The following is a 71,174-nucleotide window of genomic DNA, read 5'->3' on the forward strand; positions in this document are numbered from 1 at the left end:
TTTTTTTTTAATGTTTTATTTATTTTGGGGACAGAGAGAGACAGAGCATGAACGGGGGAGGGGCAGAGAGAGAGGGAGACACAGAATCGGAAACAGGCTCCAGGCTCCGAGCCATCAGCCCAGAGCCTGACGCGGGGCTCGAACTCACGGACCGCGAGATCGTGACCTGGCTGAAGTCGGACGCTTAACCGACTGCGCCACCCAGGCGCCCCTGGACAATGTCTTTTGGACAAGGATGGGTGACCAGCTGAAGTAGTATTTTAGGAAGGTTAATCTGGTGATGGCACCTAAGATTGGTGGGAACGGTGAATGGGATGGTAGCTGAGCATGATGTGGTGAAGGTCTGTGGGAAACGGTGACCAGAAGGACATTCCAAAGCAATGGCTTCATCTTTCAGGTAAAATATCCAGGTGCCCATCATGAAGATAGGTGGCCTGATGTGGCTGTCTCCTATCAAGTGGGAGATCTGCGCCCTCCTGGGTACAGAAGAGGAGAAGACACCCATGGGTGCAGGATCTCAGAGGGAAGATTTTCATGTTGGAGGCACCCTCCAACAGAAATCTGTCACCACAGACTTGTTCTATTCTACCCTCATCTCTGCAACACGCACATGCACACACACACACATACACACACACACACCACTGTTGCATATTCAGCTTGTATAGGTTTCCACAGAGAGCGAACTCCTGTTTTAACCTCAGATAATATTTACTAGGGACACAATTTCAGCCTTGCAATCTATTGTTTTGCTTCCCTTGGAGCCAGTCTTTTAAAGATTCATTCCACTGCCAAAGCTGTCACCAGCTTGGCATATGACCCTTCTTCTGTGGGTCCTCCCACAGCTAATACAACTATTTCTTGTAAAAGGTTTTGAGATCCTCTAAAGAAAAGTACTGGGGCAGCACGTAAGATTACTGCTACATGGCCAGCTTATCCCTTGCTTTGGCCTTCGCACCAAGCCAATCCTGAAAAGCCCACTCAGCTGTTCTAGGTTTTCCCAGAAGAGCCACCTGGGCAAGAAAGGAGAGGCCCAGACTTGTTGGACATGGAAACTGTTCCAGCCCTTTCCTGGGACTGGGTGGGACAGGACAGACCCACAGGGGCAGGGCAGGAGGGAGGAGGCTCCTCCAGCAGGGGCCAGGCCCTGGGTACCCTGGCTCTATCTGATCTTCTCCCTACCCTGGGGCAATTGAGCGCTGGGCTTACAGCAAGGGTGACTTTCCAGAAAGGCCTGGAGGAAGGGTGTGGCCCCAGTGAAGAAGGAGGGAGAACATTACCCCCACCCCCCACCCCCGCCCCCCCCAGCAGGTCTTCAGTTCTCGGTGAAAGTCAGGTGTTGAAACCCTAACTCAAACCCACCATTTCCTGCCTCCTGCCTACAGGTCTTAGGCCAGGTGATGGCCATCTCTTTCTCCCACTGGGCAGAATGGGTGTGCGTGTGTCTCAGTGTGTTCCCTGGACTGACCAAGGCCAAGGTGGTCTTGAGGGAACAACGGCTAGCTTGTTCACACCAGGACAGCTTGACCTTGGCATCAAGGCGACCTCAACTTCAGTGGTGAGAATGGGAGGGGGGAAAGCAGTGCACAAACTGCCCATTTATCCTCACAGTGTCAGCCACTTTCCCACGGGAAACACTCACGGGCTCACCCTGCCCTCACACCCCAGTGCCCAAGAGCTAAACCGTGCTGCCCGTCAGGGGTCCTATCCCAGCCCCACAGCCCCGCAGCCTTTCCCTATTCTTTCGGCAGCCCTGGCCTAGGTACCCTTTCCCCGAATGCCCTTCCTCCATCGACTTCTCTGCCTGGAGAACTCCTTAGCGGACAACACCTGTCCCGAAGTCATCTCTTCCCTGAAGCCTGCCAATTTCCTCCTTTGACGCCTTCTTCTTAGGGCTCTCTTCTGTCCTCTGGGGAGAGAGCACGTGCAAAGCCGGTTGCCTGGGAGGCTCTGAGCCCCCAGCTTCCAGCCCCGTGCAAGTCTCCACCATTGCTCTCTGCCACTTCCCTGATCCAGCCTGAGTGCCCTGAATGTGTGGGGCCTAGCCTGACTGGACTTTTAGGGTCTCCGGGAGACGATGTCTAGCAACTGGGGCTTTCGGGTCCCTCTCGAGTTCCAGTGGCCTCCCCAGAGGTGGGCTGCTGACCAAGCAGGAAGTACCCAGGTCAGTGCCGGTGCACACCATCTGTGGCTTGTCTCAGCCTCACACCCGCCTTCTCTGGCTCATCTCTGAGGCACCGGGTTCCTCCTTTATCCCCCAGACTCCTCCACTGACCGCTCCCTGGCCTTTCTTGCTGAGTCAGCCCTCCGCTAATTGCCACCAGCTGGCCAGGCTGCCTTCCCGAGATGCAGCGGGCTGCCTGCACTTGGAAGCTGACTCTGGGTGGCCCAATGCTGGGGGAATTGGCATTGCTTCCCCCAGGGAAGGTTGGGGAGACATCCCAGGCAGGCCTGGGGGTAAGGTGAGGTGGGGAGAAAGGCCTAGGAGACTAGGGGAAGGGCCTGGGGGACACCAAGGGTTCCCCTTCTATTCTCATAGGCCTTTCTTTATAGTTGTGGTTCTCGATGAGGTGGGTGATTCCCTCTCCCCACCCTCACCTGCCCGGGGCATCTGGCAAGGTCTGGAGATATTTCTGGTTGTCACAGCCAGCAAGCGGAGGGGAGAGGCTACTGGCACTCAGAGCGTGGAGGCTGCAGATGCTGCTAAACATCCTGCAAGGCACAGCACAGCCTCCACGACAAAGGATTATTTGGTCCACAGTGTCAACAGCGCCGAGGTTGAAAGACCCCACTTTAGAGAAAAGAGGCTGGGGCTGGCTGGGACGGTGGGCTCGAGTGGGTTTTCGTTCGTTTGGGGGGTGATTGTTCTGAGGGCACCCGGGCAGCCTTCTCTGCCCCTTTTGGGTCCTCACGGGGAGCTCCTGTCTCTCTCCACTGGCTCCCATCCCGACCTCCACAGTCCAGGCGGGGGACAATTTCTACAGCCAGCAGATATTATATGCTGAGAAACACTCTTACCTTCCTTCATTTTGCTCCATATCAGCCCATAGTCTCGGAAAGGAAGCAAGGACTTTCTTCCCATTCTTCCAAAAACGTTGGACATAAAGGAGCCATTTTTTCTTTTATCGCCTGTATGATAATTATACTCACCACCACACACCGATTGCTTATTTTGCACCTGCAACTTCCACACACATGATATGTTATCGTTGTCACAACAATGCTATGAAATGGTCACTATTACTCCTTGGAAAAAAAAACCTAGCTGAGGTCCAGACCGGTTATGTAACTTGCCCCAGTCATGTAGGTAGAAGGGGTGCTGCTGAGATTGGGACCAAGTCTCTGGCCCCCAAATCGGTAATGGGACACCCCCAAAGATTTCTCCTGCAGGAGTCAGCATCATAGAGGAACTTTCTGTGTGAAAAGGACCACAGGGCCTCTTGTATCTGCCAGAACTGTATGGGTATGGGTAGGGGCGACCAGGAGAGAGGCTTTGGGCCCCTAGGAAAGAGGAGGCTACCAGAGGACACGACCGATTCCCGGAAGGGGTGACTAATGCTGCCATGAGTCAGCCTGGGCCTGGAAAGGGTCCTTTTCCTTCTCGGGGGGCCTATGCTCTCTAGCCCTGGGGTGGATCAGGTGAAGGACCAGATGCCCCTCCCAGAGAGCAGTGGTCTGGCCCTCGTCTATCCAGGCATCGTCCGGGGAGCTCTTGCTGGGCTGCTGACTGCTGCTGGAGCTTGGAGGCTGCAGGAGGCAGGCGGTAAACAGGAAATGGTTAAGTAAGAGCAGGTGGAACATGCCGGGTGCTGGAGCAGGGCAGGAAATAGCTAAGCGGCTGAATGGACTCAAAAGAATGCTCTGCCCTCCTCCCTGAGGCTTTGGCCAAGGGCTGTCCACCCACCCCTCCCTGCCCTGCACTGAGAGGCGCGTAGCCCAGCAGCCGCCTGACCCCCCACCGACCTCCTCCGTTCTGCTGGGGCTGGGAGGTGCTGGGAGGAGAGGGTCCAGGGTACCAGAAAGCCCAGCGGGGACTGATAGGGCGAGAAGGAGGGGGTTCCTTCCCTTCAGGGTTGTGAGCCGGTCCCATCTCCAGGGGGGGCCCGGGTGTGAGGGGTTGGGGGTGGGCAGGCTCTCCAGGCCCCAGAGGTTGTTTTCCTCCTCCTGGTTCTTTGTTCCCTAGGCGGCCCTTTGTATTGACTGGGGCTCCTACCCTGGGCTGCACCAGAACAGCAACAGTGGCCTGGGATCTGGACAGAAAAGGCTGGGCGCCCCAGGGTGCTCTCCTGCTCTCCCCTTTGCTCCTTATAGCGGTGGGTGCCCCGGAAGAGGGGTGACGCTCTCCTCCAAGGTGAGATGAGGAGCCTGGGGTCAAGAAGTTGAGTGGCTCACGCAGGGAAAGGGAGCTGGGGCCTGAACCCCCCTTTTGCCTCCATGACCTTCCCCTGCCCCCCTCTGCACTTCGGTGCCTCTCCTGTCGAGAGAATTGTCTTCTCTCTGCCCTGGAGTAAAATCAGTGGTGCTCTGGGTATTCTTTTGACCCCTTTCTCGGGGGACCTACCCTCATGGGCAAACAGGGCTCTGCTTCCCAAGGGTCCTCTTGCAAGTGGGCTTCTCCACCCAGCAAATGGTCCCAATGCTCTGGTGTTGAAGTGTCACTGACACATCACTGAGGACTCCGGGGCATCCAGGTATGAATGCCAAGCCCAGGCCTCAGCAGGAAGGATTCTCTGGGTACCTGACGGGTACACAGGGACACTGAGGCAGGTGTAGCCTGTTCCCAGTGCTGGTTGTTCCTTTTCCCCACCACATGGCTCCTGGGTCCAGCAGTCTTGCAATGGGGAGTTGAAGGACTTAGCTCCTGCCTGAGGGTTGGGGGAGCTGTTTTTCAGACAGCGGTGGATGTCAAGGGTATCTCAATCCCCAAATAATGGTAATGACCCAAGGTTCTATTTATTTACAGCCAGTATATATTTAAGCATGTACATGTATTTATTGATACATGGATTGACTCATATAATGCCTACAGCAACCCAAAGAAGAGGCACTTTGTTATTCCCATTTTACAGATGAGGACACTGAGGCATAGAGAAGGGAAGTAGCCTGCCCTAGTGGTAGGGCAGCAGTGGGCTCAGGTACTTTGAATTCAGACCTGGGCAGCTGGGTCTGGCCCACACTCTGGCCGCTATGCTGTATTGCTTGTGCGGGAGCCTTTGGAGGAAGCCATGTCTGTTCTCCTCGATGTCCCTCGTAAGATCCCTATTCTTTTTTTTTTTTTATTTAAAAAAAATTTTTTTAATGTTTTATTTATTTTTGAGACAGGGAGAGACAGAGCATGAACAGGGGAGGGTCAGAGAGAGGGAGACACAGAATCTGAAACAGGCTCCAGGCTCTGAGCTGTCAGCACAGAGCCCGACGTGGGGCTCGAACTCACGGACCGTGAGATCATGACCTGAGCCAAAGTTGGCATCTTAACCGACTGAGCCACCCAGGCGCCCCAAGATCGCTATTCTTTAGGAAAAATTCCTTGTCTCTCAGGAGCCAGAATTTCCTGAACATCCTTCAATATATCTGAGGCTCTCTAGGTCTCTGATTAAGAACACAAGAAAAGAGAAGGAGAAAATAGCCGAAAAGCTCGTCACCTCTCCAGGCTGGGCCATGAGCATGGCATCTTCCACCCGCCACTGTTTTGGGGCACGGGGGAAATTCTGCCATCAATTCTGTTCATTCAAGAGCCGTGTGTTGGCACCAACTTTGTGCCAGGCCCTGGGCTGGGCACCGGGAGGAGCCAGTTAAGGTAGACACACTGTGTGCCCTGGGGTGTTGGTGGTAGCAGAAGACTCATTTCGTGTGTCTATTGATTGAATGTGGTAGATGCTCAGATAGAGGGAAGGGTGCAGGTGGGGAGCGTGGAAGCAGAGAATTGGCACTCGGCCAGCCTGGGAAGTCAGAGAAGTTGTCCTGCAGGTGAACAGGCTTAGCTGAACCTTGAAGGATGATCCAGGTTAACCTGGAGGAAGAAGAGGGGTGGGTGTGGGTGGCAGGGGTGAGGCCCTCCAGGCAGAGGTGACAGTGCAGGCAAAGGCGTGGAGGCCTGACATGCTGATGAAAGCAGAGCACAGAAGCACTTCAGCACTGCTGGAGGCAGAGCGACAGGAGAGGAGTCGGTGGCATTGGTATCACAGGGCCAGCGAGGCCACATCAGGGCCCTGGAACTTTGTCAGCCTCTGCCTCCTGGCCTGGAAGACCCCTGCAAAGAGAAGGGACTTGGGGGGGAAATAGTGGCAAGAAAAGGACTCACACTGTTTCAAGAGTTACTATGAAGCTACAGTAATCAAACAGTAATCAAACAAAGAGAATTCAATGGGGGAAAGGATAGTCTTTTGAAACGAAAATGGTGCTAGAAAACTTGGACATCCATAATGGGAAAAAAAAGGCCTTGGCTTATAACTCAAAAAATATGAAAGACAAAAACATAGAAGGTATGAAAGAAACAGCCTAAAAGTACAAAAGAAGAAAACACAGGAGAAAAATCTCTGTGACTTGGGGTAGATAAAGATTCTTGGTTATGACACCAGAGGCACAATCTAGAAAGGAAAAAGTGGACCAATTAGACTTAACCCAAATTAAAAACTTTTGGTTTTCGAAAGACACTGTTAGGAAAATGAAAAGACAAACCACAGACTGGGAAAAAATGTTTGCAAAATCTGTATCTGACAGAAAGGACCTATATTTAGTATATATAAAAAAAATTCCCCAAACTCAGTAGTAAGAAAACAGTTCCATTTTTGAAATGGGCAGAATATTTGGACACAAATTTCACCACAGAAAAAATACGGATGGCAAATAAACACACGAAAAGATGTTTAACATCATTAATCGCTAAATTAAAATCATAATGAGAATCCACTATATATATACCTTTTAGAATGGCTAAGATTAGGGGTGCCTGGGTGGCTCATTTTGGTGTGTGGGACCCTTGGTTTGGGCTCAGGTCATGATCTCATGGTTCATGAGTTTGAGCCCCGCATCGGGCTCTGTGCTGACAGGGTGGAGCCTGCTTGGGTTTCTCTCTCTCTCTGCCCCCTCCCCTGCTTGTTCTCTCTCTTTCAAAATAAATAAATAAACTTAAAATAAAATAGATGGATTTTACCATATGTAAATTATATCTTAATAAACCTGACTTAAAAAAAACCACAGTGCATTAGGTTATAGAACTTCATCTGATAACTCAGTTCTAGGTCTGGGAGCTGGGGAGACTTACCTCAGGACCAGTTCCTGATGGCCATTCTGCCTCCTCAGACCCCACCCCAACCCTGAGAGCCTCAGCAAGCTCTGGCAGAAGCCTTGCTCTTTGTGATTTCAGAGGGCTGGTAGGGGAACCATTAATGAACCCCTCCTCTGGAGTGTTGTGGTCCTTGTTTTTACTAAATGCAAATGCCCCGGGGAGGGTGAATAGCTTAAGTTGAGGGAGGCTCTGGCAGAATGAGAGAGGGGGATGGCAGGATGGAAAGGGAGACAGTTTCCAAGAGGTTGGAGAAGGGTGGGGGTGAGGGTGGGGGTGGAGGTAGGGGTAGGAATTAAGTGTTCAGCTTGGTTGGTGGCACTGGGCTGTACCCATGCATTGTGAGCATGGCGGGGGTGAGGGACTAGAAGCTACATGGAGGGTAGACCCCCCCTCATTGTTTTGGCTTAGTATGCAAAATTCTCTTTCCCCACCTGGCAACCACAGCCCCTGCCTGGGGTTCCTTCCCCGGCACCTTCTTCCTCCACTTCCTAACCATCCAATCCCAAGTACTGGTTACCCAGGCAGGTTGGGGGGATGATTTCCTTATAGCATCCAAACACAAAAGACCTCAGCATCCTCTCACCCGCATATTTCCGCTCCTTTGGGTCCTTCAGGGTTCAGCTCACCTTAGGCATTTCTGTCTTGTTGGAAATTTCCTTGCTGAGAGGAACAGAAGGTCTGAGCAGGCATCGGGGGCCCCAGGCCTCAGTGGTCTTGTGATGCAAAGTATGGGGTGGGAGGATTGGTTGGGGCATCTGCTCGGCTTGTATTTGTTTCTACAGCATTCTCTGCAAATGTGTTATTGACTTTCCCACCACAGGGCCTTTGCACACGCTGTTCTCTCTCTCTAGGGCTTCGCGCTTTCTGAAGTTTAACTCCCCCTAACCACCATTGACTATGTCTTACTGTGTGCATGGTATGGAGAATGCAGAAAGAAATAAGACTAGTCTTTTTATGGTAAGAAAGACCTTGGCCTCTGGAGGTGGTGGTAATAACAACGGCAGAGGCAACAAGAAAGGCAGGACCACTGAAGGAGGGGGTCACCCTGTGTCAAGCATTTATACATACAGTGTCATTCAAAACTTACAACAGTCCGGAACGCCTGTCATTACTGTTATTCCCATTTTCTGAGGACACTGAAGTTCACAGAGGTGAAGTCGTTTGTTGAGCTGGCACTTGGCAGGGTTGGGACTCAGGGCCAGGCCTCTGGCTCTTCAAAGCCATGTTTCTGACCATAGCAGCTTCTCACCCTCTGCCCCACGTGGAGAAAAGTCACCATTCAAGTCCAACTCCACCCTGGCAGGTCTTCAAGTTGATCTGCATTGGAAGGAGTGAAAAACGAAGAGAATGCTGGTCTATCCCATGGGGTGCAGGCCGTAGCTGGAGATGCCAGCCCAAGACTGGGCAAAGGGGGGGCTGGGCACGGATGCTGCACACCCTGGCCAGCCGGCCCCCACCAGCCCTGCAGAACCCTTCCCACTCAGCGTATTCACAGGGGACATTTTCCCAAGGTGTGAAATACAGGACTGCCTGTTCAGGGGGACCAGAGGCTTTGGGAAGGCATTCCGAGGATGAGCCTCCCTGACTCGGTGCTCTTGCATTGCATAGTTTGGACAGAGGGAAGGCTTATACTTGATGTTGAGCCCATAACAGACCGATAAGTCATGCTTGGGCTCCCAAAGTCCTGGTTGGGCTCTGCTGTCTAGGAAACCAAAGCTGATCATTCATGAATAATGTGGGCGTGACATTGTGTAACAGGGCTGGTTGATGGGCTGGGGGGGTGACTCATTTCTGGAGGCCTTGAATCAGACCACTGTTATTTCCTTTGGCTTCCAGTGGACCTAACCCAGACTCCCCTAAACACCTACCTGCCTCAGTCACTGAATCAGAGATGTGGGCTCTGGGAGGCTGTGGAGAGCTGTGGCCTTAACGCGGGCCAAGGCCAGTTAGAGAAAGATGCTAAGAGGTGACGTTACAGGCTTCACAGAGGGGCTGGTGGGAAAACCCAGGAAGAGGGGGCTTGATCCAGGTGAGGGTATAGATATTAAGACCCCACAGGGCAGAAGGGAGTGCAGGGTTTTGGTTGGAGCCAAGAGAGCTCAGAGGGAAAAGAGACAAAATGTGATCCTTGAGAAAGATTAGACTCTCTTTTCTCTCCTCCTCTACCCTCCTCTCATGAGCCGGAGGGAGGGGAAGCAGAACTAAGAAGAGTCTCCAGATAAAGGCAGCCTTTGGAGAGGATGGGGCTTCATGCCTGCATTGCAGCTGTCTTGAAAATGTCCCCGAGTGAGACCTGAGCAGACGGAGCCTGGAGCTGGTGAACTGAATGCCTGTGTGGGGCCGTCAGGCCACCTGCAAGCAGGGGCTCCCACAGGAGCAAAGCAGGGTGACCCTCGTCCTGGGGTAGCTCCCTGAGGGCAGGGTGGAGTCTTGTCTTCTCAGTGCCTTCCTCCCTCCCTCCCTCTCTCCCTTCCTGCACACCATCAGTGCATCACGAGCTTTGGACCCAATAAGCAAAAGCTCATCAAGAAGAGGCCCAGAAGAGGGCAATGGAGGAAGATACTGGAAGGGTGACTCTGCAGCAGTCACCAGGCTGAAGATGCCCTTGGAGCCAAGTGCAGAGGCCAAGAGGGACAGTTGACAAACTGTGCAAGTCCAAGTGGAAGGTGCCAGGCCACACACAGTGTCCCGTTATGGTCAGGAATGGTGCCCGGCTTTCAGGTCAGGATCTCTCAGTTCGTTGGATCGAGGCCAGCGTTGGGCTCTGCGCTGACATCATGGAGCCTGCTTGCGATTCTCTCTCCCTCTCTCCCTCTGCCCCTCCGCTGCTTGAGTGCACTCTCTCTCTCTCAATAAACAAACAAGCAAACAAACTGAAAAAAAAAAAAAAAAAAAAAAGGAACGGTGCCCGGCTTTAAGCAAACTCGGGATATGTGGTAATTATCCAAATTATCTAGATTGTATGAAAAACACTGTACAAAAATGGACCCCTCCTGAGACATCTAAAATTATTACTTGAATTGTGCCATTTTAGCACCCAGACAGCTTTGGGGGAACATATCTAATGCATGAAGCCTGTTGTGGTCACAGAAAATGGACGAATGACAGGTTATTTAACTCCTGGGTCTTTGTTTCGCTACCCATCTCATTCTGGGATCTCAGAAGCCTCACGCCCAGGACAGTTTGCTCCACAGAGAGCCTGGACCCCCTCTAGATGACACAGGCTGCAGAAATGGGGGTTGTGGGCATATGGTCCACAGGCTGGACCTGGGCTGGGAGGTCTATACGCGCTGCAGCAGGAAGCTGAAACGCTGACAGGGTAGGTAGGCTTCCTTGCTTTGGGGCACCAGCCCAGGCTGGAAGGGACTTAGGGAGCCTTGTGCCACCCCTTCTGGAGAGTTCCTCCTCCTGTAAGATTGTAAAGGCTGCTCTGTGGCTGTGTGGCCTCGGGCAGCATGGTCTGCTCCTGCTCCTTCCCACCCCCTGTCTATATACACTGCCAAGCCCTGTGTAGTTTACCTGTCTCCCTCACCTCTTTTCTGGGAGAGAGGCGGTTCCATTCATGGGTTGTACTGATGATCGAATCCAAGGGGTTGGAGAGAGGAGTACTTTCTGAGAGAGGCCTCTGGGAGAACAGCCCATCTGACTCAGTGTTTCCTGGTGGAGCGGGGTAAACAAAGCAGGGTCTGAGCACAGGTCGTCATACAAAGAAGCCAGAGGTGAGGGTCAACAGGACGGTGTGGGTTAGAACACAGCATTCTACTCTCTTTCCCTACATTGTTCCCTACCTTCCTTGGCCCCTCTTGGCTGTATCCTCTGAAGCTTGGCCACAACTCCCAGGTTCCTTGGTGTGGTATCCACAGCCTTGCCCCCTGCCCTCGCAGGCTGATCTCCCAACGCCTCCCTCCACACTCTCATGTGCTGGCCATCCCCATCCACCTCATCTGGGCGCCAGTGGTGGGCTTGGGCGCCTCCAGGCCTTTGCACCTGCTGTTCCCTCAGCCTGAAACACACTTGTTTCTCTGACAAGCCATTCGTCTTTCAAACCCAAATCAAATCTCCCTATCTGGAGTCTTCCCTGGATCCCCACAGACAGGGTTAGGCAGCCTCAGGGAGAGTTGCCAGCCTCACTGAGAGATGGTTGACCTTGCTGCACTGTAATTAATCGTTGGCCCTACAGTCTGATGCCCCCATCAGAGTCATTCTCCCCTCAGGAGCGCCTGCTGCATCTGGCAGTAGTAAGCCCTCAAGAAACGGTCCTGTGAATGAATGAATAAATGAATGAACGAACTAGTGGCAGCTTGAGAAAAGGAAACAGAGATGTCGCCTTCATGGGGAAACCTGCTTCTGGGAACCTTATTTGGGGTGTCCTCTCTAGCGGTGGGCTGCTTCAGGCACCGCTTCTCCTCCTCCTGCCCTCAGGGCAGAGAAGTTTCTCAAGATGCTGTGCCACCTGCCCCACCTCCTCCAGGGACTTCTTCCTCGCTGCTTGCTGGTGGCTCTGCTGGTCAGTCCAAGGCAGCACTTGTACATTTGTTGGGGACTTACTGCCCAAGAAAGCCTGGGAATCTGGTGTGGGTTAGATGGGAGGAAGGACCTTACTCTCTGCAGTGAGACTGGAGAGGAATGCCCAGATGTTGCAGCAAGCAGACAGGAAGGGGAGGTTCCGCGGGGGGGGGGGGGAGGGTTGGTGGGGGGAAATTGGGAAATCTTAAGGACAATTGATTGAGCTGAGGTTGGGCAGGAGGGGACTTGGGGGGTGGTGGCAGGGCTGGGGAGGAAGGGAGTGAATGTGTGGGGCTGGAAGTGGGAAGGGAAGGTGTTGGTGAGGTTTCACTGGGAGGGAAGAAGGGAACCAGAATGCAGGTGGCTCAGAGGCCCAGCTCTGCAGCAGCTGAATATTCAATGGCCGCAAAGATTCGGAGGGAGAGCTGGAAAGAGGAAATGAATCAGGGAAGCACAGGGGCCGGGATCTTAGTGGAGGGCAGCATAGTTTGGAAGTGCTAACTGCCCGAGAGGTTGCAGGGCCCATTGGCAGAGGAGCCGGAAATAGACTTTAGGACACTGCCAGGCCAGTAATGGTTCTGGATATTCTCCCTTTTCCTCACAACAGGGCCTTCTGGGAACCTGAGGGATTTGGGTCTAGCCCCCTGAGGGATTGCCGCCCCACACTGCTGAGGAGTGCCAGCGGCCTGTTTCCTCACCTGCCCCCCTCCCCTCACCCCCCCCCCCCCCCCCCCCGCACTCCCCCTCCTCAGCAGTTTATATACTAATAGCCCACAGCACCCCAGGAGGGGGCGAACGGGGGTCCATTTGTTTTTCCAGAGTTTGACCTCTGGGTAAAACTCTTCCCCCAAAATGTGCCGGTTTAAGTGAAAGCGATAAATCAGCCCCTTTGAAATGCAGAAGCAGCTTGGGGAAGCCCCCTTTGATATGCAGCTTGGAAACGGGGCACTTAAAACCTGGGTTAATTCTCCAGCTTTATTGGAGGCCGAGAAAGGGAAGAGGAGGAAACCCAGGGCCAGTCATTAAGTCTGGGGCACTTGAAAGGCCCGGGGCAGGGGCCGAGCGGCCGCAAAGAGATCACGAAGGCGCAGCGGCCCTGGGAAAAGCATCTCTGTCCGCGACAAACTCTAATCCCGGTTCCCACCCAGACAGATGAGACGCGGGGGGCGGAGGGTGGGGGGAAGCGGTGGAGAGGAGGGGCGGGCAGGCCCGAGGCTCCCGAGGATGGGGAGGCGGTTGCTATGGAAACCGAGCCGGGGCGCCACAGAGGAGAAAGCCAAGGGCCAACTTGGCAATTTCCTGAAAGAAGCTGAAAATTTGAGGGAGTCTGTGTCTCAGTCCCTGGGCTCTCAGAGGCCGGGGGGCTGCAGCCCCACCACAGGAGCCAGGCGGGTGGCTTCCCTGCTGCTGCCTCTGGGGGCCCTGGTCTGGGCCCTTCATTAGAAACATCTGCTCCTGGTGGCAATCCCAGGGCGGCCTGAGGGCTCCGTGAAGTTTTCAGGCAGGGCTGGGGCGGTGGGGACACACGACATCCACATGGCACTTCCAGAGTGGGGAGAGGCTGAGTGAGGAGACACGAGAGGCCCTGACACCACTCGGTGCCAATGAGGTGACCCTGCCTCCTGGCTTTCAGGATGGTTCCCACTGCTGTCCCCACCAGTGATGAGCCCATGTCTTGTTCGTGTCAGGCAGAACACTCCAATGTGAGGCTGGGGAAAGCAGTCTGGTGACTCCGTAGGGGCATTCCCTAGGGCTTCTGAAATGTAGTGCCCATGGCTGGTGGCCAGTCCTGCCTCCTCCAAATGGCCGTGGCCACTGCTGTGGCCTGTGGCCTGTGGGTGGGAAGAGTGGGAGACAATTTGGTTGTTGCCTTTTCACCCCTGCTCTGCTTGGTAATTTTTTGTTGTGTGTTGTTTTTGAAGGGGGAGGTAGGTGGGTGGTGCAGGATGAGAACCAAAAAAGTAAAATCCTGACCCTTCAGAGCTTGGTCCTCCCATTTCAGACAGGCCAGGGTGGACGTCGGCTGATAGGCTTTTGTTAACACGCTTTCGCCCTCTGACCTTGGGGTGCTGAGTTCTGAGGAATGAATGCACTCATCCAGCATTGCCCCACACAGGTCCTGGCTCAGTGGGCTCGGGGTGTGCATACAGAGAAGCTCGGCCAGTGGCAGAGGTCTTTTCTGAGCCCCCAACACATCTCCCCCATTCCTCCCTCATTGCAGGAATCCAGAACCCATGTCTATTTGGAGGAGTTTCACCCGTAAGTGCGCCTCCCACTCAGATACCAGCCCACCTTGGGCCAAGCAGGGCCTGGTGGGGTGGGGGTGGGGTGTGTGTGTGTGCTAGGATCTCCCAAAGCCTTTTCTTGTGTTTGAACAACATGCTTATGATTGTAGGCCTATCGCAGGTCTCAGGCAAGGAGTCGACTAAATCCATCGCAGAAATGACTCACTTTAAACTCTTAACAGGGCAGGCTGAGAGCCCCTGGAAGGGAAGAGCAAAGCAGGGATTTTTCTGTCTGCCACTCCCCACCGCTGAAGGACATGAGGGAGAAGGGGCAAAGAACTGGGCCCAGCTCTCATAGAGCTTCTGCCCACCTCCAAGTTCCTGTCCTGCCCTTGGCGTGGCCAAGAGGAGGGAGGCTTCCCGGTGCCATTTTATCGTGCCTCTCTCTGGACTAATCACCTTTAGTCTCCAGATTAAATAAAATTAAGCAACTCTGGAGCGTTTCACCAGGGTTACAGCAGCAGGAGCTGGAATACACAAGCCAGCTCCATGGCTTTCTAGAACTCCAGGGGAGAGGCACCATTTTGTTCTCTCTTCCTCCTCAACTGCAGGGAAGGAGGGGCTGGGGAAAGGGGGGTGGGGAGTCACGCTCACAGAATGCCTGCTTGGAAGCAGAGCCAAGGGGGGTTAAAAAATTCGGGGAGGACAACTGGAGATACAGTCCACTGAAGGCCCCACAGACAAAGGGAAAGACGATGGAAAAAGAGGAGGTACGTGGGTCCAGAAAAAAGGAAGGCAGGAGAGAAAAGGCAGACCACAGTGGCTGGGGGAATGTCAGAGCCAACCCCTGGTCAAAGGCCAAATTCATTTTGTCTGAGGTGTTGCTGGGAAAAAGGCCGGTGGTGGTGATGGTGGGGTGTGTGTGTGTGTGTGTGTGTGTGCCTGCCTTTGTGTGTGCATGAGACAGGAGCCTGTGTACCTACACACACACACACACACACACACACACACAGCTATTGGGTAGGTCTGTGCCAGAAGCTGCTGCATTCCTCTTAACCCCAAAGCCAGCCCTCTTTCCAAAACGCTTTCTCATTATTCGCAGGCACATTTCCCCCCACCACACTCGGCTCTTGTTTCTATATTTCTATGTGCTTGCTGCACTCGAGACTCTTCCCTGCTCTGTAATGCAACTGTAGAAACACCTGCATTTTATTAATGCTGCCTGGAGCCGGGTAGGGCTGGGCCCCTCTGCTCTCACCCCCTGCTCTCCTTCTCCACCACGCTCAGTGAAGCAAAGCACCAGCGTTAACCCTGTGTGGCTGGGTCTCTGTCCCAGAGCCCTGGGTACCCTGAGGGGTGCAGACTGTGAGAAGAGGGGGTGACCTGCAACGTCCCTGAGCTGACTTAGCATGCGTTCGGGAACCGCCCCGACTCCCTGCTTTCCTTGTCCTAAACTTCTGATCTATTTCTCTTATCACTGCTCCTCAGTTTCTCTCTCCAGAATGTGAGGACACCATTTTGTCTTGAAAGGAATCCTGGCAAACTTCTAAGAGAAACTCCTTAAGAAGCCTGGCCCTTTAAGTATCTACTCCATCCTCTTGAGGAGCCATTGAGACTAAACCATTCCAGAAAAATAGCTGCTTTCCTCTTTAAAATATTTTAAATAAGGAAAGCATAAAGAATAAAAATGGCCCATAATCCTATCACCCCGAGAGTCCTGTTAACATTTTTTTTTAATGCAATACACGCACGTGGCTAAAACAGAAAAGCTACGAGGTATAACATGAAACTTAAGTTTTTCTTCCCTCAGACCACAGTTGTTCCTCCCAAAGGTAATAATCATTAACAGTTTCTTGTGGATCCTTCCAGGGAAAGAATTTGGGTATACATTGACATCTTGGTTTTTTTTTTTTTTTAATTAAAAAAAAAGTCTGGAATTCTTGCCATATCAGCACATGGAGAACCCCTTTGTTCTTTTTAATGGTTACATGTTAATTTGTAGTATGGCTGCACCATAACTTATTAACCAGTCTCCTAGTAATGGGCTCGGAGGCTGCTTCCAGTTTATAAACTTACAAACATGGCTGTAGTGAGGATCTTTGGACACATGCCTTGGGTATACGTGAATGAGTATATAAGCAGGGAGATTCCTACCAGGGCAGTTGCTGAATCAAAGGATGTGTTTATTTAGCATTTGTCTACTCTTTTTTAAAAAGAGGTGTTTTTTTTTTTTCCCTGCCCTTCTCCATTTTTTTTTTCTTTCTGTCAGGCAAACTCCTGGTCCTCAGAATCTGGCCCAAATTTCATCTCCCATGTGAGGCCCTCCCTGATTGATCTGGGAGCCTGCTGGCATCCTCTTCCACGCTTCCTTAACTCCCTTACCTAAGCCTTATTGTAATTCAATTTTTTAAAGTGTTTGCTCTCCACACAGGATTGCAATATGAGCGCATTGACATCTTTTCTCTTGGAGCACAATGCTTTTGTCTCTTGAAAATTTTTCTTGGGGGGGCACCTGGGTGGCTCATTTGGTTAAGTGTCTGACTTTTGATTTTGGTTCAGGTCATGATCTCATAGTTTGTGAGTTTGAGCCCCGCATTGGGCTCTGCCCTGACAGTGCAGAGCCTGCTTAGGATTCTCTCTCTCTCTCTCTCTGTGTCTCTCTCTCTCTGCACCTCCCCTGATCATGCTCTGAATCTCTCTCTCTCTCTCTCTCTCAAAATAAATAAATACACATTAAAAAAAATTGGAGGCACTTGGGTGGCACAGTTGATTGGGCATCTGACTCTTGATTTTGGCTCAGGTCATGATCTAACAGTTCGAGCCCCTGTCGGGCTCTGTGCTCACAGCACAGAGCCTACTTAGGATTCTGTCTCCCTCTCTCTCTGCCCCTCCCCTGCTCACAAGCTCACTCTCTCTCTCGAAAAATAAGTAAATGAACATTTAAAACATTTTTTTCTTTGTGCGATTGCATTCTTGGGTATATACCCAAAAGACCTGAAAGCAGGGACTTGAATAGATGTTTGTACGCCCATGTCCATAGTAGCACTATTCACAGTAGCCAAAAAGTAGAAACAACCCAAGTGCCCATTGACAGGTGAAGGGATGAAATGTACAGTAGTCTCCCTTAGCTGCTGTTTTGTTTTCCATGGTTTCAGTTGTCTGTGGCCAGTTGTCTAGAAACAGATGATACTCCTGATGTATCTTCAGGGGGTCGGTAGTAGCCTAACACTGCGTCACAAGGCCTAGGTCATTCTCCTCACTTCATCTCATCACAGGGGCATTTTTATCATCTCACATCATCACAAGAAGAAGGGTGAGTCCTGGGCAGTAAGAGATTTTTGAGGGTCACCGTAGCCACATAAATTTTATTGCAGTCTATTGTTGCAATTGTTCTATTTTAATTTTAGCTGTTACTAATCTTTTACGATCTCTGATTTACAAATTAAACCTCATCGTAGGTATGTATGTGTCAGAAAAACCTTATCTATCTATTCTTGAGGGAGGGGGGAGAAGGGCAGAAGGAGAGGGAGAGGGAGAATCTTAAGCAGGCTCCACACCCATTGGGAGATCATGACCTGAGCCAAAATCAAGAGTTGGACGCTTAACCGACTGAGCCACCCAGGCACCCCTAGGGAAAAATGTAATACATACATATACATATACATATACATATATTATCCATGGTTTCAGGCATTCACTGGGGGCCTTGGAATGTATCTCTGTGGATAAGGTGGGGGGACTCGTGTGTGTGGGTATATATGTGTGTGTGTGTGTGTGTGTGTGTGCAGATATATACATGTATGTGTGCATATATATATACATATATGGTTCAACCTTAAAAAGGAATTGTGACACATGCTACCACATGGATGAACCTTGAAGATATTGTGCTAAGTGAAATAAGCCAGTCACACAAAAAAGGGAAATTTTGTGTGATTCCGCTGGTAGGAGGTACATAGCATAGTCAAATTCATAGAGACACAAAGTAGGATGTGGCTGCCAGAGGCCGGGGAGAGGGAATGGGGACTTAGTGTTTAATGAGCACAGAGCTTCAGTTTGAGAAGATGAAAAGTTCTGCAGATGGACAGCGGTGATGGCTGCACGACACCGTAAATGTGCCCGATGCCACTGAATTGCACACTCAAAAGTGGCTAAAATGAGTAAACTTAATGTTATGCATATTTTACCACAATAAACAATTTTTTTCTTCATGTGGAAATGTACCGTCTCATAGACTCAGTTCCCTGCAAGCTCTCTCCGTGGGTCGGTGTAACCATCCCCTTACTTCAGGGCAATGCTGATCTACCCAGGACTGGAGAGTACTTATCCTATTTGCAGATATTTCCAGGGAAGGGAGCCCATTACATTATTAGGCAATCTTTTCCAGTGTCTCAAAACCCCAGACATTCTTGGTACCAGACCTTTCCTGCTGCACCTGAAGTTAATTTTTTCTTGGTCAGTAAGTGCTTTGTCAGCCCACTGACTCTTCACACACTCAGAGGCTCTTGTTACATCACCCCCCTGCGTCCGAGCTGAGGGCACCAAGAACGGGCTCGTGGGTGGACTTCGAGGGCCTCGTGAGACTTCCTCTCATGCTTGCGTCTCCCTGGCCTGATGGAAGGAGCCCAGCCACCTCTCACCTCATTTGAGATGCAGTTGGTTGGGTACTAGAGTTTTCTCTTGCTTCTCCCCTCTGTACCCTTGTGTCGAAGGCCTTTTGCTGCCAGAGGGTGGAGGTCCCCAAAGGACAGGGGCAGACCCGATGGCTCATTTCAGCAAGCCCCTTGGCCTCCCCTTTGACCACAGACTGCATGGCACCTTAATCAGCTGCTTGGAAGGTATACTTGGCAGGTATGTTCTCCACGGCCTGGAAGATGCTGACCTTGTCAGCTTAGAAACATCAAAGGGCTAATGCGGGAAAACAGGGGTTGAGAAAGACACCATCACCTGGGTGCCTGTTGACCGCAGGCTTGCAAGACTGACACAGCTGAGAAATGTTGTCAGGAACTCGGAGGAAGTGGAGCCTTCTCTGTTGTGAGGACCTGCTCCCAACCCCCCTCTGGGGCACAGGAAGGGGAGGGGGCGAAGCTAAATGGTGGCCCATGCTCAGTGACTCAGATGTCACTGCCACCGCAAAGGGAAATCCGTGTGGGGGTGGGCATCTCCAGAGACCTCCCTCACCTGTGATTCAGGGGATAATAACATCACTCCTGTCAGCCTCGGGACATTTGTCAATGGGCTTGTGTTGATGTTGACATTTTTCATTTCAACTCATGGCTTATATGAAGGACTTGGCCTTGAGTAAAGGCTGAGCCCTGAGGAAGAAACAGCCCTCATATGTCCTGCAACTAGAGTGGAAATGAGGAAGGAGAGTCCCTGCGGGTCAATCCAGTAACTGGGGGTTCCTACAAGCTGGGTGATGGACACTGACATTAATGCAGTTTGTGCATCATAAGGTGATCTTGGTCCTTTGTGTTTCCCAGAGAACTGGGAACAGAGCGAATCCCAGATGCCCTGGGAGAATTTTCATTATGTTCAGGGGGCTGAGGGGCTGTTCTCCATCATTTTGGGAATGCTAGTATTAGTATTTGGTTGTTTTTGTTTCTTTTAAAAAATCACCATGTGTGGGTTTTCTTGTCGTATTTGCTCCTATCACATCCTCCAACCCCCAGACTCACCCGCCTGAGGAGCTGGCTTCAGGAAACACAAATCATGTGCCGCAGAAGGTATGGGAGCGGTTGCCCAGGTTTCGTGTGAAGAAAGGGACAGTATCTGTGTTATTCACCTGTGAAGTCCCAGGACCTTGCACGTTGCAGGCATACAGAGGCTCCGATTCATAGTTGATACATCTTACAGAGAGGGGACAATAGTCACAGAGAGTTCCTTCGAGTTGCCTGATATTCCGCAGCAAATCAGCAACGAGGCGGGGAGGTGAACTTCCCCTTCCAACTCACAGGCCAGTTCTCTGCAGGAAGTCATGCCTGTTTCTTTTTAAGCATCCTGTGGATGGCTTTGGGTGTCAAGTAGCTCTCCCGGAGGGGAAGCAGTGGACAGGCTTGAAGCTCAGGACTGGCTTTGAGACTGTGCCTCTGACAGGATGGGCAGGGCTCAAAGGCCTTGAAGAGCCGGGAAGGCCCTTCCTGAAGCAATCGGCAGGGGGATCGACTTGGTCCTTGGGGCTGGGGTTCCCTTGGTCTAGAACCGCCAAACGGCCAAATATTGGGACTCCGGTTACTAGAGGTGCTCCTGGAAAGGGTCTTCTTGCAGCCTGGCCCTTGGAGCTGAGGCAGGGCTGGGCCCTCTCCTCTAGGACAGGCTCCAGAGAGCCCAGAGCAAAAGGGACAGTGCATCTGCCTTGTTCCTTGGGGCTCTGTTCTCTTTCTCAAGGAGAAGGCTTCTTGCTTATGCGTTTGTCAACTGGGTCGGGAAAGTCTCCTTCCCCATGGACTGGATCAGAACTTGAATAGGAGGGATATCGTCTTTCCAAGAGTGCTCTGTACCTTGGATTGACCATCCTTTGTGTCCTGGTCCTGAGATCATGGGACAGAAGCGGGAACCGAACCGGGCTTTAGGACACCTTTGTTTGCCGGGCCTTGCTTCTAGAAAGCTAATCTAGGACAACACCGGAGACTGTAGGCAGCTCCGGTCCTGCCCCAGCCCCGGTTCTTCAGACCTCCCCAGACTCAGACATCCTTCCACACAAACTCTTGTTGTTCCATCTGTGGCCCAAACAGCCCGAGGCCTGGGACAAGGGTGGTTTCGCTGAGGCCATCAGAAAAGCTTACGAAGCGTGATCGGCCGCTGGCTGGGCTCATGCCGCCTCACTGCACTGGTGTGGCTGCCCCAGGTTCCCTATGGGACAATTAGCTCACCCACTTAAAGCCCATCAAAGGACTTGTTCAATATTCCGGTCCCCTTTCTGTTCATTTGCCCTGTCCTCCTGCCACCCTCTCCCACTGCCCCTCCTCTTTTCCAGCTCTCCGCTCCATGTACGACAAGGACCCTGAGGCCTGGAACAGCTCACAGAGCTCGCTTTTCTCCAGCCAGGCTCCATGGCTGCGAGGAGTGTGAAGGCGTTTTAGGGATAAGTCGAGAGACGGTCAGAGAGTGCTGAGAAGTTACGCCTGTTTCTTCTTTCTTGTCCTTTCCCCCTCTGGGGCTGACAGACCAGATTTTTTTTTTCTTTTTTTACAGTACATTTTGGCAAGCCCCATTTTTTTCTGACAGAAAAAAATAACAGGCATATTTTGGGCGATTACTCAACTGGGGTCCTTTGTGACAGGATATGCAGCTGCGTGACTAATGGAGCTGGCTTTCTCCTGGCTTCCTTCCCCTTTCAGAGCTCTTGTTTACTGCCCTATACCAAAAAAAAAAAAAAAAAAAAAAGCCATAAGCTACAGATTTTTATATAAAAAAATGCCTTGTGAGATACTCAAAGGCAATAAATCCTTTGGATATTCCATTTCTAGGGCTGCAAACTCCCCGCCCTCTCCCACTTTTTCTTTTCAAATGCTTAAGCTCTTGACTCACAACATGTGAATCTTCTTCTCCCACCCCCACGTCCCTGCTTTCTTCTGAACATATGTCCAGCAGATCGTGTGTGTGTGTGTGTGTGTGTGTGTGTGTGTGTTTGGAGAGGAGAGCAAGATGGGAACCATATTTTTGGTGCTTAACTCAGCAATTGCTAAAGGAAGGAATAATGACTTCCAGGGGCCTCGGGATCTTTTTTTCCAAGGCCTGTGTGTTTCCATAATCTATGACAATTTTGTGGTGTAAGCAAAAGTTATTACAAAACATAGAACTAGCCTAATGAGGAAGGGTATGTTGTACACAGGGAAGGACTGTCTCTTTATAGAGGAAATCCAAATTTTGGCTGGCTTTGGAATTGAGAATCCTTGGGCTTCCCATAGAACTTTTGGAAGAGACTCTCTTCAGCCTCTAGTGTTCGGCAACTGGGACTGACTTTTTAGTTTTTCCAGAGATCAAAACAGCTTTTCATTTCAGAAAGTGTCAGGCCTGTGGATGGGAAAAATGAACTAGCTAGTCAGGTTTGATGGAGACAGATTGGTGTAGATGAGGTGTATGATTTGTGGCCAAATGATGAGTTTGAGGCTCAGTTGGGATCTGGAATAAGTCATTTAACACCTGTAGGTCTCTGTTGCTCTCATGTGAAAATTGGGATAGTGTCCCCTCCCCATAGGTGGCTGACAACAAAAGTGAGATGACAGAAGTCCATGACACGGGAGGGAAGTGTGAAGAAGTATGCACAGTGACGCTTCTTCATCCAAAGCACCACGCAAGCTTTAAACAGAGGAGAGAGGCTTGTTCCATGACAACTGCCCACCATGGGGACAGAGGCTCTTTATATAGCGGCCCAGGACACAGTCTTCCGGGATGTTTCTGAGGCCGGTATCGCCTCCAAGTTTGCCAAGTCCCTAGTCATCTTCCACATGGGTCTCAGGATCCTAACTTTGATCACAGGCCTTTCCTCATCAGGAAACTCTCATCAAAACCAGACAAAGGCACCACTAACCTCATCTTGCCTGCCTTTTCTTCTGTAGCTAGCTCATCCTTTGCCCACACACTGCCCCAGAGATGTGAACGCTGGATGCGGTTTACTCTAGCCCTTGGCCCAACATTTTCCCTGACGTTGCTTGGAGGCCCCCTCCTCCTTGACCCTCCTTCCAATCCTCTTCCTGCTCCTCTCTGTTCAACCTTGCTCATTTGTCATTTCCTAGAAAAGGTCACTGAAAACTTAGCTTTTCTTAGAGTCTACACTGACTAAAGACCCCTCAAGTGGACACCCCAAACCCTCCAGCAAACCCCAGCAACTATCTTTCTCACGCCCCATAGCTCAAGTCTAATGTCCTTGGCAAAGGCAGTTGACTTGATTTTGCCACAGGGTAAACTGAGGCACCAGTCAGGGAGCCAACTGGCCAGGGATAACATTGTTAAGTCTTTGACACAGACAGGAATAGAAACCCCACATCCTGATTCCAGTTTGCCTGGAGCTTAAAGAGGCACCTTAGCTTGGATATCCCAGAATAGTTTCTCCCAGGCTGACCAGCTGTGCCGTGATGTGTTGCAAGGGTTATTTTTTGTCTTGGCTTAGCTCTTAAAAAAACACCCCAAGCTTCCTAAAATCGGCCTAAGAAAATCCATTTCTCACAAAGTCATTTTCTTGCCAAGTATAAACCTAGTATATTACATCATGGATGCCTTTGGGCCTCACTCTCAGCTTACAACGACACTCAGGTATCTGAATTAAATTCAGAAATCACAGTTTATTGAAGGAAACAGATCATTAAGTCACTCCACTGGACCGAAGCCGTCGACATTGCTTATTTGGAGAAGCCGAACGTTGAATCATGTTCTCTTGGTTCAGGCGGACCTGGACCTAGCCGGGCGCTATTTAACGCCCAGGTGTGGCCATCAGATGGCAGATGCCCATGGGGGCTAATGGGAAGAGGCAGAGGTGTGCAGGAGCTGGCTGGCATTGGCTGGTTGTTAAATTTTCAGGAATTTTGTGGGCCGGTTGTTAAACACAGCCGTTATGAAAATTAAATTATATAAACTTACAATCGAATACATCGTATTCAAAACAAAAGTAATAAATATTAAAAAACAGATCACATCCTAATTATTTTTGCTTCAACTTACTATTGTCCGTGCTTTTGATTTACATGTGTCTTACATCCATACGGCGGGAATATCGTACAATGGTATGTCGCCATTCGTCTCTCCCCAACTCCACGTCCGGCCACCTCACAGTGGGACGTTTGGAGTCAGCCACGGTGAGAATATTTATGCCACAGAAATTGGCAAACTCTACAAATCAGGGCTTGCTTTATTGTTTCGTTGATCGTCTAGATTTAAGAACATGATACAGAAAACACTAACAAGGTAGGTAACCTATAGAAGCGTGTCATATCTGTAGCAGTGATGTTGTGAGTCACACAAGGAACTGAGGTAATGTTCTTCCAGTATCCAAAAGTAACCATCCACTTCAACAGTTGCTCCGTTGTTGACCAAAGAGTGAAGTTCTGAAATACGTCTTTGTTGTTTTACTGTTGTCTTACTTATTATTGTCAATGAGATGACCAACCAACATTCATGTCAGCTCTACTCTTGGAAAGCTGGCTGTTACACGCTTACCATCGCCTCCTGGAAAGGAGTGTATATGGGCTGCTCTCTTGGGGGTCCCGGAGGGAAGACCACCATAGAATACCTGCAACTCAGCAGTAAGGAACATGTCTGAGGGGCAGCTGGGGAAGAGGAAGGACTTAGTGCTGTGAAGGGACCAACACAGATGATCCAGTGTAGAACCAGCAGTCCGAGATGAGCCCATCTGAGCAGGAGTGTGGAAAATATAGTAAGATAGGCTGGGTTGAAATATACCACTGGACACCAACGAGGTTAGACAGTAGAAAAGCCATCGTGACTTCTACATTCAAGGTGAGGATCGATACTGTATATTCACAGCGCTTTAAAGTTCTCAACGCCTTGTTTGTCCACGAGCTCATGTGCCCACTGGAACAGAACCAGGAGGTCGATGGGTAAATTAGCTCTCAGCATCATACCCATTTTACAGATGGGAAACTGAGGCAATTGGTGGCTAAGTAGTTCACCCAAGGTTACTCTCTCCATATCAAGGGCTCAGCTGGTGCTTGATGGAGAAACAGGAATAGTTCTTTGGGGTCAGACACATCTGGGTTAAAAATCCAACCTTGTTATTTATGTAACTTTGGTAAAGTTACTTTGCCCTTTAAAATCTCTTTTTTTTAACTTACAAAATAGGGACAACAATGTCTAGGTCACAAATTTGCAGTGAGGGTTGGTTTAAATGAGATAATAGGTATGGGGAACTGGTACTTAGGACACCGTTGATAAATGTTCATTTCCTTCTCCCTCCTACCACAATGTTTTAGAATTATTTATATTTGATTTTGAAATGAAGTATATGACTCTTTTGGCTAATGTATCTTTCTAATTATAATTTTTAGGTTTAAGTGGAATTATTCTGTATAGTTTTAGGCAAAACAAATTAGAGGAGGTAGGGGCAGGGGCAGGGGCAGGGGCAGGGAGGAGGGGGGGTAGGCCTGAAGAGAGCTAGCCCAGGATTCAGATTTGGTAAAAGGCTCCCTCACTCACTGGTAATGGGAGAGAATCCACACACGCTGTCATGTTCAGCAAGGCGTCTCTGTGCACCAGGACCTAGAGCTCCAGGTGGCCTGCCCCTTTCTTGACCTAGGCTTCCGCATCACCACCGGCAGAAGTGGGGAGGTGTGGCCTCTTAGTCCTCTGTCCCCTGAAACACTCACAGCCTCACCACCATGCTTTGCCCTGGGACAAGGCCGACCCCACAGGAAGCACAGGCCTCAGGCCATTCCTCATCCAGTAGAGAGGCAGCCTTCTCACCCACCAAGGACACCTGCTCCTTCTGCCCAGATTTACTTTTCTTCTTAGCACCTGTCTATGCCATGCTATGTGATTTATAAAGCTGAACGCTCCACGAGGGCAAGGCTTTGTGTTGATTTCATTTGGGACCTAGAACAGTGAACAGAGAACGTGGAAAGCTCTCACTTAAGTAGTTACTCAAAGAGTAAAATGGGTCATCACCTCACTGCCTGCCTCACCTCACTTCTCTGTTTCAAATGATAGTCCATTCTTTGATGGAGGTCGGTGGACTCAGATTTGGCTCAGGCCTCACAAGCATGAACTGTGGTGGTGGACGGTATTCTCAGAGATCTAAGGGGAACTCCATGAAGAGTCAGGGGTCCCTGAGGTCGGGCAGCTGACTGACCCACAGGGACTGAACGAGGCAATAGAGCTCTGTGGTTAAGAACGTGTGGGTTAAAATCCGGCCCCTACCACTATAGCTATGTAATCTTGAGCAAGTTATCTTCTCCCTCTCTGAGTCTCATTTTTCTTATCTGTAGAATGTGGATAAAAATATCCGTGAGGTTATGGCATGGATTAATGGGATAAAACATGGTGTGCCCTTAGCACAAAGCCAGGCATGGAGAAAGGGAGCCAGTATCCCTCACCTCACAAAGGAGGTGGAAGACGGGGCAGAGGAGCACGGCCCGGGGAGCTAGGACAAGCCAAGCATGCTCACAGCCTCGGCTTCTGCAGACACAGCCAAAGCCTGACCAGCCTGGCACGGGGCACTGCAAAGGGGCTTTGGAACAATGACACTGGCCCAGGAGGATCTGGCTGAGACATGGAGCTGTCACCATCACAACCTCGCCGGACCCAGAGGCTGCTGGCATGACTCCAGTGACTTTGAGTATGTATGGTGGCTAACACAGATTGATCTCCTTGGGCAAAAGAAACACAAAGGCACCTCAACCCGTAGGAGAGGATGCGTGCATCCGCATGCGTGCGGGAGGATACCACGGCTGAAGCCATATCCATGTTAAGGGACACAGAGATTCATGCAATGCACAGAGTTGAAGACAGCAGGGTTTAGAGCACAAGGGAGGAGAAATGGGGCAAGTGGGGAGGGGAGGCCTCGTTTTCCTTGCACAAGACAGTCACGGTTTCCTTCTGAGGGGTGGGTACTCAGGGGGCATTGAGGGCAGCGGGCGTGGTGAAAGGGCAGGAGAAGAGACATCAAGGACAGGCAGTGACGTGTGAAAAGGTCAAGCCCACGTGAAGAGGACTGGGCAGGGGGAACAGGGCAATTGGGAAGTGCACAAGGAAGCTACAAGCCTGTGCAGGGCCTAATACACCAATCACTAGGCGAACAGTCTGCCCCTGAGTTCCTTGGGACCAGCCCGTTTTAGCCCAAGAGTCCCTCTTCTGCTTGGTGTTTTAAATGCGGTGGGTGCTCAAGACTGTATGATATATGGGAAGGTGGAACTAGAATAGGGGCCAGGAGATTTAGTTTGAGGTTGCTGAAATGTCATCTTCTAGCTTCGACCTTGTGCCTCAGCTTCATCTTCTGTGACACCTGGAGGACCATGCCTGGCTCCCCCACCTGGTACTCACTGTCACGGTGAATGATAAGCACTGAAAGTATGTAGTCAGTCTCACAGGCCTGTCTATTAACCCCTGGGGCCTTTGATTCCGGGCGCTCCTCAGACCACTCACTTCAGCTCCTCAGACCACTCACTTCAGCAAGCCCACCCGACTAGTTCGGCCCCACGAGAAGAGGGGGAGCTGCCCTGGTTGGTTCTGACCTCCCGCTGGCCTGCCTGCAAGTGGAGACAAAGTCCCTGGATCCTGGGCGCTGAGGCTTATCGATCAGTCGATGCAGCTCAGAACTAGGTGCGTGAACAGACACCTGCGAAGCAGTCTGGACTCTTTGCTTGAAAGCCATCCGAGTGAGCCAAAGGATGCCTGCCCTCTCTGCATTCCTCAGCAAGCACCGCCACCCCACCTCCCCACGCCTGCCTCGCCCTGGAAGCGCCTGTGCAGGTGTCGACACGTACACTTTTCTGGACGCTGGCTCTCCCCTGACAGTATGCAACGCAGGTGCACATTCCACTCTCCTGCAGTTACCTTTGCAACTGTGGACACGCCACATTTCCTTAATCTCCCGGGTCTTAGTTTCCAGAGCTACAGAGTAGGAGCCACTGACACTCTAAACCTCCTGCCTACTGGGAAATCTTCCAAAAGCTATTGTGGAAGTTGTAGATGCTCTGGGACCGCTATGGGCCAGCCTGAATTCCCGCACCAAAGGCGGCCACTTCCCTTGTTCTGGTTCAGGGCCTTTGGGGTCCCCAACTGTCACCTACTGTGAGGGTCTAGAGCCAGCCTGCCAAGATGGGGTTCTAGCTTCTACTTACTAGCTGTGTGAGCTGGGCAAGTCACTTTAACCTCTCGGTGCCTCTGTTTTCTCATCTCTAAAAGAAAGAATCGTGGCGGCATTTACCTCATAGGTTGTTACATACATAGCATGAGCTCATACCCTTAAGTTACGAGTTAACACAAATGTGTGAGTTCATTCGTGAGTGTAAAGTGCTTAAACCTGTGCCTGGCACACAGTAAGACTAAATAAGTGATACATAATAATAACAGTTACTATTAGCCATTTTCCACCCCCAGTTATTGCTCTGGTCCCATTTTCCTGACTTGCTCACCATAGCCTTAGGGCCCGGCCCTGTTTACCCTAGGCTTGCTACTACCATGAACACCCCAAGACCTACGGAAGCAGTGGGTGGAAAGAAGGTTGCATAAAGTAGGATGGGATAGGGGGTTGAGAAGAGAATGTGGCTGCTCTCAGGGAGGGCCGGGGAGATGAGAATGGCCTAGAAAATGGGATAGGAGGAACAACGCCTAGGCCGGCCTCCCGGGGGCCTGATAGCCCGATGCAGTAGCAGACTGTCTGTGGACTTGTTCTCATATCTGGGGTCCACCTGCACCTCTGTTTTAGGGGAGTGAAGCCTTATCTTTGTGTTTCTTTCCCGGGGTGGGAAATCAGTAAATGACTCTTCAATTGAACCACATGTGAGAGTTAGCGTGCTAACCAGCAACTGTGGTCTGTGCATCCCAACCCGAGGCCTTTTCTGAGTACTTCTGTCGCAAGCTGGCCCATGAGGGAATCAGGAATCCCCTAGACACCCAAGCAAGCTCAGAGAATAGGAGTGCTGTCTCATGCCCATCGGCCTAGACTCTAGGCCACTTCCCTCTGTCATTTCTCACCTACCCCGTGGCACCGTGTTAGGTCTGAACCAGATAAACCCCAAAGACTTGAAATCTCCTCAAACTATATCTCCCCAGATGTTTTTAGACCCCCCTCAAGCTCCCTCTAGATGTTAATAACACCCCAATCCTGAAGATACGGTCTTAAGGAAGGGGGCAGGAAAGGCTTGCCTTGTCTACCTGCTGCCTCTCTTCTCTCTCCCCTCTGCTTGTCCTCCTGGCCTGGAAGAGCTTTCTACTGTCCCTTCCTATCTGGGGGAAACTTCCTCAGGCTACCTGCTGTCTTTTCGGCATTATGACTTACAGTAAAGTTCCGTTAGTAGGTTTCCTGGCTTTGCTCTTGTTATGTAAAAGGCAGATTTTAAAATTTAGGAATCCTCTTTCCACAAAGCCTCTAGCAGCTCATGAAAGTCAGTGTGGACCTTCCAGGCTGAGCAGTGGCCCTCGTCCCAGATGGTGTCCTCTCTGCAAGAGGAAGCAGTAACAAGACATGACTCACAAAGGAAAGGAAAATACAATGGTTTAGGATGTTCATTGGTTTTATCCCCGCATACTGAGGAAATGAAACATGTATCATGATGCTATTTCTGTATAATTTGACACATTTGATACTTACGCAAACGTATTTAAAGTAAATAGGAAGGGCACACACTAAGTGAAAGTGATCTTTCCTGAATGGTGGATATAGATCTGATTTTCACCTCTGTTTTTTGGCTCAAACGTATTTTCTACAATTAATATGTTACCTTAAAGTAAAAATAAAAGAACAAAATGGATGACTTCTGACATTTTATGTGAAATGTTTTTTAAGATTTTTTTTTAGTAATGTTTATTTCCGAGAGAGAGAGAGAGAGAGAGCACGTGCACGAGCAGGGAAGGGTCAGAGAGAGAGGGAGACGCAGAATCAGAAGCAGGCTCCAGGCTCCAGGCTCCAAGCTGTCAGCACAGAGGCCGATGTGGGGCTCGAACTCACAAACTGTGAGATCGTTACCTGAGGCTGAAGTTGAACACTTAACTGACTGAGCCACCCAGGCGCCCCTTACGTGAAATTTTATATGAAACATATAAATGTATATTTCATAAATAAATATGTAGGAATATATGTGAATGAACATTTTATATGTAAAAAATTCTATATGCCTCTTCATTTATATAATTAAATATTATACAATAGATAACATAATACATATAATATACAATATAATATATACTATGCATTGGTATATAGGTGATTATTGATAGAGAAATACTGGAAGGGATTACAACAAAAACTATCAACCGCTTCCCAGTTGTGTTTTTCTGTATTTCCCACGTTTTTTTTGCACTGAGCATTTATTACTTTTGTAATTTGAAGGAAAAAAAAAGCTGTGTGTGTAGGCGGTTCACTTTGGTGAAAACAAAACTTGTCAAGCTATTTTCAGATCATCATTTATGCTTGTTCTCCTGGTAAGGTTATCTGCTTTTCTTAGCATGAAAACAAGCACCACTTCTTTCCTGTTCAACAGCTTCTATAAGAAGGGCTCAGACCCTGAAGTCACTACAGGATTTGATGTTTCAGTCTGGCCAGATCGGGCTTGTTCAGAGAACCGGTCAGCATGGTCTGGTGGCCTGCAGACTAGCATCTAGGTTTGTTTACAAACGGCAAAAACCCCACATGGTAGAGCACGTTCTGGGCTTCGTTTCCATGCACGAGGAACTCTGTCTTGTCCGTGTTGCCTGTCTGGAGGGGATGTACAGAGGATTGATCAGAAACACTGTTCATAGGCCAAAGCGAGAGAAAGGTGAAAGACGGTCTGAAGGGGGTTGTTGAGGCTGCATCCCAACTGTCCAGGCCCCTGGGGAGATCAACATGATGGTCTCTTGGTGGTTTTCTATCCCTTCTGATCTCCCAGACTTTCCTGATGCTTGCGTCGCTGTTTGCAATTTGTCCTTTGCTTTCTAGATTGTTCTGAGAGAAAACACTGATTTCTCCAGTTGCATTCTGGAGTGTATAAATAGCAAAGTTTTGGGTTCCCACCCTCTGTTTATGGATGTGCCCCAGGAACTTTTACTCAGTATATAAATGGGCTCCAGAGAAAGAAAGGTCTTAAAGAGGCAGATCTAGACTGTCTGGAACCTCTGGGCCCAGATGGGTCCATCCGCAAACAAGGACTTACTGTATCTCCTCCTAGTCCCGTTGCCCTTGGAATTCTCTGAGGGAACTTCCTCTCTGCCTAGAATTTTGAAATTCTCCGATGGAAGTTTGATCTAATGGCAAATGTACTTTTGAGGCCTCAGAATGTTTTCCACTCTTCACCAATCAACCTTCCACAAAGCAGTTTTTAAATCCTTCCCTAGCACTAATAAGGATTGAGAAACAATAGAGGTTTCATGCTCTTGTCCAAATTGCATGGAAAGTTCCAGGGGCTCCAGGAGGGAAGGATGGGGAGGAGAATAAAAACAGAACACCACGGTCTCAGGATGTCCAGCTTAAAATATTAGTCTCTGAAACTCACTGCTTCTAACATGTCACTGAGTCTGTAAATACCATTCTCATCACCTGGGGTTGTAAAGCTAACATTGTTTAGCTTTCTGGCTTTGCATTTATGGTTTTGTTCGATTGCAGGACACTGTTCACCCAACCGCCACCTTCCATGGGCCTTTGTGGGATTCTAGGACTATCAGGGACTGCCTGGGAAGGAAAACTTGTTCCGCCACTGCCCCCAAGAAGGGACCACCTGGGCTCACAGTCACCGCTCACCGAACATTCCTATAGTTCTTCCAGGTTATGCATTTTTGTGATCACTTAACTATCTATTCGGATAACCAATCAAATCTGTAAGTATTGCCTTAGGGTGTTCAGAGCGCTGGGGAGGCATCCTTGGAGCACACATTCTGAGATAAGGTTGGGGGACACTCAGGCTTGGGGAGACAAAGGCCAATACATCTGAAACAGAGAACGTGTGTGATAGTTTTCAATAAGAAGGTAAGTTCTATTTGTGTGTGGAGTAGACAAAAAGAGCCATGAGTGGAGAAGGAGAGGGCATGGAGACTCCAGGTTTCCCAGAGGTTTGGTCAAGAGTGGGGGAAGGGGAGAGGGTAGGACTGGAGCTGGATCTCAGCCGATGGGTAGCATCTAGATAGATACTGTAAGCAGAGGGAATGGAAGGAGCAAGGACAAAGAGCAGAGATGGAGCAGGATACAGGGCGAGTTTGTAGGTTTGGCCAAGGTGGAGTTCATGGGGGAAGGCATGGCAGAGCAGACTGGAACAGCGGTAGCGTAGGGCCACATCACGGAAGGCTTTCAAAGCTTCCTTTTCACTATAAGTTCCCGTGTGCTCTTTTCCAGATAAAGACATGTTACCAGCAAGGACTTGTCCCAAAATCTGACATTTGCTCCAGACCTCTTCCTCCTGCCTCGTCCCTCATACTGACCCATTAGTAACGCCCCCCAAAGCACTGACCAACCCAGGACAGGTGGTTTGCCCAGTTATCATGGGTGCCTCATGGACAGTCCAGCCAGCTTTCCCTCAGCAGGGAGCTTCATTTTGCCAACAGAGCTGGACTGGGAAGAGCCTGGATCATGGGTTTGGGCTGTGTGTCCACCGGCTACCATCTTGGGAGGGCCGGTGGCAGACGCCAGGAGCTGGCCGGCATCAGGGTACAATCTGGTAGCCACCGAAAAGACCCTCATCCTCGGAGGGTCTGTGAGCCCACAGACACCTGCTTGCTTTGGCTCGCCTTGGCTGGGTGCATTTCCGGCAGAGAAGAGTGGGAAATGGACCGGTGGTTGAGAGCTGATAGAGGGAGGAAAGGGTCTTTGGTGCTGGAATGAGATATTTGTGAGCCCCTGTCTACAAACAGACAAATGCTGGCCTTGTGAACAACATTGCTGGAGAACACGACTCAAGTGTCACCGTTGCCTGAAGCATTCCAGTGGGAGATGACGGTGGAATGGGCCTGCCAGTGCTGCTCTGCACGTAAAAGGGAAGATTAAAAGGAGCAAATGGCCAGGAAGGCAAAGTGGACCATGTAATGAGGCAGAAGATGTGAGGGGTCAGGATGTGAGAGGGAAAGCCATTGATGGGGATTGCTGAGGACGGGGCACTCCCGAGGATGAGAGCTATGGTAGCGGTTCTTGGACCCTTTCCATGTCTGTGCTCTTGGCCTACTGCCTTCTATATGGATTCGTGAGACCAAGAAGCAAAAGGAAGGAAGAAGGGCTTCTCAGCAGAAATGCCCCCAAAACAAAGACTTTCTGCCACCAGCAGAGCTGCAGCTGGGGCTGGGGGACACTTGCCACTCCTCCCTGCCTCATAATCACGACTTTCTCACTCAAAGACTGTCCATCTGTCCATCCATTCCGCCAAGGCCCAGAGCCCCATGCTGATTTCCTTTGGAAGAGCCCCAGCTCCCGGAGCGGCCTCGGCAACAGCAGGGCCCACAGACGGCTCCAAGCCCAAGCTTCCCATCACAGGCAAGGGTCGGCCTGGTCCGTGGAAGTTAAAATAACACACTGGCTGTTTATGAGCAAGAGCCCTCAATAAAGTCATTGGTTGGTTCTCTAGGCAGCGTGTCTAATCTTCTCTGGCTGCCTTTCTGGGCCCGTGGCTCCTGATCTATTTTGGTCTTTCTCTTCTTTGACTCATTCTGGGGCTTCCTTGCCATAAATCTGAGCCCCCTCCAGTGCCTGGTCCCACCAGCAGGCAGACAATTCAGAATTAGCGGCGGTCATGGTTGTCCAAACTGACAGGCAGGGAAACTGAGGCACAGCAGGCTACAGGGCCTTGTCTTCTCTCCCACAGCGACCCAGCGGTGCAGCTGCCAGCAAGGCCCAGGGTTCTGGCTGGGACTTTAACACTGGAGCTTGTAGGCAAGGCTGGGGGCTATGTGAACCGCTATAAAGCTCTTACTGGGCCACACTTGGTACAAATCCCAGGGTTGAGTGTCAAATGGGATTGCAGTGGGGGTGGTTTGTGTGTGTGTGTGTGTGTCCTGCAGGCTTGATGGTAGTGTTCGAAACCTTCCCCATTCCAAGCACAGAATAGAGAAGGACCAGAAAACCCAAAATAGTGGGGTGAGAGAACAAAGAACCTTCCCAAAGCCGGTTCAAGCTGTGGACAAATAGTCTTCCTGTTTCTCATGCAAAGCCCCTGCCGCTGGGCCCAAGGGGCTGGATGGGCTGGTTTGGCCAGTCCAAAGCCAAGGCTGAACTCCTGACTCCAATCCCTCCCTCCGCCCCAGGCCTCCCTGGGTGCAGGCTTACGTGCTCTAGAGAGGGGAGTGGGGGGTGGGGGAGGTGGGCAGGCTGTTAGGGTTTCAGACACTTTCTAGGTGCCTCAGGGGACCTACATATTTCCTATGTAAAGTTCAGTCTGTTTGCAATTAGGCCTCTCTTCTTTGCTTATTTCCGGAGAGATTAAAAATAGCGAAATCAGCTTAATCTGGGACTCTCTGAGATCAACAAGGCCACTGTTTCCAACAGCATGAAAATACCAAACGGTCCCACCCACATTCATGGGTCACGCCGCGTGGCAAGGCCTGGTAGGCTTTCTGTAATGAAGGAGCCTTAAGTTGCTTGCATTCTCAACAGATAAGACTCTGTTTTTGGACCCCAGCAAGGATATTTTCAACTACAATGGAAGGTATTCCACACTGTTTAGGGCCTGAAATCCTCTCGTTCCTTCTAAACGAGCTCAAAGCTACGGACGCCTTTTCAGGAAAACCCACCTTGGTTCAATTATTTAACGAGTTTTGGCCCTTCCTTGGGAATGTGGGCACAGAGTGGATCCTGGGCAGCTTAAGGTATGAGGATCCCGCTCCTGACAGTCACCATCAGCACAACAAACAGGTTGTTTCATGGAGGTGGGGAGTGTCGTTGATCCTCAGCAAGCCTGGGGAGGAGCAGCCCCGATCTGCTCTGGGAGCTGGCTCTTTGGGCTGAGGAGGGCCATGAGTCAGAAGAACGCTTCCTTTTGCGCCCTACGTGTGTCAGAAGGGAAAAGCTGAGCTGCCATGGCACAGAACCCCACATCTCAGTGGTCATGCCATCTGAGACTGTGACGTCAAGATCGCTGTAGTCGGGGGAGACAGGACTGGATGGTTCCTGAGACACTTGTAAGGTCCAGCCCTGTAAAAATGCCTGACATCGCTTTTGTCTACATCCCTTTGGCCAGAATCCCGTCACATGCAAGGGAGGCTGGGAAATGGAGGATTTGGGGTGAGCAGGCGTCATCAGAGGCTTTGACCCAGCATCATCAGCCATAAGGAAGCCTAACGAACACCCTCTGAGAAACCTCTCACGAGGCTGCCGGCAGAGCTGTCCTGTGGACCGATAGGGCCTGCCGACTGCCCACCCACCATTTCCTCTTGGCATAGATGCCCACAGGAATGTGGCTGCCTTGGGGAGGCATCCTGGAGCCCAGCCCCAGGCTGGATGCCGAGATGAAGCCTATAGTAGGTAACTGGAGTGAATAAAATTAAGTATCTGCATTATTAGTGTAAGTAGATGTCTTCCAGACCATCAGAAGGCTGGTTGACAGCATAGGGATTTGTAAAAACTTGTCCTTCTTGGGGCCACAGGTTTACTGGAAGACGGACCAGGTGAGAGGCCTTCATGCTGCTTACGACGACGAGGGCCTCCCACAGGCAGCACTCACAGGGTGAATGCTCCCTCCTGCTGCAGGTGCCTGACTCACGTGGCTGGTCTGCCTTCAGCGAGGACACGGGGGCTACGTCCTCAGCCTCCGGGGGCCCATGGGACAGGGCTCAAGTGCTTTTTCTGGGATGGTGCTGGGAGGGGAATTCTGCAAATAGTGAACAGTCAGCAAAGGGAGATTTAATAAATAAGAGTTGATTCACATATTTTAACATCAACAAAATTAATAAAGCATTTCATCCAGACTGAGTTAAATGATTATCATGGATTTTCTTCTACGCTGGGGACTGATAGAGTTTTGTCAAGGGGATGTCCTTTGTAGTGCCCATCTTGGCATTCATTGGCTTGAGATTCTAAAACTGAACCCTCACTAATATGAGGATGAGCAGGTGGGAATATTGGTTCAAACTGGGTGTAATGGTTAATTTTATGTGTCAACTTGGCTAGGCTATGGTGCTGGTTATCTGGTCAAACACTAGTTTCTGTGAAGGTATTTTTTATTTATTTTTATTTTTTTATTTTTATTTTTTTTAAAAGAATACTTTTAAAAAAATTTTTTTACATGTTTATTTATTTTTGAGAGAGACAGAGACAGAATGCGAGTGGGTTAGGGGCAGAGAGAGAGGGAGACACAGAATCTGAAGCAGGCTCCAGGCTCCGAGCTGTCAGCACAGAGCCGGATGCAGGGCTCGAACTCACAAGCTGTGAGATCATGACCTGAGCCGAAGTCGGACGCTCAACCGACTGAGCCACCCAGGCGCCTCTGAAGGTATTTTTTAGATGTGATTAGTAGTCACGATTACTTGATTTTAAGTAAAGGAAATGACCTTCCATAATGTCGGTGGGCCTCATTCAATCAGTTGAAGGACTTAAGAGCAAAGGCTGAGGATTCTGCCTCCAGACTGCAGCATAGACAATCTGCCTGAGCCTCCAGTCTTTGGACTCAAGACGGAAACGTCAACTCTGATCCAAATCCAGCCTGCCTGCTGCCTTGCCTCCCATGAGCCAATTCCTTTAACTCTCTCTCAATCTCTCAGATATATGTGTGTGTATATATATATATATATATATATTTATATATATATATATATATCTCCTATTGATTCTGCTTTTCTGGAGAACTCTAACTCTGCACAGCTATGGGGAAAGCAGGTTAAATTACAAGTCATTTCAATAAGAGGTTTCACTACAGCAGTAATATTTACTATTTCATTAAACATAACAAAGACTAAACTTGATGGAAATGGTTTGATTACGCAATTCCAATTCTAAAGAGGTGGTGTTTGCTGGGGGAGCTTCCTGTGTGGGGCTCTCCTCTTCCTGTCTGGGTACCTCCTCATGCCGCTGTCTCACATTAGAGTGTGAAAAGCCTCTGTCGGTGCACCTGAGCCACAGCCTGTGCTTGCAAACTACACTCCTATGGCTGGCCCCGCCTGCTTTCTTTTCATTCCATTTCAATTATGTTTGTACCTTGAAACAGCAACTGTCAACTAGGGCTCTTTGGTTGCCAGACACAGGAAATCTGTCTCAATGTGCTTCGGCAACAGAAAAATCTAATGGTCCGTGTAACTGCAAGATCCAGAATCAGGGTCAGCATCAGACACAACTGGATTCAGGGCTAAAATAGTGTGTTATCAGGACTTGGTGACTTTTAATCTCTAAGCTTGGCTGTCTGCTATGTTGGCTTAAGATTCAGCTTTCATGTGACCAGAGAACAATAGCAGATCCAGGCCCTGTCCCTCTCAAATTTGAGGTTCAAGGGAAAAGAGTCTTTTTCCCCAAAGTTCTAGGGAAAACCTCCAGGTATTTCATTGGCTCTGACTGAGCAGATGCCTCTTCATACACCAATCACTGTGCCCAGGAGGATGGGCTGCACTGATTGGCTTAGACCTGGGCCGTGTGCTTCACCCTGAGTTAGCGGTGGTATTGGCTGTGCTAGAATCTCATGGAGGGAGGATGGAAGACAGTGTAGGATTCACCAGGAAGAAAATGGAGCACGGGTACCAGAAGAGAGTGGACGAATGCCCAACAGCTAAAATAGCAAATGAGAAAGCTTAGATATGCATAACCTATTTATTTACAGAAAAGCACCTCTGGGGGCAATGTCAGTGTGAAGTGGGTTCACTCTTTTTTTTTTCTTTTTTTTTGACGGCCTAGAATCCCTTCCCATATGTGCTTGGTACCATTGTGACTGCCAAGGTCACAGGTTCCAGCAGTAAAGTGTTCTTCCCTTAAGTCCCTTTCCCAACACCCAGCTCCATTTCCAGAACCTGATATAGACACAGTTGGGGAGGAAGTGGGGGGGGGGGACTATATTTCTGACAAAGCAATGTTTCCATTTCACACATATGACTAATAAGGAACTTGGCCAGGAATAGCTCTTTTGCAGTTTTGGAAACCCTGGCCTAGACCATAAATCACTGAATGAAGCTTTAGCCACAGCCCTTAACTTAAAACTCAGTTTCCATCTGCCCAGGATCTTGCTTGAGGAATGGAGCAACAGAAGAGCTGAGATTGAGTATCTAATGGTGTCATCCCATTGGGACAGTCCCTACGCCTGTGGGGAGGTCACCTTCCCATGGCATTGCCCTCAGCAGCAATCTAGGGTCAGGCAGAAATTCTGAGCTTGGTCCCTCACTCCCTTCTCCTGCTGCCTTGCCAATACAAGCCTTAAAAGTCATGGAAACATCTCTGGTTTTCTAACTCAAGGGATTCCAGCAGCAAAGGTCAGAGAGTGGGAGGTCATATGGGAGTATGTGGAAGGGCAGATATCTCTGGGCAGAAAGATGCTTGCCCTTGGTGCATCTGTGTGAGTAAGGGGAGACAGGGACTGAGAACACAGAACAGCATGGCTTGGGGCTCTCAGGAGAGAGAAATCAGGAATGAGGGACATTGGCAGCCAAAAGAAGCATGTCTACGCTGACAATCCAGGACGCTTAGTTGAGCATTTCCATTAGGATAGACATCCAGAAAACCTCGAAGCTTCTAACGCAGGAGATAGAGGATAACATGGCACGAGATGGCCCACAGGCGTGGGCATGTGGATAGCTCACTAGGAAAGTTTCAGAACTAAAGATTGGATTGGAATGGCAAATAAGCAGACCAACTCAGTGTGATCAAGAACAAAGAAGATAGAGTCGGTGGAAGATTCAGTGGCAATGAATAGATAGCTTGGGAATTGTTGCCTCTCTTCTAACGGGGAGAGCTGTATTCCTCCATGTTGGTGCAATCTCCAACTTTCACAGAGCCCAGATCTGGGGGGAACCTTGTTTTGCCCTACACCAGCTAAAAATAGTAGGGTGAAATGTGACTGACCAGAGAACCTTTGACCTCTTTTGGGTTTAGCTTTTGGACAGAGTTAAGAGACTCTCTTCTGAGCCTTATTTTTAGTAAGAACATCATTGGGGGAAGGATGGGGTGGGAAGAAGCTCTGTAAGGGCAGGCTGAAGGGCACCGCGTTTCTTCAGCTTAAACACGTAGGGATCATACTTTATGTTGGGGAATTTTAAGATCATGTCAAAAAGGGATAGGAAGGGGCTATCAGCTAGAAAGTAAAAAATAGCCTTATGCATTATTTTTTGCTTAAAATTTCTCTTGAACATCAGTAATAGAGGGGACACATCGGTGGCTCAGTCGGTTAAGCATCTGTCTCTTGATTTCGGCTCAGGTCATGAGCTCGTGGTTGGTGAGTTGGAGCCCCGCATTGCACTAAGCACTAACAGCTTGGAGCCTGCTTGGGATTCTCTCTCTCTCTCTCTCTCTCTCTCTCTCTCTCTCTCTCCCTCTCTCTTACTCTCTCTTCCTTTCTCTCATTCTCTCTCTGCCCCTCCTTGACTCAGTTACTCTCTCTCTTTCAAAATAAATAAACATTAAAAAAAAAAGAAAATAAGTACTAGAATTGAAAGATTCTCCAGCTACTAACACGACAACAACCACAGTACTTGTATTTTCTTTCTTTTATAAGTGTGCGGGCAGATAACCTGCCATCTAAATTCCCTGATAGCCATAAAGAATAAAACCTTGCAGCACATTGCCAGCTTATCCTGGCACCAAAGCAACACACTCAAAGGTGAGAGTTTCTCTTAATACTAATCTGTGATAATTCTCATTTATTAGGTGCTTGCAATTTGTCTTAGTGTTTTACAAACATAATCTCATCAAGTCCTTGCAATGAATTTGTTAGGAGGGATTACTGCTCCCATTTTACAGAAGACAGAGCAGAAGCTAATGAAGTTAAGTAGCTATAAAACTAGAAAATGATACAGATGTAATTCAATCTTGGTCAGTTAGACCATAGGTTCTGTGACTTACCCATGTTGATGCTGTTGTCATCAACACCTAGGCCCTCTGCCCCCCACACTTGAGCGCTGTTATCCTAACTCTTCTGGCAACACGATTCAAAATAGGAGTGCATCGGTCGGCACTGGCAGGGGAAAGATGGCATGCTCCAATGGGGTAATCGAGGAGGACTTAGACATGGGGCTACTTACAAATCAATGAGCAAGGTTAAAGAAAACTAACAAGGTATGGTGAAAGCCTCCAGGGCCAGCAGCAGTGGGGGCCTGAAGGACAAAGTGGGAGAGGCATGAGAGAAGGTGCTCAGGAAAGAGACACCCCACAGGAGCCATGGCCTCAGAGGGACAGAGAGACACAGGGGAGCAGGGGCCAGTAGGGTGATTTTGCCCCACTGACCTCTCTCTTCTTGATGCATCCTATTGACTGAATCCAACGGAAGCCAGAGAGCCAGGGCCCCCAGTGATGCAGTCCTCAAGGTCAGCCTCCTGGAGCACAGAGCAGGGGGAGAAGGATGGAGAGGGGATCCGGAGGAGCAAATGGACATGAGCAGCATAATGAGTTAACAAGTCAAGGTGTCTGAGGGAAGCTTCTGCTTTGGGGTTCAGGGATAATCTCTATTTTACATACAGGCAAAGGGATGGCTTCTGAAGACTTAAGAAAGAAAATGCTGACTATTAGGAATCAGCATGGGCTCACCAAGAAAAGAGATGGTCTACCAGTTGCACGTTTTTTTTTGTAGGGGGCGTGGGATTCCTAAATTTGCTGGTGGCATCGCATTCCAGCAGAGCAGGAATCTTACGGCACTCGTGAGGACAATGAGGGCTGGAAGACCACGGAAATGCAATGGCTGGGGATGTGCTAAGTGATCTGACAGTGCTGGTAAGCAGAAGAATGTCAGCCTGGATGGGTAGTCTCATCCTGCATCCCAGAGCACTCCTGTCTCCTTATACTTCAGTGGTTCCACTGGAGACTGGTAAGAACTTTTAGAGGGCAAGCTTCTCTACCTGCAGCTAGAGGGAGTAGTTCATACCTTGGGCAACAGAATTGGATTCCGCAAAGACGACAACAGTTTGGATTAATTTTGGCTAAATACAACAGATGAAATACAATAGGGTTAGATGTACCTCTGGAACCTTGGGGGCAAAGCAAATGGAACTATACATGACTAGGATGGGGGAAGATGTGAAAAACTTGGGGGTTTGTGTTGACGGTAAACTTGACATGAGTCAACATGCATGATTACCAAGAAAATTGGTGTGATCTTAGGTGACGTTAACTGAAGAAGAGGGCTGAGGATTAGGGAGGTATTTCTCTGGCTGGATTCTTTATTGATCCATCCCATCTGGGATGCCACAGCAGGTGTCACTTTTATTTTTTTTATTTAAAAAATTTTTTTTTCAACGTTTATTTATTTTTGGGACAGAGAGAGACAGAGCATGAACGGGGGAGGGGCAGAGAGAGAGGGAGACACAGAATCGGAAACAGGCTCCAGGCTCCGAGCCATCAGCCCAGAGCCTGACGCGGGGCTCGAACTCACGGACCGCGAGATCGTGACCTGGCTGAAGTCGGACGCTTAACCGACTGCGCCACCCAGGCGCCCCAAGGTGTCACTTTTAAAAGAGAAGCACAGGGGCGCCTGGGTGGCTCAGTCGTTAAGCGTCCGACTTCAGCTCGGGTCACGATCTCACGGTCCGTGAGTTCGAGCCCCGCGTCGGGCTCTGGGCTGATGGCTCAGAGCCTGGAGCCTGCTTCCCATTCTGTGTCTCCCTCTCTCTCTGTCCCTCCCCCATTCATATTCTGTCTCAAAAATAAATAAACGTTAAAAAAATTAAAAAAATAAAATAAAATAAAAGAGAAGCACAAAGAAACTGTACTGCATTTGGGGAGAGGCATAGGGACAGGCCCTGAAAGAGTGTCACAGGAGGAACATGTGGAGGAGACAAATGACAGAAAGGGCAAACAAGAGAGCGGTCTTCGAGGTGGTCGTACCGAAGAGCTGTGTCCGTATCGTGCAGAGAGCAAGCACCATGAGCAGTGGGTGAAGGCTAAAAGAAGCAGACGGAAGCTCCAGCTGCTGGCAGTCCCATGGGATGTAGGGTAATGAGTCTGCTCTCCCTAGAGGTGTTCCAGCCAAGGGCTGTTGGAGAGGCATTGAACAAAAAGGACAGTCGCATTGTTTCAAAGGATCTCTGTTGAATCTGAGTGCCCAGCTAGCCACATGAGTCGTGTTTGCACTGCACTTCCTGCACATTGACAATCCATCAGCCGTGGTGACTGATGATAAGCACACCCTGTGACTATTTGAGAACATTCGTGAATGTAGGCTTCCCCAGCGTAGTGGAAAAAAACCCGGGCTCTCGTGTCAGGCAGACCTGGGTTTGACCACTTCCGGCTATGAGACCTCGGACAAGTCACCTGGCAGGCGGCTTCACTCAGCTCCAAGGTGCAGGCCCTGTGGGGGAGCAAGGCTTCCATGGTGAGCAGGGAGCTGATGACATTCCTGTCCTGGGGAGCTTGCTGTGCTGTGTCTGTTGCCTCCTCTGTAAAATGGAAGTTATTACTGCTGCTCTACAGTGTATTGTGAGGAACTGGGGACCAATACGTGAGGAGCCTGGGGTCAACCAACTTTTCATTCTCTCCTCTGCAAGTAGCTCAAAGCTGTGAACATCGGCAGGAAGTCATGGGCGCCCGGAAATGCTCGTGAGCACTTGTGTGAAATCTGTCTCCCTCTTTCCTTCCAAAGGTTGCTGAGCGTCAGGCCTGCCCACGGCCCCCTCCTTCACAGCGGCCCTTCCTCCACAGCCTGCCCTCAGTCCATGCTCCCCCACCCTCCAACTCGTCCTTGGGGATCCTACCCACAGTTTGGTGGTAGTAGGGGTGGACAGGTGGAGTGGGGAGGTTGGGGGCTTTTTAGAGTGGTCACCCCTTCCTTAGCGGGGGGGGGGGGCGGCCTGTTTCTGTGGTGCTGGGTCCCAACTGTAGGGTTCCACAATGTCCTGGGTGGGGCGAGAGGCCTTCCAGTTTCAGGATTCTCGCTCAGCTCAGCAAGTGGGGATTCTACCTATTTTTCAAGGTTCAGCCCAAACACTGCCTCCTCCGGGAAGCATTGTCCAGGTTTTCCCCATCCTTGAACGTTCTAGGCCACGTAACCAGGCACTGTCAGGGGCTGGTCGCCTTTCCTGCATCATCACTCTGTCTCCCCAGCCACAGTGTAACCCTCCAGGGTTGGGACCAAGTGTTCTGGTTTTCTGAGCCCATAATAACATTGAGCACCGTTTTGAAGATACCGTAGGCTCCTAATAAATACTGCTGTTTGATTCTTTCTCAGCCTTCCTTTCACAAATCCCTTTGTTAAGTGGAGAACAGGAGGCATAAACGGTAAGTTAGTATCCATTCATCCAGCCAACATTTTACAAGTGTCTCAAACTCGTGATTCGCAAACTAAAACCTGCCCACAGGCACGCCTCGTGAGGCTGACATGGTTGTGTGTGTGTGTGTTTAATTATCGCAAAAGTTTAAAAAAAACCCAACCCTAGAGATTTTATACAAAACTCTGAGTTTCTAGGCTAATATTCAGCTGAAACTGAGTTGTGGCCGGGCCCCTTAGATAGGCCTTTTCTGGGTCATGGCAGTCGCCACCCAGCTTCACTCCTTTGGGGTACTTTCAGCCCCCTTGGGCATCTGACTTTAGTTTGAGAGCTAGTGACATCAACAGGAATCCCATGAGATTTTGAGCTTAGTGATATCTGACTTCCCGGGTTTGCTTCTTGACCCACCAGAGGATGTGTTCCTCCAACCAAATCCAGGGCAAGCTTCTTTCTCCCCTTGGTGCAACCGAATCCTAATCCCCCTGTGGTTGCGGGCACCTCCCTTCGGTCTTGCTGGCCTGGGACCCCGCCCAGCTTTTGGGAAACGCTAGGTGGGCAGGTGTGTGCCCCAGCACCCAGGGCACGGCTCCAGGTTGAGCCCAGGGGGCCTCTGCAGCTGCTATGTGTCAGTTCCCAGGCAGAGGAAGGCTGTTTGGGGAGACCACCCACTCAAAGGCTGGGCCACTTCTCTAGAACTTCCTTTCAAAGACACCCCGGGAAGCGACCCTCCGACTGGCCTGGTGCAGTGACCTGAGGTTGCCCACGCTCTCAGGGCAGGAGGGACCCTGCTGAGGTCCCGCTTCCTGCCCTCTGCAGGCCCGGATTTCAAAGCTGTTCATTTACTCTTCCTTCTCCTCCCACCCTCTTCTCCTCCCCAACATTCTTTGCTTCTTGTTTATATTGCAGAAAACATCTGTGAGAGTAAATGACTGAGATGAAAGATCTTGGCAAAGGGCTATTTTTCTTTGCTTGGCTTAAAGGGGACAGATGAAGACTTCAGCCTCACCCTCGCCTTCCCCAGCGGCTCTCCCTCCCCCACCTCCCGGAGAAGAGAGAAATGGGATCTGAACGAAGACAGACCAGAAGGTGGCCCAGCCGGCCCCAAGTCCCCAGGCAGGGGAGATTGTTTTTCCAGTGGAACAGGCTGGCCCGGAGGAAAAGGCTACACGGAGGGTAGAGGGAAAGAAGATACAGTGTCTGCCCGCCGGCTCTCCGCTCTTTGCCCGTACTCCAGGCGGCGCGGCCACCCACCACCGGCTGCAGCGGACTCCTCTTTCTGGGTGACTTGTCATGTGATGGAGGAGAGACCGGCCCACCGGCTCTCCTCCCCCTTGCTCTTCTGTCCTGAGTGCTCGTGCAGTTTTACGGGGAGTGACGGCCTGGGGCATCACATCCTCTCTCTCATTCCAAAGGAGATTTTGGATAAGTTAGTAACTTCTCTGACCCTCAGTTTCTCCATCAGCTCTCCTGCCTGGCCATTGTCACTACAGGAAGGAGGCCAGTGGCCTTTGTTGTTTAGAGGAACCCCTGGTGCATGTACCTGAAGACAGACCTGTCAGTGCTGGCTGGGGCCGAGGGTCCTGGACCTCCCTCCCTTCCTACATTGCTCCTCTTCAAGTCCTACAACGACCATGGGCTTTCTTGGGAAGGCAGGGCCGGATCTTCGGAGGACGTCGGCATGGCAAGACAGTTGTCATTTGGGAAAATCACGAGCAGGTTCTTCCCTGGATGGGATGTGGGCTAAGTTTGGCCTCAAGTATAGGAGAAAGAAAATTTGGCACAGGGGCACGGCTTAGGAAGAAAGCAGTTGGTGTTTGAGGACAAGGGCGGGAAACTTTGTCCTGGCCACTGCATGGTCCAGGCTGGGTCTACCAGGCTCCCCAACGGAATCCGGGGACATTTGTTCACGGATGATGAAGCCGGTGGGCACAGAGCGGCGGGCCCGAGCCTGGCGACCTGGACCTGCCCTGTCTCTTAGCTCCATAGAGAGGTAACTTTTCCTGTGCACAGGCCTCCCTCGGGGGAGGAGTGCACTTTCCTAGGAAGGGAAAGGCTGGTCAGAAGCATGAAGTACCCCAGATTGGTCTCTGCTAGGGGAAGGGAAGGGGATTCACCTTGGCCACCTTGGCCAGGATGCATCTCTGCTCCTGTAAGCTGGACCCTTGGTGCCAGTGTATACAGAAGCCCGGCTCCCAGCAGGCTCACTTAGCAGTGTTATTCAACCATGTCTTTCGAAATGGGGAAACTGAGTTCTGAGAAGTCAAGCAACACAGGCTGGTCACACCGTGATAAGTGTAAGTTATAGCCAGGATGTGAACTTGGGTCTATGCGGCTTCAAAGCCTCAGTGTCTCCTCTCCTGTCCAGTAGGAACAGTCATAGCCCCGGGTAGCATCTACAGGCAATTAATTAAGAAACGTCCAGTTTCTCAGTCACACCAGCTACATTTCAGTGCTCATAGCCACACGTGGCTAGTGGCTGTCGTGTGGACAGTGCCGATATGGAAACTTCCATCTTGAACGTTCTGTCAGTGTGGTGACCAGGCTGAACTGACTTTCTATCCTTTTTAAGCCAGGCTGTTTAAACCATTTTATTCAGTTACAAATTCATCTCTTCTAACACCTATGCTCACCTCCTCTATCCAGTCTGTTCCCAAGGAGAGGGTAATTATTCAGCCCCTCTGGGGATGAATGGGAGCATTGCTGAGCAGAGGGGTTCCACGATGGCCAGGGCCAGGAAGTCGGCCCTGTCCTCTCTGCCACGCTGAACCTTCCTTGCTGTGTCTGTGTAGAACTAGGGCCTGGTGGGTCCTCTCAGGGCTGGGGGCCATGGGGCCTCACTCCCTCACCCACTGAGGCAGCCCAAAGGTCACATTGCCGGCCTGCAGTCACCCTTTCAATCACCCAGCCCTCTGAATGGGACCCTGTGAGCAAGCTTTGTGCGAGCACAGGAGAAAGGGGCTCTGTTTGGGAGTCTGGGAGCAGCTCTGAGCCCCGCACAGAGGCCAGCCCTGTGCAGCACCACCCAGAGAGGTCGGGCCTGGGAGGGGCAGTTCCAGCATCACACATGGGCCTGCCTGTTCCCATACTGGTTTGCCTGCGGACCCAAAGCCTCAGTTACCCTAAGGGGAAAAGGGGCAGGTGAAGAATGTTAGAATGAGACAAAGGTTCTATACCCTGCTGAAGGGTTTGTGCACAGTCTTCCTGGAGGCCCCAGCCTCCTACCATCCTCCCCTTCGGCTGATGGAGATGACTGAGGCACACAGAGAAACTTGCCCAGGTCACCCAGCTAGATGGTGGCAGGAGAGGAGGCTACCTGAAGCCAGTCCAGCTGGTCACCAGGTCTCTTGGAGGAACGGGGCGGGGGTGGTATTTAGATCTGGATTTGCCCTGCCTGCACCCCTTTCACCTGTGCTATGAATGCGGTTCAATTTGTTTGGCTTCTCCATTAGCTCCCAGAAGGCAGGGACCTTGTTGTGGTCCTTGCTAAGAGCCAACATCTGGACCAAGTCTGACACTCAGAAGGCCCTGAACAGACATCAGATGAACAGACAAGTGGCTGGGGTCGAATACTTGGGACAGCAGAGTCCTCTGGCTCATGTCTGCTGGGAGGCAGTTACCTGTCTGGGAGAAAGAGCTGAAGCCAGAGCCCAGGAAAGTACCCTCTATTATACCTCCTAAACCAGGCACCGGGACAGAGAGAAGGGATGCCAGGAATTTGTAAAGCCAGGCCTTCTGGAACACTCGGTGCTCCCCCAGACCCCCGGATCTTAGAGACAGCCTCTGGCTCCCCTCTCCTGCTTGGCCCTGGCTGTTGGAAGCCCAAGGCTCCCCCAGGGCTGGCTTCCAGCGTGTGCTAGAGCCGTGTGCTCCCCGGCAGGCCCCCGGGCTGGGTGGAGACCGTGTAACCGAGCAGGAGTTGCGTGTCAGAGGGGACAGGGCTGCACAAGAAGGCCTCAGCCAGGATGAAATAAATCTGCCCATCTCCCCCCACTCTCCTGCCCTCTCCCCCGACCTGCACAGGTTTGCAATTCATCCGCCGTCCTCAGATGCTGTTCCTGCTATCAGATGATGAAAATGGAGATTCGTCTTGAAGAAAGAAAGAAGTAGCTCGCTCCCCGCCTTTCTGAGTCTATTTGAGCCCCCTCGCTCCCCCCACCCCCACCATGTGTTCCCGAAACCTGGGGCGGTTCCAAGTCCTAAATGTGCTGGAAAGTATATCCCTGAGCAGCTGCAAACCTGCTCAGGCTGCAGTGGCCTGGGGTGAATCAGAAACCAAGAGATAGGCAGGCTAACAATGCAGTCCCTTGTTCCCGCGTGGAGAGATCACCATCGGCGCTGGGGCTCCCGGGAGCTCACACACACACACACACACACTCAAATGCACACATACTCACACCCACCATTGCCTTCGGACGCCATCCACCCACCCTGGCCCCCAGAGCAACGTTGAGGAGAGGGGTTCCATAGCAGGCCCAAGACCATCACGACTGGCCAGCTGGGCCAGCCTCTGTCTAAGCTGCCTCTAACTCAGCCTCCTGCTCTTTGCTTTCACTCCTACGGAGTTGGGAAGGCTGAGTGGGGAGCTGGAGGAGAGGGTTTGCATGAAGCCAAATGGAGCAGTATTGTCTCATGGTCTCCCACTGAGCTGGGGCACCATGGAGGAGAGTGGGATGAAGGATAGAAGGGGCTTCTTGGAGCCTGAGAAGGTTTGGAGAGGCCTGTTTGCAGGAACCAGACACCCTGAAAAAAAAGAATTTGCAGGCAAGTCTCAAAACCCGGTCACAGGGTTGGCAGCTGCTCAAGGCCGCGGTGGAGTCGGGGGGCCCCTCCATCAGGCCTGATTACAACCACTCACGATCCGGGCCAACTGCAGGCATTAAGTGCCAAGTACCTACGGGGGTCTGAACCACCCACAGAAACCGCCCTATTCATACTCACCATATCCTGGGGCGGGAGGGGGGTAGGGGCGTTCTCCTCTGATCGCAAATGGACAAGATGAGGCCCGGAGGCCTGGTGTCACTGCCAGGCCTGGTGGTGACCAAACTAGATGCTCAGTTCTTTGACCCAATTCCTAATGGTGGGGTTCTTGCCACTAGATGCCTCCATGAACCTCCATAAAGGCAGGTGAGGAAGAAGGATTAATGTCAACACTCCCCAGTGTAAATGTACCCCCAAAAGCCCCAGCTTCCCATGAGAGGCGGGCACAGTGCAAACTTGGGAGTGTTTCCAGGACAGAAAAAGGCTCACTTCCAAGACTGATAGCTAAGGATCCCATCCACTCTGAAGCACCGGGGTCACCTCCAACTTTATTCCCTCTCTTTGTTCCTTGTCTACTCGTTCTGAGTCCTTCCTATTCTGTCTCAGAATGAGTTCTCAAATCCTGCTCTTCCTTCCCTTCCCAATCACTACTGCCTTAGCCCAAGCTCACATCACCTCCTCCTGAGTAACTGTCGTAATCTCTCCCCTATCATGCATCTCATGCCTTCGTCATGCTCCCTAGCTTAAAAATCTTGTTTCCCCTTTTCCTCGGGATCAAGTGCAAGCATCTTAGTCACACAAGGCCCTTTATAAACTGGGACCAAACCCCAATTTGTCCTCATCTCCTGTTGTTCCTCCCCAGGCAGCCGCCACGCCAGGTACATTAACTGTTCAGTGATACCCCCGGGCCTTTGCACACACTATTCCATCTGCCTACAATATTCTTTCTCTAACATTGTCTCTGCCTGGAAAATTTGTGTACATCCTTCAGAACACAGCTCAAATGCCCTCTAAGTCTGTGCACAGCCCTGCATTCACACCTTCTTGAACTATAACCATCTTTGAACTATAACCATCATTTATATATTTGTCCAACCCATCAGACCAGTGATTCTCAACCCTGGGGTGATTCTGCCTCCAACAAAGACTTTCTTGTCCCAAATGTTAACAGGTTGAGACACTGCACACTAGAATGTGTATCGCTTGAGGTGACTTCTTATCTATATCTTTTTATCTCCAGGCCTTGGCCTAAAGAGGTGTCCAATGGCTGTTTTGAGAATAGATAAGTAAATAGACAGGCTAGTTGTTTCATATACCCTCTATCTGTGGCATGTGGGTCGCCTTGAAACCACTAACTTAGAACTTAAGAAAGTTGACGAATAGTGACCAAGCATATTGAAAAGGACAGGATAAAATATGTTCTTGAATCAAAATTTGCTTCCAGGGCAGAAAAGGACTGGCATTCCACCATCAGAGTGGACCTCCAGATAGGCACGGACACACATCTTCACTGTGGCATGTCATTTTTCATTAGCCAGCGGCCTGTGATTGTGAAGTGTCAGCTGAATCCCTCCAGCACACTCACGCAGCAAGAGTCAAACCTTATTAAGGCAGAGAACTCAAGGCCCAGCTCCACATCTTACATGAGTTATGGCCAACTGGGAGACAGTACAGAAGTAATCCATGAAAATGATTAAAGCTCTGGGCACTTAGTCCTGATGAAGAAAGGCAGAAGGAATTGATATTTAACCTCAAAGGAGTGACGGCTGAGGTGTGTCCCAGTGGGCATTTTCCAATAGCACAGGAGGTTGCTAAATGGAGAGAGTGACCAGCCACTCTTCGGCACCCCAGGGCACAAGGTGAAGAAGCCAATGTGAGGTGGGTGGAGATAGGATGGAGATTAAATGGCTTCTGGACAAAGCAAGTACGTGAAGGGGTGACAAGAACTCATGGGAGCTCATTGTTGAGAATCCTGGAGGACCCTCTTCCTTAGATAATATCCCTATTCCACCACTAGTACTGATGGAGAGCTGGGGACAGGGCTGTCCAGGCTTCAGGTCTTGCTTCTAGAATTTTCCTTTGAACTGGGAAGGCGGGAAAGACAAGAGGAGCCTGGGAGGCAGAGGGAGGAACATCGGGGAGGGGGAAAAAATAGGTGAGAAAGCAGGAAAAAGGAGAGCAAGAGCAAAGAGGCAGCTGGAGAGACATCAGGAAAATGTCGAGGCCTCCGCATCTGGAAAACAGACCGGGGGCTATATTTAGACTGCCATGACTTGCAATAATTTGTGTGAGGGGGAAAAAAGGAAAATGTGAAGTTGGCGTCGTTTGGGGGAGGGAATGAGTTATAAGAAAAGAACGGCTTGATAGAGGAGAGCCTCAGCCCTTGGCCCTTAGAAAAGGGCATCTGAACAGTGCAGGCCGTCAAGAGTGAGCGATGGTGTTTACTGGGCCTCGTCCGGCTCATGCCCCCGTCCCCAGCCGGGCCCTGTGCTCCCCACCAGGAACTTGGGTGCATTCCTGGGCATGCCAGGCAGCCTGTCTGCCATGGCACCAAGATGTGTCCTTGATGATGCAGGGTGCTTTCTGGAGAAGCGAGGCCGGAGGCGGGGGCTCTGCAAGGGGGCTCGGGAATACGTGAGCAGCACTCTGTAAATCCTAGGAATTTGTATATACTGCTGAGCCCTTTCTCCAGCTGGATTATAAATAGAGGATTAGTTCAAAGGCAGGCAGCCTTTTAAAGAGATGGTACCAAGCAAAGCCTGCAGACCAAATACAGTAAAACCTTCTTAAGCCCGTATTGGTTTATTCCAAATAGCATGTAAGTCAAAGTAACAGTGTTTCCCCGGCTGCCTAGGTGCCCTAATGTCCTTTAAGGAAAAGTCTAGAAGGTTCAAATGGAGCTATAGTGAGACGTCAGTTAACCAAAAAGAAAATCGTCACTGTGGGAAGTGGAGCTTTCCAGCTAGCTAACAGCTTGCCCTTTGAAACATCACATTTAAAAATTTAATCCTTTTTGGGGTGCCTGTGTGGCTCAGTCGGTTAGGCATCGGACTTCGGCTCAGGTCATGATCCCACGGTCCGTGGGTTCAAACCATGCGTCGGGCTCTGTGCTGACAGCTCGGAGCCCGGAGCCTGTTTTGGATTCTGTGTCTCCCTCTCTCTCTGCCCCTCCCCCGCTCACTTTCTGTGTCTCTCGCGCTCAAAAATAAACACACACATGGGGCACCTGGGTGGCTCAGTCGGTTAAGCGTCCGACTTCGGCTCAGGTCATGATCTCACAGTCTGTGGGTTCGAACCCCACATCGGGCTCTGTGCTGACAGCTCAGAGCCTGGAGCCTGCTTCCGATTCTGTGTCTCCCTCTCTGTCTGCCCCTCCCCTGCTCATGCTCTGTCTCTCTCTGTCGCAAAAATAAATAAAAACATTATAAAAAATAATAAAAATAAATAAACACACACAAAAAATTCATCATTTTGGATGGAAATCTTTCTTGAAAAACAAGTTACATACTTCCCAGTTTTTAAACTAGAATATTCCGATTTGAATTTAACATTTTTGTTCTGCCTAAGGTCATTTTTATAAGCTTTCGTCACTGTGCTGTTATTCCAGTAGTGCCCAAACCTTTGAGATATGTGTGGTCAGTGGTCATTTGTTTCTATTCCAAGTGGGTTTCTATTGCTGGGCTTTTGGGGTTCCTCGGTCTCCTTTTTATCAGGGAGCATGCCACTTTAGTTTTAGTGACCTCATGACCCAACTTCTTTTAGTCTGTTCTGGGTTAAGACACCAGAAATGCAAACTCATTAAAATTCTGTGTAAAGAAAAAATTAAATATATTATCAGTGAGGAACTAGCCTTTTCTCTTCCAGTTGGATTCATCCAGTCTCTTGTAGGGGCTAATAGTTCATCGAGCTCTCTGGGGACAGTTGCTTTGAATTATATGCTACTTTAAATAAACCAATATGAGGCTATGAAGATAATTTTGGCTGCTTAGACGTCACTTGGCTTATCTCCAGGTTCTGGGATGATTTTAGACAGTGAGGTGTTCGGGGAGTTGTATTGTGGGTAGATGAAGTCTAACTCTGATTTGCAGTCTATGTTCTCAAGGCCCTTGAGTTTGAGGTAAGTGGGTTTTTTCCTGCCTATATTTGAGGTTGGTAGAGTGAGGTTGGTAGAGTGATTAAATCCAGTGCAAGAAAGAGACTCTAAACAATGACCCTGGCCACTTATTCATTAATGTCTCATTTTCTATGTCCTGGAAGACGATGGGGACTTCTGAGCAGGGTGCTGAGTGGAAAAGCCACAAACAGCATTAAAGAATGGGATCATGACTCAAAGGTATTGGGTTGTGTGTTGGTTCAGGGAAACAAGAAGAAACTGCATATTCAAAATGGATGAAAACTGACCAAGCCAGCCTGGGAGGGCCTAAAGATCCTTGGGCTGTTTCTGGCATCTTCTGGTTAAGCAGTAGAACTCTTTCTGTGGTTAATTAGATTTGGTGCTTTGTAAAGTCCTCAAATAGCTGACTTCTCATCAGCGAAGATGGAACATTCTTGAGAGACATTAGGCCCCGGCAGGGAAAGTGGCTTTATATTCTCATAGGCCGACAGGCCAAGAGGTGACTCTCAGAGGCTGCAGCCAGGCCACCGCCTCCAGGCAGCACTGTCAGCAGGCTTCAAGGAGGGGGAGTCTTACGTTCTTTCAGTGAGTGGCCTGAGAAGTGCTATTGCTGACTCTTGCATAGGAGATCAGGATCTGCCTTATTTTGCTCTTATATCAGTATTCAGATTAAAAGACAGTTGGTCTTTTTGCTGAAGACGTTCATCATGGCCAGTCTTCCCACATGCAGATCTGAGGAAGTCTGCCGTAAACAGCCATGTTCTGGAGCGCATGCCTCATCACCCCTCCTGCGTGATTGGACCAGAGGTGGGCACCTGGCCCAGGGGTGACCACTTACTGGTGACTCACTAATGATGACTGATGACTGGGGTGGCCTGGCTCAAAAAGATGAGCTGGGATAAATAAGTCCTTTCAGGAGCATCTCGGATTGAAAATGGAAAGACTGGGCCAATGGGCAATGGACACTGGAGCTGAAAACGTAGCTGTGGAGTGGGGGCCATGATGTTCATCTGGAAGCTGGCCTTACTATGGTGGGGTAGAAAGTGGGTGTAAGAATGGGAAGCACAGTTTCTGAGAACACACAGAACACAAAGCCACTAAGAGAGAGGTGTGAGTTCCTCGCAGCCTGTGTTCCCATGAATCTGGTTACACTTGTGTTTCCGGCTGTGGATTTCTATGATCTAGCTCGAGGTGGTCTCAGCAACAAAAAAGATCTTCGTCTAAGACTCTTGCAGTCTCTTGAAATACTTGTTTGAATGCCAGGAGCTTGATGCTAGACCCATCTTAATGTACGTGCTTCTCAAACCAGAATTCCACCTATAACTTTTCCCCAGAGGACCCATTTTCCAAGTCTTTAATCCTTATGTTGTCTTTCTCTCATCTCTCCTAAAGATTTCCAAGTCTTTCATATTCCACTGCTTTGACTGGTGTCACAGTTGTTCTGGGGATGGCCTGAATCGATTTTAGCGTACCCTGTGCTCCTGGCCATCCGCCCTGGGACTCACTCTGCTCGACTTCCTAATGACAGAGCTGTCCTGCTGGCTGAAACACAGATCTGCTTCTCCCTAACCCAATACTCCCCCAGGGTCATCACTATTACAAAATGTCAGTGCAGGAAGGGACTTGGCAGTCATCTAGACCAACCCTGTCATTTTAGTAATGAGGAAACTGAGTCCCAAAGAGGCAATGCAATTTGCCCAAGGTCAGACAGAGTTGAATAACTTGCTTTTCCCTCATTGTGTGTGTGTGTGTGTATTCATCCATGTGTGGTTTTGCCATTTTTGAGCTTGATCCCAATAGTTTAAAAATTCTTCTTTAAGCTTCAGAGGACATTTTGAAGTGTGTATATTCTAATTGATATACATTATTTGTAAGTCTTGGTGACTGATAGAAATGAATGTGCAGATGTTTCACAGAACTCTGTATATGCCCAGGCTAGAATGAACCCACAAATATCTTGCTAATACTCATCTTTTATATGACTGGTCTCCAGAGTAGGGTATGTGCAAGCTGATTTATTAGGGTAAGTGAAAAAGATTAGAATGTTTAAAAAAAATTTTTTTTACTATAATACATACATTGTAAAACACAACACACATATATTCAGGGGTCTGCAAATTTTTTTGTTAATGGGCACGTGCAATCAGACGTTAATATACAGTTCGAGTTCAGAGTTGCTGTTCACAAAAATACTATATAATATAATGTGATGGGGATTGTGTAAATTCACTCTAATTCTGCTTCATGCAATCCCACTGGATGAGGAATACTTGTACTTCAAAATGGAAAACTCATAAAGAAAAAAATGGTACAAAAACCTTATTGGTGTTACGAAATATGTTCATTCATTCATTCATTCATTCAAGTAATCTCTACACTCCGCACGGGGCTCGAACCTACAACCCTGAGATCAAGAGTCATACGTTCTACCAACTGGGCCAGCCAGGTACCCTTATAAAATACATTTAATAAAATTAATTAATCACTCCTGATTTTCCCTTTTTAAAAAAATGTCTTAGAAAAATAAGAAGAGACAATTCCTTTGTTATCATGAAAATACTTTTTTATCTCAAACAAAAAGCCAAAGTTATTCTTAATGGCACATTAAATGTTTTCTCATTAAATGTAGAGAGACAATAAGGATGTCAGCTATAACTTTTACTACATAGTCTTATTCTATAACAAACATTTTGAAGTTTCTTTTGATGCAGTGACACACGGTATGGCAATAAGAGGTAAAAGTCTTAGAAGGGAGATGAATAAAATTAAGCTACAGTAAAATAGATGACTGTAAGACACATAAGTAAATACCTATAAATAAAGTTATTGACATATTAAGGAAAGCAAGTTATTGACATATTATGACATATTATAACATATTATAATTGACATATAATGTAATAACATAATATATGACATATAACATTATGTCATAATATGTCAATAACTTGCTTTACTTATAATCCTCCAATGATCTGAGGATAGATAGAATTTCCTTTATAGTTAGAATTTTAATGTCAGAAGAAATCTTAAAAATACATCTGACCTACAGAAGATGCTTACTAAATATTTGTTGGATGCGTGAATGATTAAATGACATAAATAAGGTCACTTTTAAGAAAAATGGAATTTGCTTTATGTATGAAACTAAGAGGCACCACAAATCACTGGGAAGGGAAGGATTTTATTCAGCAAATAGAACTGAAACAAAGATTTGAGAGAAAAGTTAATTTAGAAGCTCAGTGCATATCGTTTCCAAATAAGCTCCAGATGATTTAAAGAGTTAAATGTAAAAACCAATAAAAAGAACCCATACAGATTTCTCGAAGGAAATATACTTGGATACACCTAGTCTCTAGATGAGGAGGGACTGTGGACCGAGAGCAAGAAAGCAGCTAGAAATTTGTCTATATAGAATGTTTACATGCCTTTATTTTGGAAAATAATAGAAACTTAACTAAAAGGCAAACAAGCTAAGAGAAATATTTGCAGCAAAATAACACAGAAGGTTATCTTCCTTGAAGAGTTCATGTAATTTGACAAGAAAAACAAAAAGATAAGCGAAGTCAGGAGCACATAGTTAACATAAGGGAAATGTTAAAGACCGGCCCTTGGCACTGAAGGGTCAGTTTCATTGATAATCGAAACTTTTGGAATGGTTATTTTCTACCTATCAAAGAAGTGAAGTATTGCTTATTTTTTAGTGAAAGAGCTCAAAGCTGCCACTTTTGTAAGGAAACCAGCATTTTCATTTACTCTGGGGGGAGAGGAAACTGGCAGTGTTTTTCTGAAAAGACCTTTGACCATAGGAATTCAGAATCTTGAAAATGTTCATCAACTTTGCTCTATTAATCCAACTGCTGGGAATTCTTTCTATGGTAAGGTTGCTAGATTTAGCAAATAAAAAAAACATAAGAAACCCAGTTAAATGTGAATTTCAGGCATACAACAAATACTTTTTAAGGAAAGTTTGTTCCCAGCAATATTTTGGGCAACTTGTACTATAAAATTATTCATTGTTTATCTGAAATTCAGATTTCACTGGGCATCCTATACTTTACCTGTTAATCCTTGCTTATGGAAATAATATATAGTGCAGCAAGAATTTATGCACAAACTTTTGTTGCAATTTTATTTGTAACAGCAAAAATACTGAAAGAGAAAAAATCCCAAATTTCTAATAGTAAGAGAATGAGAGAGGGGTCTGTGTCTGAAGTTTTTAGTGATAATACTTACAACAGAAGGTAAGCTTAAAAAACAAGCAGGGGCCTCACACCCATTAGGATGCTACTCTAGAAAAGCCCAGGGGCACCTGGATGGCTCAGTCAGTTGAGCGTCCAACTCTTGGTTTTGGTCAGGTCATAATCTCAGGGGTCATGCGACTGAGGGCCATGTCAGGCTCTGTACTAAGTGTAGAGCCTGCTTAGATTATTTCTCTCTCTCCCCCACTTGCTCCCTCACTCGCTCTGTCTAAAATAAAATATCCATCTGTTTGTGATAAATAAAAACTATAGAATATATTATTTAAAAAAAAAAACCAGAAAATAACAAATGTTGGGGAGGATCTGGAGAAGGAATTGAACTCTTGTGCATGGTTGGAGGGAATGTGAATCAGTACAGCCAACGTAGGAAACAGTATAGCAGCTCCTCAAAAAATTAAAAATAGAATTACCATGTGATCCAGCCATTTTACTTCTGGGTATATACCCCCAAGAATTTGAAGCAGGGTCTCAGAGAGATTATTTGTACACCCATGTTTACAGCAGCATTATTCATTATAGCTAAAACATGAGAGCAACTCAAGTGACTACTGATGGATGAATAGATAAGCGAAATGTGGCTCTACCTACAGTGGAATATTATTCAGGCTTAAACAGGAAGGAAGTTCTGACAGATGCTACAACATGAGAACCATGAGAACATTATGAAATAAGCCAGTCACAAAAATACAAGTATATGAGACCACTTACATGAGACACTGAGAGTAGATAAAGTCATAGAGACAGAAAGCGGAATGGTGGCTGCCAGGGGCTGGTGGGGGGCTGGGGGCTGGGGAGTTAGTGTTTAAAGGGTACAGAGTTTCAGTCTGGCCAGATGACAAGAGTTCGGGAGATGGACAGTGGTGATGGCTGCACAACAGTAAGAATGCGCTTAATGTCACTGACCTGCACACTTAAAAATGGTTTAGATGGTGGGGCTTCTGGGTGGCTCAGTTGGTTAAGTGTCAGACTTCCACTCAGGTCATGATCTCACAGTCTGTGAGTTCGAGCCCCGCGTCGGGCTCTGTGCTGACAGCTCAGAGCCTGGAGCTTGCTTTGGATTCTGTGTCTTCCCCTCTCTTTGTCCCTCCCCTGCTCATGCACGCTCTCTCTCTCTCTCCCTCTCTCTCTTTCTCAAAAATAAACGTTAAAACATTTTTTAAATGGTTTAAATGGTAAATTTTAGTATATTTTACCACAATAAAAAAATTAACAACAAAACATGAGGCCAAAGCTATGATCTCAAGTACATAAAACAATATGCTCAGGAGAGTAATGCAAAATGTCAACAGTGGCTCTCCCTAAGCACTGACATTATGGGTTATTTTTATTCTCTTCTCTGTATAGTTCTGTTTTCCCTAAACTTCCCAGCATGAGAACATAAACCCTTTTTTTTTTTCTTCCATTAAGAAAATAAAATAAAACAAAACAAAAACAACTCAGGGTCTGATCAAAACCTACACTACTGATGTTTAATGCCACACGTAGGAGGGTCTGAAGGAATGATCCCTGAGGTGAGATGGAAAATGTCCTGGAGGTGACACTTCTAACCTATCCCTCCTCTTCGGACAGTGATTCTGGAAGGAGGACAACTTTCTGAGTGGTCTGTAGACTTCAAAAGGTCGTGGGGAAACCTGGGCTTCCAGGGCAGGCCCTCAGGAGTGGGGTCTGTAGATGGCCCTTAGGCGGTCTCACAGAGAAGGATTCCAGACGTCCCTCAGGGGGCAGAGAAGTGGCAAAAAGAGGCAGGTCCTGTAGCCACGTGCCCTACAGCAAGGGTCCTGGGCCACGGCCTGGCACCAGAAGGGGCAGACACATGACCCTGCAAAACCCTCTCCTGTCCCAAAGACCTTAGGGGCAACCTTCATGTCTGAGCATCCAATAGGTGCTCATTGCATGAATTACATGAACAGGTAAATGCTGCTGCATGAATCAGGATGCCATGGCACCCAGGAGAAGCCCACAGCAAGACCGAGGAAAAGGAAGGGAGAAGGGGGACCATGGGACAGAGGAGGGAACAGATAGGGACAGTATGGTGGGACCCGGAGGCAGACAGGTGGCAGAGCATCCCCATAACAAAGAGTAGGCAGCCCTGGGGAAAGGCTGGGGACCAACTCTGGGAGAGGCAAAGTCCAAAATGGAAGCTGAGAGACGCTGGCTTACAGATTCCACTACCTTCTCTCATCCAGAGAGGCCCTGCCCACCCTCCATCTAAGTTCCTCTCCTCTGGGAACTGTGTCTCTGCAGGGGGTGGGGCTGGGGGCTGTGTGTTTGAGGCAGGGCCTTTGAGGAGGGGCGGGTGACCCTCCCAGACCTTCCAGAAAAGAGGAAGACACAAGGGCTGGTCCAGTTTCATTCCCGGCATGTGTTTGGTCTTAATAGTATTTTACGTGAGTCATGTGTTCAGAGCACGTCTGCCCAATTCCTCAGAGGGGTAGGATAAAAGGAAGTGACACAGGCATACCTCATTTTATTGCGCTTCACTTTATTGGGCTTTGCAGAAACTGCGTTTTCTGCAAACTGAAGTTGCAAGACTTCAGTGGAGGAAGTCACCGCAGATGCGGTGGAAACAGCAGGAGAGCGAGAGTTAGAAGCAGAGCCTGAAGATGGGACTGAATTGTTGCCCATCTCAGGATAAAATTTGTACAGGTGGGAGTTGCTGCCAACAGATGAGCAAAGAAAGTGGTGAAGATGTCGTGATGCTTGTTGCGCTGACCACAGAGGATTTAGAATATGACATAAATTTAGTTGATAAGGCAGTTGCAGATTTTGCGAAGATTGCCTCCAATTTTGGAAGGAGTGAAACGCCATCAGACAGCATCGCATGCCACAGAGAAATCATTCGTGAGAGGAAGAGCCAACTGACGTGGCAAACCTCATTGCCGTCTTATTTTAAGAAACTGCCACAGCCATCCCAACAGTTAGCAGCCATCAGCATAGAGGCAAGACCCTCCACCAGCAAGGACTCATTGGAAGCTCAGATGATGGTTAGCATTTTTTAGCAATAAAGTATTTTTTAAATGTATATTTATTTATTTTTGAGAGAGAGAGAGAGAGCACAAACAGGGGAGAGGCAAAGAGAGAGAGAGAGAGAGAGAGAGAGAGAATCCCAAGCAGGCTCCGCACTGTCGGTGCAGAGCCTGACATGGGGCTCGAACCCAAGAACCATGAGATCATGACCTGAGATGAAGTTGGACGCTTCACCAACTGAACCACCCAGGCACCCCAGCAATTAAGTATTTTTTAGTTAAGGTATATACTTTTTTGAAGACATAATTCTATTGCACATCTAATAGGCTACATTATAGTATAAGCGTAAGTTTTATATGCACTGGGAAACCAAAAAAAAAACTGACTTGCGTTATTGAGATATTTGCTTTATTGCAGTGGTCTGGAACTGAACTGGCAGTGTCTCTGAGGTGTGCCTCTGAAGGGCAGGGAAGGAGAATGATTCTACTGTCCATCTGTGACCACTTCTTTTTTTCCCCCTCTTCGAATGAGAAAATAGACTGGCTTGACTAAAGTACTTACTTATTTTACAGGGATCTGGCTTACTCTTTATTCTCTTGCTGCTCTGATCCTTCTTTGGACTCCCCTTCTCTCTGTAGCACCCGAAGCAGAGTTGACAATGAAAGTGGCTGTTTTTCATGGCCATGGGGGGTGGCTTCTGAGGAGCCTCAGACTCGCCATTTCCCAAACTGAACTCCTTGTCTTCCACCCAGACATGCACTCTTCTGGCCTCAGTGGCCCATCCCAGGGGAGGGAGGCAGGAATCACCCCCTCGATATTTCTCAGTTGGTGAAATGGTTAAGGCCTCTAGCTTAGGGTTAGAATCCTGGCTCTACCCCTTGCTAGGTGTGTGGCCTTTGGCCAATTACTCAGTCTCAATTCCCTCATTTATTAGATGGGTATAAACGATAAAGACAGTGCACATAAAGCCTTTAGCCCAGGGCTGCCGCATAGCACACGCGTAATACGTGGTAGGTGTGAGAAGTAAGGGAGATGATTCATTTTCAGAAATACCATATTTGTGCTATCCAGTTAATAGTAGGTTTACAACCTCTTGGAAATATGTATGATTCCCCACCCCCACCCCAGTGGAGTCCCAAATCCTTAGACACTTCACTTCCTGGTTCTTCTTCTCCTCTCTGTTCCACACACTTATTTTTGTGGGCTTTGCAATGAGCATGTGCCAAAGGACAAAGGGAGGAGGCACTGAAGGTCTCTGCATCACCTCAGGGATTGCACATTTGTTCCAATCAGACTACTTTTTGGCCTTACATGGGCATAGGCAACTTCCGGGTAAGGCTGTAACCTCTGTAGTACTCAGCCAATGAGGAACCAGGGGAGGGACTTGCACGCTAGGAAATAAATTGTCTGCTGTAACTGCCCCAATTACAGCAGATGTCTGCCTGTCTGTCAGACACCTGCTCTTGTAAGAACGTTGATTAAAGCCTCGCTTCACTGTGCTCTGAGTCTCTGAGTCCCGCCTTTGATTGGGCCAGTAGGCTTATTTCTCACAGTAGGCATGATAACATGCCTACTTTTTTTTGTTTTAAACATTTATTTATTTTGAGAGACAGAGACAGAGTTTGAGCAGGTGAGGGGTGGAGAGAGAGAGAAATACAGAATCTGAAGCAGGCTCCAGGCTCTGAGCACAGAGCCTGACGTGGGGCTCGAACCCATGAACTGTGGGATCATGACCTGAGGCAGAGCTGGGCGTTTACCCCACTGAGCCACCCAGGTGCCCCCACATTGCCCCCAACTCTTCAATGGCTCCCCCTTATCTACAGACTCAAGAATGAACTTCTAGAAGAGGCATAGAGACCTCGGGCCACTTGCTCCCTGTCACATTCTCACATTCTTGTGAAATCTGAATGCCCAGAGCTGCCAAATATATCCTGCCCACTCTCATGTTTTCTCTCCATCTTTGTCAAAATCCCTCATTTAGAATTCTTCTTTCTCCAAGATGGGTTGTCCAGCCATATGGAATGAGGAACGCCCACTGCCCTCTGCTTGTCACCCGGGGCCCTCAGTCGCTACGCTGCTCTACAGGCCTGTGTGCTCCCTCCCACTGGACTGTGGGCTCCCTGAGCACAAGGCCGGGTTGGCCAGTCAGAGCCCCTCCCCCTCCTCCAAGAAGCCTCCATCTTTCTTCTTTGGGGGTGAGGCGGGGGTAGCAGAGTGTACACAGCCAGCTCATCCATCTTCCTCTTCCCAACACGCTCACAGACTAGCTGTGTGACCTTTGGCATCTGTGGATTCCCCCCACGCTCTCTTTTTTTCTTTTTAAACACAGCGTCTTGGAGCTCACTCGGAGGCCTGGCCCGGCCAGGAAGAAGTCGGCTGCTCAGTTATATTTAGGCTAGCAGAGACATCAATCTAAGGCTCTTTAAAAATAAAGTCCTGTTTCAGCTGGATCCCCAAGCACGTCCTTACCCTCTCCTAACGAGAAGCCGTTCGCCTCCTCTGGGCCCCCGTCTCAAATTCAGACTCTTCACGTGGCCCACACATGTGTGGACGTGTGGTAGATGTCAGGGAACAGTTGCCCTCCTCGGCCATGTTCAAAGGAGGATTTCTCTCCTCTTCCAGGCCTTCTTTTGCTGGAGCTTTTCTCTCCTTTCTCTCCTGGGGATCTTTTGACCTTCTTCAAGCCCTCTTCCCTCCCAAATTAGCCAGAAGGAAACCTTGTTAATGGAGGAGATACTGCCTCCTCCAGAGTTTCACGGCCCTGCCCTTCTCCTTGCCCACAGGGCTGCTGCCTTTGTGGCCATAGGAAGAAGCGAACAGAAGACAAAGACCAGAGACTGAAGCAGAAAGTGGGGTTTGCAGTTAGCTAGAATGTGTGAGGGGGGCCTCCGAATGGATGCTCCTGGCGGGCAGCCTGGGCGCGTGTGAGCACACGTGTGTAGCATGCTCAGGGTGCCTGGGAGGCAGCACACGGGAACACTGGGGCCGACCCTTCCCACTCCTTGACTTGGCTACCGCAGCCCTGGTTCTTTTCCATCCCCACTGATGAAACACTTCTTTATGTCTTATTCACATCCTGTCTTGACTACCACAATTGTCTCCTTGCCGGGCCCACATGTCTCTCATCACCAATGGGATCCAAATGTTGCTGACAAAATAATCTTGCTGCCTTTGTGCTGCAATCACATTCCTCCACTTTTCCAAATTTTTCCCTGTCTCCCATTACTGGGGGGATCGCACACACAGACCGCCACCTCTCTCCACTTCTTCGTTTCCCCCTCGGCCCCCACCCCCATTTCTCTCGCTGCCTTTCCTACAGGCTCGTTCCCAGCCTCTTGCTATTCCTGAGATCACCGCTCTCTCGGGCCTGCCCAGTTTTCCTGGCACAAGCTCCTTGTCCTGTGTATTCAGTCAACAAATGTTCATTAAGAGTGACAGGTACTCTTCTAGGCACCGGAGTGAAGCAAGAAGCAAAACTGAGGACAGCAGTCGGCAAAGAAAAATCAAGCAGCATGTCAAGAACTGTAAGTACTGGGAAGAAAACTAAAGCAGAGAGGGGGCCAGAGAGCAAATCTGACACAGGGTGGTTGGGAAGGGTCTCCCCGAAGAGGTCTGGGACCTGCTCCCCACCTTTCTTCCATTTGGGGCTCAGGGCTGGCCTCTCTAACATCCTCTGCTTTGCCAGAGGCTCGCCTCCCATCCTTCTCTTTATTTGGATCATGTTTACCTTGATCGTAAGCGCAGAGGAGGCACTGGGCATAACTCTGCTGCAGCAGGAGACCTGCCGCATTATTGACTCATTGAAGACTCACTGTGGGCAGTAGGAGCCAAGCACACACACACCAATCACTAGACACAGGCCCAGTCCTCTTGCGTTGCCCTGTCCAGAACACACACGGTCATCTGAATACGGTGTCTGAATGACAAGTGGGAGCTCTGCCCGAGCGAGCGTCCCACCGACATCCGAATCGTGTCTCCCCTTTCCTGGAATCAGGGAGCATCCACTGGCATCGGTGACCCAAATCTGGCTCTGTCTACTCCTGCCAGGCCTCCCCCACTTCAAAGGGCGGCAGAGCCAATCAGCACCATCTTCATTTTGAAACAGCCTGTAGGAAAAGCACCCGGTAACGGAGGCTTCAATAAATGATTTTATTAACAAGTGAAATGACTCACGTTCAATTAGCATCAATCACGTTTTTAGCAAAATTGTCATCTATATGTGTGTTTTCCTTCCTGGGAGGGGGAAGGCTGGGAGGGGTGGGAAGATGAAGTCTGGGTCTCCACTGAGACCGGGAACAAAGCTATGGATGGCTCATGTTTTCACAGAGGCTCTTTGGGCAGCCAGCTCACTAGTGACAGTCATGCTGCCCATAACAACTGTCCTTGCCCCAGATTTCCTAGCATGGTCTAGCTAGAGCCTCCCCATGTAATACGTCAGCCGCAGCCTCAGTAGCCTACACACAACTGGGATGTGGCTGGTCTGAACTGATGCACGCTGCAAGTGTAAGGCACACACCAGATTTTAAAGACTAAGTACAAAAAAAACCATCATGAGAAACCTCACAAATAGGTTTTTTTACATTTATTTTTAACGTTTACTTTTATTTTTGAGAGACAGAGAGACAGAGTGTGAGGGGGAGAGGGCCAGAGAGAGAGGGAGACACAGGATCTGAAGCAGGCTCCAGGCTCTGAGCTGTCAGCACAGAGCCCAACGCAGGGCTTGAACCCACAAACCACGAGATCATGACCTGAGCGGAAGTCTGACATTTAACTGACTGAGCAACCCAGGTGCCCACTTCATAAATAATTTATATATATACACGTGTGTGTGTGTGTGTGTGTGTGTGTATATATATATATATATATACATATATGTATATATATATACACATATATTTAAAATTTTTTTTTAATGTTTATTATTTTTGAGAGACAGAGAGAGACAGAGAGCAAGCAGGGGAGGGGCAGAGAGAGAGGGAGACACAGAATCTGAAGTAGGCTCCAGGCTCTGAGCTGCCAGCACAGAGCCCAACGCGGGGCTCAAACTCACACACTGTGAGATCATGACCTGAGATGAAGTTGGCTGCTTAACCGACTGAGCCACTCAAGCACCCCACAAATAATTTTTATATTGATTACATGTTGAAAAGATATTTTGGGGCCAAATAAAATGTATCATTATATAATACTAGCTAAATATTGTATAAGTAATAATACTTACAAATGAAATGTATGTTTAAAATTAATTTCACCTGTTTATTTTTACCTTTTTTTTTTTTTTAAAGGATTTTATTGTTAAGTCATCTCTACACCCACCGTGGGGCTCAGACTTACAACCGAGATCAAGAGTCGCATGCTCCACTGACTGAGCCAGCCAGGCGCCCCCATTTTTACCTTTTTAATGTGGCTATGACAAAATATAAAATTGCGTATGGGCTCGCCTTTGTGACCTGTATTACCCTTGTATTGAAAAGCGCTGGTCTAGTATCAGATCTCTGCTTTTTAGAACACCGTTTATGGCAATAACACTTTTTCGACGGGAATCACACACACAGCTCGTTGCCTAGAGCAGGTAACCTGGAACTGCTCAGGAGGAAGAGGGGGATGTTTGTAGGCGGAGGTTGGGGTTGCCCAGACGGGGCTGAGAGTGTGGGACGGGCCGCATCCATTCTCAGAACCTGGTCTGGAGCGTTTATTATTGGATTGGGTCGTCCATTCATTTAAAAATGTGGGGGAAAATACCCGGAGGAGGCCCCCATTCAATCACCCTAAGTGGAATCTGATCCTTATCTTGGGATAAACATTCCAAATGGAAGGTGAGTGCTGGGAGATTAGGAAGATAAGGAAACCATATGGCTCTGTCAGGAGGCTCCCAGGGCCTTATTCTTGAAAGGATTAATGAATCCAAAAGTGGTGTGTACGGAGGGGGTCATCTCGGTGGTGTTTTTTGAGGGGGCAGAAGTCCCAGAGCTCCAAACAGGGATGTGGATGGTCTGGAGGAGGAGGACTGGAACTCAGGACCCTCTTATGCCTTTCCTGGCTTCTCTGCCCCTCCACGCTCCATCCACCCCCTTCACAACAAAGCCTTTCTAAAGTGCACTTAGCACTCAGGCCTGCCGAGCTTGGTGTTTGGGATCTGAATCCCTCACCCCCTTGTCTAACAGAGTTTCCAGAGGTTCTACCTCTGTTCCTCCTGCCGCCCCCACTGGCCATTGGTGGAGCCGAGTTGGGTACACAGGGGAGAGGGGCTTTCCTGGCAGCGCTGGGGGGTGCTGGGACTCAGGGCCACATGGTGGGGCAGAGAATCGCCAGCTGTGGGGGAGGGCAGGTAATATGAGCCCTAGAGAAAGGGATCTGGGGCTGAGAGGAGGAGGAGGGGGAGGCTACGGGCTTTTGAGCACGTTCTCTCCTCCCCTATGTCACAAGGCACTTCATCCTTCATTCCTCTGGCACTGCCTGTCTTGCACAGCTGTTCTCAGACCCACAACTGGAGACTGTCAAAGGTTTAGGTGCAGACTGGGTGCTCAAAGGAGAGAGGGTGGCTTCAGAATGGTGTGATAGAGATCACTGATGAATAAGAATAGTACAAAAAATAACCAAGGGCTCATTTTGTGCCAGTGCCTACCCTTGATGACCTTGTGAAATTCACAACAGCTCTACAAGGGAGGTGTCATTTTGAGAAGGAAACCTTGGCTCAGAGAGGCTGAGTCACTTGCCCAAGGTTGCGCGGCTCTTCAGAGCCGGAGCCAGGAGTCAAATGCGAGAGGCTGAACCTTAGGGCCCAAGTTCTTGAGGCAGACAGGGGCCCAGTACATGATTATTCCCATCAGACCCCATCAGCCTTGGTCAGTGACAAGCATCAGGGGACAGCCTCCTGCCCAGATTTTGGACAGCCCCAACGCAATGAGCCTGGGCAGCAGTGCCCGGCTGCCACCAAGTGAGCCCGGGTTGTCACACCTTGCTTGGGGGTGCCACCCAAGCCCACTGTTGTCCAAATAGCGCTGGCCGGGAAAAGGTCACCCTGTCACCTCCTACCCCCTACATCTTAGGGAGAGGTGGGAACAGCACGGGCAACAGGGGTCCCACAGGGTTCCAGGCATAGGCTTTCCTGCTTCAGGCTGGCCCTGGCCAATGGCCTGGTTTTGGGCTTTTCTGTGCTCTGAGCACATCTAAACATTTGGAGAAAAACAAGAAAGCGAACAATAGACGCTTGTGGGTTAGAGGAATGGGCCCACTTCCCCCTGGGAGTCAGCACTGTTCATAAGCCGCCCCAGCTGCACTCTCACGGTGGGGATGTCACTGGAGGCTCGTTGAATCACAGCCTTGTCCTCCTTGGGGGCCGGCTACTGGCTCCTTTTATGTATCGTCGGGGATGCAAATGCTGGTGGGGCGGACGGGTGCGCAGGGGGAAGGCATGTTTTGCTGCCTGAATTTTGGGAAGTCACACAGCAAAGATGCATCCGAGCCTGGCATTGTCGCTCTGCCAAGGCACCCCTTGACGGACGTGTTCCGATCAGAGCTGTCTGCCCCACGGGAAAAGAATCAGCTTTCTATCAAGTGGACTCTGGGCATCGCCCCAGAGAGCTGCAGCTCCAAAGGACCCGGAGAGTAAGTGGAGCTCGCTGGTGCCGAGAGCTGTTTGGCGGCGGTGGTGGTGACTCCCTCAGAAAGGGGCCTGTGGGGCATCGTGCTGGATGGGAGTAGGAGGAGGGCCCGTGGTGGGCTTCTCTGAGCCAGACCCCCTCAGGCTGTTCAGATCCTGGCTTTGCATCGTCACAGCCAAGGGCAGCACAGCAGGGTGTGTTAGGCCGAGAAAAAGTCGGCGGGTGGAGGGGTGCAAACGGGAGCTCGGACCCCCTTCTCGTTCACAGCCGACCCAGGGATAACAGTCAAGGCCCCATCAGGCTAAGTCCCCTGATTGCTCCCGCATCTACCCCCAGGACCCCCAGACGACCGAGAGGGGCTGACGTGGAGTGTCCCCTGCCTGGATGGCATCCCTGGAAAAGGCTGGAGTGTTTCTACAGAGGCTGTTCAGACATCACATCACAGTCCCAGACGGCCGAGAGGTTCTTGCACTCACTTGGCTGCCCTCCCTGGGAAATGCTTTGGATCAGACAGCACTTCTGGGTTGTTTTTGCCTGAGGAAAGTGGTAAGAATTCAACAAGAATCCCATGGTTGAAGGAAAAGTCGGTGGATTTACTTAGCAAAAGTATTTGTAGAGAACGGTCCGGGGGGTGAGCAGGGTGGCGCTGCAGGCCGAGGACAGAAGACACTAATGTGGGCAAGCAGGCCTCCAGATGAGGGCACCTTGGGAGCAGACGAAGAAGATTCTAGAGACAAATGCTTGGCTCCTGGAGAATAAAGGTCTTTTTGTGTGTCTAACAAGTTCAAAATGGCCATGCTAGGTCACGCCCGCAAGCTCTGAGAGACAGTCTTGTGCTGCAGAGTTCTTCCTGAGGGTCTCCCACTCCCTGCGTCCCTTAGTCACTTAGCAGTCACTGAGGGCCGCCAAGCATGCACGCCTAAGATGTGAAGACACACAAGAAACCTCCTTGCCCTCAAAGGTCTTGCAGGCAAGCCGGTGGTGGTTCCATGATATGGAAAGAGCAAGGCTAGAGGGTGGCCAGAGAATGCACAGTGGCGGTACGGAAGCGTGAGCCTGGCGACGCAGAAGCCGGAGCTGAGTCTTCAAGAACGAGCCAGAAGCTGGCCAGGCAGTCTGAGAGGAAGGACAGCTAATCCAGACAGAGGGCACAGACTATGCAGAGGCCGAGAGGGAAAGCGTGCCCTCTCCCCACCCCCAGAGACAGCTGGAACAGTGGCTATGAAGGGAGCTGGTGCCCAAAGAAGACAAGGCCCCACATTCTTTGCTTTGACGCTCATGGTTTTCTGTCAGCTGGGCACACGTGGACTGTGAAAACCTCCTGGCACGAGGGCCTTGTCAAGTTAAGTTCCGTCCCTTTCGGCACCTTGATTAAAGGCCTTGTCCTTGGCTTTGGTGCTGGGGTGACCCCCCATGGATATGCGTCTATGGGACACCCTCTCCTTTCTTACCTAACGCTTTCCTGAAAATCCGCTGGTCTGACACGCCAGAGGCAAAGAGCGGACTTGAAAGTTATAAGGGAGTGTTCTGTTCCCAGGAGGCTGAACAATATTATCACTGTTATTTTCTTGATTTCTTGATTTCTAGGCTCACAGCATCACCCTCACCCTTGCTCTGAGAAACCGTCATGAAATCAATGCAGCTTTGGAAAGGAAGGAACGTGGCAAATCCCTAATCACACCTCACCTTTAAATACGGTCTTTGACCATATTAGGACCAGAATTTCATATATGCTCCCTAATTTATTCTTTTCCTTCACAACTGAACACACAGGCGACTGGCTTGAATCCAGGGCGCGTTTGATCGAGGCTACATATTCCCCCACTTTCGGCACGCCTAATGATTTCCATCTTTATCTCAATTGTGTTTACGAGACCTGCCCTTATCGCCGGCATCGGCGCTTCATTTTTCCATTTTCCACTCATTCTTATAAAATAACAAGGTCAAAATGCAATACAATATTCAAATACTTGTGCAAACACTGCTGAACAGCTAAAAGGGGACGCTGCTGAGACCAAACTCTGGGCCACCAGGCAGCATTTCCATGCGATGGCTTCAAATGTCAGCTCACCTGCCAACCTGGGAGAGCTCAAAACCCGCGGGTGGAGCCAGGGGTCGGGGTGGTGGTGGTGGCGTAGACCAACGTAGAGCGTATAAAAAAGCGTGCGCCAAAGTGAAAGGTACAAGGTGAAGGTCCCCCTCTGAAGCTCAGCGGGGTATAAATCCTGCCACCTCCAGCCAAGAGGCCCAGGCGCTACCATGCAAAGGGGCTGTCGGTGACGGCTTTTCTCCAGGCGGGTTGTGTTGTCTCACAGACCTGCGCCAGTACACCTTCCAACGTCTCTGAGTCTGCAGGTGTGTGCGTGAAGGGAAGGGGGTTTAGGGACCACCATCCTGTTTTCCTAATCTGCACACTCATCGCAGAGGGAAGTCAATTCTGGGTAACACTTTCCCAAACAACTCGGCTGCAGGCCGATCTGCAGGCAGGGGGCCTGGGGGCTGTTATCATCTCCAGAGATAGGGGGCTTACCGGCCGACAGAGTGGTGAAAGGACACTTAGTGTTGCTTGAAGACATTCCTAAGAAGACAGAGGAGCGCCTGGAAACAGACACCCAGGATTTCGCTGCCGCTTAGCAACCCTGGCAACCGGACGTGACTCGTGTCTCTAAGCTTGCGGCTCGCGTAGCCCCAGCACACTCAGCAGTTCTGAGGGATATACTGAGAAGAGATTCATCGTCTCTCCTCAGCTGTGGAAATACCAAGAACCTTTCCTCAAAGTTTCTCGCTCTTGGATCAGAATCCTTTACGTGGGAAGGATTTGTGAGGAAGCGGTAGGTGAAAACTTCGTCTTTATTCCATGCCCAACGAGCTCTGTTAGAAGGGAAAGACTCCAGTCGTGGGCACAGGAGACCTGGTCTCCAGGCCCACCTCAGCCCTGCCTTCCTGAGTGGTTCTGGACAGATTCCTTCACCTGCAAAACAAGAAGGTGGGGTCTATATGAGCTCTCAGCTGGAATACTCACAGTATTGGTGAATTGAGACAACACGTGAAATGTGAATCAAAGCAGGAGTTAAAAAAATACACCTCAGGAAATATTTATGGTCTTCACAGCTAGAAACGTGACCAAAGCAATGTAAGTCAACCCTGAGATTTATAACAAACCATGAGGTCAGATCTGGGGGCTCCCAGTCAGGCCTAGAACAACCACAACAAGACTGCAAAATCCTTTGCTTCTGAATCAAATCCTCCCAAGCCATTTCCTCCTCTTTCAAGTGCCCTGGATGGAAGGGTCGCTCACCACCTCCCTTCAAGATTCTGAGGGGGATGGGGGCTTTGGTCACAAGTTCAAATAAGAAAACCTCCTTTTGATTAAGCTGAAGTCCAAGCACACTTTCTAGAGTGGCTAAGGCCCACGTTCTGTGTTTTGCTTGAAGTTTCCAAGCCCTCGTCTGAAAGGCAGTGTCCCTTTACCCTTAAAGAAGAAAATGGGAAAGGGGGTGGGGGGGGGGTGTTGTAATTTTTACTTTGCAAACCTTCCCAGTGCAGGAACTCCTGTTCTGCAGTGCAGGTAAACAACACCTGAGCTGGGAAGGAAAACTACCTGGTAGTCTGCAGGGGACGCCAGCAGGACAAGGGGAGGGAGGGCAGGGGGGGGGGGGGCGGGTGGCGGAGGAGGGGGGGGCAGGGCCAGCTCTCTTGCGAGCTGAGCTGAAAGTCTACTTTTGTTTGAACCTCATCCCAGTCCTCACCTACCTACCCTTGAGAGGGAGGGGCCAAACCAGGGAAGGTGTGATTTCCCCGAGAGCCCGTTCCTAAAACCTGGCACCCAGAAATCTGTGGGTGCAGAAAGCCCCAGGGTGATGTCCTTTCTGCAGCGCCCCTTGGGGCCACAAACTTGTGGGAAGGAAGGACTCCACACCCCTCTCTCCTCCCTCTTGTTCGGGTTGGTTTGCGCTGGAATGCCACCCTTTTCAAAGTGTCTGAGCGACCGGCACTTTCTGAAAGCACCGAGACTGAAACCAAGCTTCTGAGTTCACAGGTTCGAGCCCCGCTGGCGGCCAGTGGGACTGGTGCTCCGCTGAAGCCTCAGCTTTGGAAACGCCTCTGTTCACTCCCAGGGCCCCCATTTTCCGATTTTTACTGCTGAGACAGCTCCCCCCCACCCCCCCGCCCCATCCTCCGCCCCCGCCCCCAAGACCCAGCTCGGTGACCCGAATGGCTGAGTCAACTTGGCGAAACAAGAGCGTCCCCAACGGGCCGGCCGCCCCCAGCCCCCTTCGCCCCTCGCTCGGCCCCACAATGCGCCCTTGTGCCGCTCCTGCAGCCAGGCCGACGGATTTGGCGCAGGGAATGGGGGGCGGGGGGGGGGGGGGAGAACAGTCGTCAGATATTTAAAACAGAGCCGAGGGAACAAAGCAGGCCTTTGTGCACCGAGGCGGCCTCGAGCAGGGAGCCGGCGGCTGCAGCGCTAGGGCTGCTCGGCGCATGCGCGCGGCGGAG

The 71,174-nt window shown here is 49.7% G+C and overlaps 1 protein-coding gene across 1 annotated transcript; it reads left to right on the forward strand.

Annotated features, from left to right (window-relative positions):
* The first annotated feature begins 314 nt into the window (after positions 1-314).
* Positions 315-33,214, forward strand: LOC124512262 (uncharacterized). The gene is made up of 4 exons (XM_047079749.1): positions 315-341; positions 2,046-3,782; positions 31,274-31,485; positions 31,997-33,214. The coding sequence occupies exons 1-2, from the start codon at positions 315-317 to the stop codon at positions 3,003-3,005; spliced, it is 987 nt and encodes a 328-aa protein (XP_046935705.1). The 3' UTR covers positions 3,006-3,782; positions 31,274-31,485; positions 31,997-33,214.
* Positions 33,215-71,174: the final 37,960 nt, after the last annotated feature.

Source organism: Lynx rufus, unplaced genomic scaffold (assembly GCF_022079265.1).
Source record: "Lynx rufus isolate CCGP_SWC_20201006 ecotype Redwood Valley unplaced genomic scaffold, mLynRuf1.p SCAF_17, whole genome shotgun sequence".
In the NCBI taxonomy this organism is placed as follows: Eukaryota; Metazoa; Chordata; class Mammalia; order Carnivora; family Felidae; genus Lynx; species Lynx rufus.

Bases quoted from the DNA above. Each gene is read 5' to 3' on its own strand.
- LOC124512262 (XM_047079749.1), top strand. From the start codon at position 315: ATGGTAGCTGAGCATGATGTGGTGAAG. The intron at 342-2,045 runs GTCTGTGGGAAA...TGTGGGGCCTAG, and splicing joins CTGAGCATGATGTGGTGAAG to CCTGACTGGACTTTTAGGGT.